This window comes from Botryllus schlosseri, chromosome 9, assembly GCF_051294905.1.
Source record: "Botryllus schlosseri isolate E-star chromosome 9, Bs_hap1, whole genome shotgun sequence".
Classification (NCBI taxonomy): domain Eukaryota; kingdom Metazoa; phylum Chordata; class Ascidiacea; order Stolidobranchia; family Styelidae; genus Botryllus; species Botryllus schlosseri.
Window position 1 is genome coordinate 1752090 of NC_137244.1, and position 52340 is coordinate 1804429.

Below are 52340 nucleotides of genomic sequence, written 5' to 3' on the forward strand. Positions count from 1 at the left end.
GTCGTATCGATCATTCCTATCTGATAACGAATACTGTGCATGCATATTTTCTGTACCACCATCATTGCCGTCTGTTTGTATTTTGGTTTGATGAAAATAAAGACTCTCTCTTTCTCTCTCCTGCCACTTGTAGCATTGGTTCACTAGACAGAGCTTACGCGGATCAGATGGTGAAGAGGAGTCTAGATAAACAGCAACCTGTGTTGCAGCTGTGGAGCAAATCACTGCACTATCTCGAAATGGATCCGATATTCAATTCATATATCCACGTCTGAGGGGTCTGACATGACTCGATACCGATCAAAGCAGCGGCGTAACCGTGGTTTGCATACTCGTCGCGTAGCAGTAGCCCGCCGTATGATTTTAGAAACAGAGACTAACATCAGTTCAATTAAAAGCGATAGGTTACGATTACAAGTCAAGATAACGCCATGACTGGCCTGTATTACAGCACTGGGTTACACTTGCTGATATCGGTCGCACTTCCTACCGTGTTACGCTTAACTTTAACGATTCAAGACGTATCCAATGATGCCCTTCGCAATGAAATGAATCTCTCATCCAGCATAATTCACGCACCCTGTTAAAATGCCGCGGACATGTTCCTCGTGTTGTCGCAAGTGATTTGTACAGGTACGATTTTAAACTGCAGCAATGCATCTTACTCTGGATATAAGCTGATATCGTGAACTCAATGGCTTTAAAGTAAATCCCCCTAAAAACAGATGGGAGTGCTGATATAGCCTTTTTCCCTGGCAACATTTGCCATGTAGACCAGTGGTTCCCAACGTGGGCGATATCGCCCCCCAGCAGGCGATTTTGAGAAACAAGCTGAGACTGGGGGCCAAAAATGTTAAACCGTCTAGTGATATATATTTAATTACCACGACCAAAAAGTGCATGTGAAAACGGATTGTTCTGCATATGACGTGAAAAAAGGTCAACTCAACGGAAACCGGTTTTCCCAGCACCGATCACCTCGGAAAACGGACTTTTTTAGTTAATTCTCCAGCGATCACAGTTAGGCGAATAAATGTCCGTAAACATGGGTGACGAACATTTTTGTTGGGATTGATAAGGAGACGATGAATCGAAAAAGGTTGGGAACCACTGATGTAGACCATAGTCATCGCCTTCTTGTTTGGTTATGCGCAACTGTATTCGGACTATCTTCTATGACCTTACAACACATAGTTGTCAGAGCTTTCAGTATCAAATTAACGCTATGCCCAATGATTTCACCGATATACTCGAGATTTGATTCGTGTTTCATTTTCAGCCTCGCAACGCAATCCTCATTTGTATTCCATTATACGGCCTTAAAATAGAATCCCCCATCACTTGTACATCTTCCGCCGGCTGACACCATTCAATCTCGAACTTGCGTAGGAAACTGGCCAAAACCACCTTCAATTCCATCATCGCAAAGCGTTGTCCGATGCAATTTCGGGGTCCGGCAGAGAATGGTAAATAGGAAAACGGGTGTCTTCCTTCAAACTCCTCCGTAGCAAAACGCTCGGGCTTGAACCTGTACGATTAAATATGGTTCAACGCTTACTAACATAAACCGACCACGGTGTGAGGGTGTGTTTCGGTGATAAGTTGATAACATACTCAAATGAGAGTGTTAGAAACACCATATACAACTGAAGGGGCTGCTTACCATAATAAAAAGGTAACAGACAAGTCTTAAGAAGCGCAAGTGTATTTTCTGGTTTGAACAAAATCGAACGCGAAATGTAGTCAATATCACAAATCCTGATGTCAGCATGACTAAATCGAAACATCTTGATTGCAGAGTTGCAATAAAAACATACCTTTTGTATACTTAATTTATCAAATGGCGCGAGATATATCCTTACGATTTGTAACCGACTATCGTTCATGAAGTCAGAACAAATGAGAAAATTAGTCGCTACTGCTCGTGAATTCTAATTTCGTAGCGAAATTGATTTTATGCCATCACAATTCAGAATACTTGATTGAAGCCAATGCTTATTAACCTTTCTGTTTCTTCAAGCCCCATTATCAATCAACAGTCGTTCTGGCAACCTTTGTAGAACAACTAATAATTATGTTAGCATGGGACCAAAGTATTACAACCATATCGTAAGATGATCGAACGATTGAGACGCAATCACGGCATATTACTATTACAGTTTTCATGTGTCAGTAACAAATCCATTGCTTTACTGGAATATATATGTTGGAATTATGAAATATCGCTGTAATTCAACCTCCGTTTCTCAACATTATAAAAACCAAGCAGGTCCACACTACATTATCACAACATAGCAGAGTAATGTAGTCGCTATTTATACTGCACCACTAAAGTGCTGCTTGAATGGGAAATTTTTTAAATGGTACTTCGTTTCTTGATATTTTGAAAAAAGGTTTTCTGTGAATTCCCGGCAACTTTATGGTGGACCGATACCACGGAAGAATGAAGTCTGACGAGTACCATTGCGGGGATTTTGTGGCGTGTTTTGAGATCACCAATACTTGAGTTTAAACGTCACAAAAAAGCAGCCTTCACATGGTAACATATTTACGTTTAATCATGAACAATTCAACATACTCGAGTGGATTTTCCCAATATTTCGGATCGTGATGGATCACTTGAGTGAAAAGAAATATTTCTGTTCCAGCGGGAAGATAGTGTCCGTCGATTCTGTAAACGGAAAATGTAAGAGCGTTTACAATGGAAAGTAATATGATTGAAATCCAAGATGTATCCTTATTAATAGTTTTAAGTCAAGCGGAAACATATCGACTTGAATGAGGCAGACAATAGCAAATTGGTGTAGTAGGGTGACTTCATGCTAATGTCAATAAATTACTGGACGTCTGAGCTGAAGCGGTCAAAGCAGTCATTGTGGATACTCGAGGAGACGTAGGCTAGAAGTGACGATTTCCAAGAAAATATAAACAAGTAATATATTCTGGGCGTGGCTTTGCAAAAAAAAAAACGAAAATGTTAAAGGGGAGCTGCACTCTAAATCTGACGTGTTCTCAAAATAAATATAAATTCGAAAAAAATGTTTTTGCCACAGCCATTTTCTTCAGAAAGGCATAATAACGGAGCAGCAGCTAAACAAATTCCAACTATCCCTATTCTTTGCCAGTTGAATTAACAGTGTTCAATGGTAGCGTCTCCGCGAGTCTCCACTGCTCCTTAACCCGTTGCGACATTGCTGGCATGGATATTTTTCGCTTGCACTTGCTCGGTGCGGTTTCTCGACGCGAACCACGGACCTTCATTGGAACTTGCAATATAGATGTATAATCAGTAATCACCATAGTGGTCGAGGTTCCGTTATACGCTACCGGTGCCCTGCTATGCGTTTTGATCAGATGGGCTAACTCACTCACTTACTTAGCTGGTGATGCAGCAGCACGGAGGACTCTCAGTCTAAGTGCAACCATTTCAAATATATACAATACATTATTATATTATACTTATGTATAATCAGTAGGCGATTTTTGACACGTCAAAATAAGTCACAATTGGTGACAAAGTCAAAACAATTTTACTAACTGTATTTCGTTTGTATCGTAAATGTTTGCGCTGCAACAAATCCTAATTATTTCTACCATAATGTGTGAGGTTCTGATTTCGTTAAAGTAAAGTTTTTCATCTAAAAATTTGTCAGTTTTCACGTCGAAAAAGTTTTTTCAGGCCAAACTACTTCGTAAGGACGGACAGTTCCAGCCAGACATGAAAAAGATAAGTAGTGCAGTTCTAACATTATGTGGTAATACACCTCATTTACAAACATGATGTCAATAATTGGTCAATTTAGGCTTTTTAAGGTAAAAATATGTCACAATTTTGATTTTTCAGGTCAAAATCTTCCGTTCTTCTGTTCCGTTAAAAATAAATCACCGGCATAATCAGTAATCACCGTATACTGGTCGAGTCGAGGTTTAGATGTACGCTGCCGGTGCTGTATGCTGTGCCTTCTGATCCGATAGGGAATTGATGTAGATACGTACACACCATATCTTTTCCACTTACTATCTAAAGAAATGTGACTATATTCACTGGAATATGGAGGTCGCGTCGAGCAAGTGCAAGTGAAGATATCGTGCCAGCAATCTCGCAGCGAGTTAGGCAGCGGAGACTCGCAGGGGCGTCACTATTGAACACTATTAATTATACTGGCGGAGAATGGAGATAGTTGGAATTTTCGTTTAGCTGCGGCTCCAGCTCCATTACGGCGGCTTTCTGAAGGAAATGACTGCGGCCAAAATTATTTTCCGATATTATCTTTATTTGAGACCACATCATGTTTAAAGTGCAGTGCCCTTTAAGTACAAGTGGAAGTAGTTTAAAATCACAGCCACTTGAGTAATTAGTGTAGGTAGGTGCTTCAAGTAGAAGTAGCGATTTTTAAGTAACTAAAAAAGCAGTGTTCTAGTAGTGAAAGTGGAAGTTTTCGAAACATCAACCATAGTTGAGTATCTGGTGCAGAGGTCTCGGAACGCATACGGTCCGCGAGAGGTATTTCTGTGGCCCGCGTCGGAACTTTGCATTTTCAAGTATTTGACAATATTTCAGTGTTACCTATCTTTTTCTTATTATTTCAAAACCAAAAAGACGCTTCACCAACCTGAAACTACTCATCAAACTTCCCAATCACGTCACTTTCAAACACTACAATTCGGTGAAAGATCTGCTATTATGTCACATTACCAATTCATGATGATAAAACAAGACCTGTAGATGATTGACTGACTGACTGAAAATTTTGACTTGGACATATGCGCGACCATTCGTAGAATGATTCGGACTAGGACTGAATCGGTGATAAAATGAACTTGTGACCCAGGACGCATTGACGTGGTTGCCACCAAGGACGCAACAAACTATTCGCGTTGCGAAGAGATCATAAGGTCGTAGCTTGCGTAGCGTATTTAAGCAAGTCGTTGTTGCACCATTGGCGTTCTATTGATGTCTAGTTAATCGTAACATCTTGGATCATCTTGGGCGCCCTTATCAGTGGCGGCTCGTCCTATAGGGCAACTGGGGCATTGCCCCACCTAAAATTCTGTTCAATAACAATTTAACCATTTATAGACGCACAGCAATCAATATATACCGAGATCACAGCGAAACCCGCGTTCTTCTTGTGCTTTCGCTTGCAAACGCCCATACATAGCGAAGTCTCTGCGAAAATCGAATTCTCTTCTGTGTTTTCGCTTTGTGAATGCCTAGCCGGGGCTTGCCCCGGTAGCGCTCATAATAAGCTTTTACTATCTATTCTCTCAAAGCCGCGCACAATAAAGAAACGGTGATTTACTCTCTCCTATTCGTAAAATGGCCGAGCAACCGGGGCAAATATGCCTACTCGCCCTTAAGGTGTGATGTAACAATCGTATCTATATCTGAACTCGGTTACCGTAATATGCGTTGAGTCGACCTTTGCTGGCATAGGTCGATTTTGACGGTGTTTCACACCATGATAATTCTTGAAACTTGGTACGATATGTCGGGAAGGTAGTATTTAACACTGCTCCAAGTTTCAGGCTTGCTACTTAAAGATAATGGTAGTAATTCCGTTTCCGAAGTTCAGTGTGTGCTGATCTATCATGTACATAGTACAGCAAACAGATTTTACTCAAAAGCCGGTATTGGTCTCCATTGATTTTGACGATGTTCTATACCGAGATCGGTCATGACTAGGGCGATTTTTTTTTGACCTAAAAAACGGAAGATTTTGACCTAAAAAATCTAAATTTTGACTTTTTTTGACCTAAAAAAACTGAAATTTGACCAAATTTTGACCTCACGTATGCAAATTAGGTGTTTTCGCACATATTGTTAAAATTGTACTACTTATCTTCATTTCTGGTTGTAGCTGTCTGTCCTTACAAAGTATATTGGCCTGAAAGAACGTTTTTGGCTCAAAAACTGACAAATTTTTACATGAAAAAACTAGTATTTTAACGAAATCTGGCCCTATGAAGAATAGCAGTAGTTACATTACGTATTATGGTGGAATAAGTAAAATTTGCTGTAGTACAACGAAAGATACTTTCCTACATTCTCGGGTAGAAAGTGTTTGTTTTGTGGTATTCATGGTGTTTGTCGACTACTGTGGTCATTTACACCAGGTCGATATTTTTCATTATTTTCCGTAACTGCCAAAATATAGCACGGCCCACCTCTAGGCTTTTTTTGTAAGACACCGCTTACGCGGATGAGGTGGCGAGGAGGAGCCTAGGTAAACCTCCAACACTTATCGAAATTATGAAGTCGACCTCGGTCGGAATCGAACCCACGCCCATTGGTGTTGCGTTGCAGCCACGGATTATACCACTGAGAAAGTAGAGAAAGTGTCTGTTCTTACTAAGTAGCTTGCCAAGAATGGAGAAAGAACGTTCAACAGCAGCAGTTGTTAGCTGACAACACTGAAGTTGTGTGCACACTGCTTGCTGGTGATGCACCGTGTTGCTTCATTCTGACAATGTTGTCTATATCACAATTTTTCAGCTTGCGCTTCTTGATGTAAGAACCATGCAATGCCCAAGAAGTCTTGCTTCAGTTAGGATATTGCGGTACGTTGACCATAAAACCATGTCACTGTTTGTTTCATTTGACCGTTTATGATTCACAATGAGCAGACGATGGGCCGTTTACAACGATAGGCCTATAAAGTAGGCTACAAGCTGTAAATTATCAAATGATAAGTTCACAGACAGCGCAAAATCTACGATACAAACGAAATGTAGAGGTCAAAAAATGTTTGATTTTGTAAACAATTTTGACAAATTTTGACCTAACGCTACAATTTTGACCTAATTTTGACTTTTTTTGACATGTCAAAAAAAAATCGCCCTAGTCATGACATTTGGCACGGTAAGTGTTAGTATCGACCGCTGTAACAAGTTTTAAGTTTGTCACTGAACTATGTGGGTGGTAATTTCGTTTCCAAAGTCGAGTAAGAGCTGACTCTTCATTTATCGCCAACAAATTTACGCAAAAGCCGTTATTGGTCTCTATTGATTTTAACGATGTTCCATACCTAGATCTGTCATGAGCTTTCACACGGTATGTCTTGATTTTATTATCGAACGCGGTGCCAAGTCTTAAAGTTGACACTCAATGATTGAGGCAGTTATTTCGTTTTCGAGGTCGAGTATGGTAGAGATGCGCGCTGATCTGATACTTACCCTACCTACGTCATTGCGGATCTCACGCAAAAGCCGGTGTCGGTCTGTGCTAATCTATAGTCTGCGTACCATAACGAGATCGGTGATGATATTTCCAATGGTATATCTCGATGATCGCATGAAACAGCTAACCAAGATTCTCGGTTTGCATTCAAATATTCACATAATTTTATGTTCGCCAATGTCCATTTCACTGTGAAATTGTGGCCTTCAAACCATTTGCTTACAATCCCCTGTCAATTGCGATAGCTATTTCATTTTCGATGTCGGCTAACAGCTGATCATTCGATCAGCCTATTCCTCGATCTATTTTACTCAAGTTCGGTGTTCGTCTGTTTGCATTGATTTTGACAGTATACCATACCGGAATGGGTTATGAGATTGCGTATGCTACTTCTCGATGATTTCTTGTAACAGTATACTAAGTTACGGCTTTTATTCATGTATTTATTGATTAATATATTTTCCAACGGCGATTTCGCAGCAGACTTATAGACAGTAAGCCGTATGTGTTGTGTCACAGTCTCCAGTTTCAAGGCCAAAATGTCCTACGTTGTTCCGAGACCGAAGTTCCGAGGCTGCTGTCCTTAGTTCTTCAAAGACCATTCAAATTGATGTTCTGGATTCAATATGACAGGCCCAATCTATGAGATAACAATTGCGTATGTGTCCGAACTCGTTGACCTTTCCAGTTAGGCTTACGCAATCTCTCGAGTTCTAGTCGTTGGAATTAGTCAGGTCAAGTCAAGTGCGAACATGAATCGTATTGAATCTTTATTCCGTACGTAGTTTACGCAGTTGCCTTTAGAGCGAAAATGAGGGGTCTAGAAGTTGTCCAGTCTATTGATCCAATCGTACGCCGGGTGCCTCCGCTTTGGTTGCCTATTATCACCTGGTCGTAACCAGAGATGGCCTGGCCACAGTCCGGTTCAGGAGCCGGAGCAGGATTTCAATGTTTTTTTACCTGGCCGGACTAGATCCGGATTTCGAATTTGGGGTGACGGTCGGATTTTAGGGTCTATCGATTTGCGTAATCTATAACTCTACCATGAAATCAAAACGCATGCTACTAAGGATGACCTGATACTTGATTCGTGGCATAGGGACGATTCTTAGTTCACGTACATTTTGTAAAATAATCCTTTGATTAAAAATAAATGAATAAAACATTTGTTACCACACTTCAAGTCACGGCTCACCGGCAAACCTCACGCGGCACCTACGTTAAAATCACTGTTGTCGGGAAATTCATGTGACCATCATAAAGTTACTTTTTTACGTTGGAAAACGCCATTGTGACGTAATGTTGATAAAAGTCGCTCGCAGCCCTTGCCCCACCACCCGATATTGTCACGAGCCGCCACTGGCCTTTATCCATTGCATTATCGTTGATTAAATGTAGAGAGTAACGTAGTAATATACCCTCCACCGCTGCAATAGCAAAGGATTGCTCGGTGACCGGAAATTCCTATAACTATGGCACATTAATTAATATATTTATGTTGGTATTTATCTGTTCCCATACCCAAATGTGAATCCAGCGCCATTTAGTTTGATTTGGACAATGACACAATTAATACCTTAATTATCAGGAGTATACCCGAAATGCTGATTAGGCTGCACTGCTCAAATGCTGTGATATCAGATCAATATTTGGTAAATAATAAAATATTCTACCTATAGTCGTGGCACGTCAAATGTCCGCTAGCTGCAAAATTATAACGCGACGCATTTGTCCTCTCGCGTGGAATCTATATCTCATAATTTTGAAAAATTATGCTTACTCTCTACCAAATACAGCAATTTTCTTCACATATGTAAAATGGTATTTTTCTTGTCATGCGTGATCTGCATTTTCACGATGCGTGTGAAATATCAATTTCAAGGGCCGTCGAATATGGTGTGGTGATCGCTGTCGTCTCATTTCGGTTTTGTTATTATTGCTTAATTGGTTGATTATCTACTGTAGTCCTAGGTATAAAACCATTGCGTTTCTATTCATTGTTTGTCTTAGTTAATAAAAGCCTTGGATGTAAAGAGGTGTATTCGATTCTCAACATTTTTATTAACTAAGACAAAGCAGCTTTAGTCATGTCGGTCGATGGAGGAGCAGAAAACCGTCGACGCCCTATTCTCATAAGGGTACCTACTCTTGAGGTATTACCAAATGCTCCGGCCGTTCAGAAGTCATTCTGTCATTGGGAACGACAACTGGAATCCTACATAGCTGCTGCATCCTTTGCCGATGCCACAGTAGATAAGCTTGCATTATTGTGTGGATTCATTTCGGCGGACGTCTACGCATTGATAGAAGAAAAGCAATCCTACGACGAAGCTCTGAAGTTACTACAGGATCTTTACAAACCGAAGAAAAATGTTATATTTTCAAGACATCTTCTCTCAAGTAGAGCGCAAGATACCAGCGAGACCGTTCAGGAATTTCACCAAAGCTTATCAGCGCTCGCAAAGGATTGTGATTTCAAGAGTGTCACCGCCGAGCAATATCGCCAAGAATCCATAAAAGATGCTTTCATCATAGGTTTGAAATCTTCCCATATACGTACGAGACTGCTTGAATGCGAGGAACTGCCACTGCAAAAAGCGATTATCACTGCTATTTCACTGGAGAAAGCTCAAGAATTTTCCACTTCCTATAAAGTTAATGACATCGATGCACGTTTCGTTGCACGCACCTCTAACGATCCCAGCCGGCCTGCGAGAGACTCACCGGATCCTCAGCTCAACACGGTTTCTGCAATTAGCAGAGTGTCCGAAGTTAAATCAATCAAAGAATGCACGTTCTGTGGAGGCACCCATGTCGCTAAGCGCGACCAATGCCCAGCATCGATGGTTGAATGTTATAAATGTGGCAGACTTGGACATTTCCGGAAGTTCTGTAAATCAAAAAGCAAATACCTGGCTGCTGCTCCGAAATGTTCGAAGGACTCGACCATACCCCTTACAACTGCACAGCAGATATTCGATGCCATGCTCGATTAAGGAGCTGCTGAATGTTTCATCAAACTGGATATTGCCATCAAACTAGGTTTGTTTCCACAGGGACCAACTTACAGTATCAAATTGGCTTCCAACAAATGCGCCACCGATGTGCTAGGACACGTTACCGTCGTATTCATAGTGGCGTCACGTGAGTACACTCATCAATTTGGCATAATCGATGATTTATGTGCAGACTTCGTCCTCGGACTAGATTTCATGAGATTGCACAAGAAGGTTATTTTCGAATTCAAAGATGGCAAGAACGAGCCATTTACAGTAGGCGTAAACTCTCACTTGGCACTTGTCACTTCCAAAGTCGATGAACCGCTTCGTATATTCCAATTCTTGACTCCAGATTACAAACCTATTGCCGCTCCTTCTCGAAGGTATAGCAAAGAAGATAACGAATTTATTAAAGGGGAAGTACAGAAGCTCCTCAGTGACGGTATCATAGAACCGAGTCATTCACCTTGGCGTGCTCAGCCACTAGTAACCAGGGACGCGCGGCATAAACGAAGACTTGTCATTGACTATTCAGTATCTATCAACAGGTACACCAATTTGGATGCTTATACACTGCCACGTATAGAAGATGTTATCAATGGAGTCTCTAAAGGCAAGTACTATTCAGCCGTTGATTTGAAATCGGCTTACCATCAAGTCCCGTTACACCCTGATGACAGACCTTTCACGGCGTTCGCCGCTTGCGGTTCACTTTACCAATTTTGCAGATTACCGTTCGGCGTCACGAATGGAGTAGCGGCTTATCAACGTTATATCGATTCGTTTATTTCAAAGCATCAATTACAGGGTGTAGTAGCGTATTTGGATGATATTACAATCTATGGCGCGACCAAGGAAGAGCATGATATCCGCTTGAAAGCATTTTTAGATTCCGCAACAGCTTGTCACCTCACCATCAATACAGAGAAATCAAGTTTTGGAATCGAAGAAATACAATTGCTTGGGCACAAAATATCTCACGGCAACATAAGTCCGGACCCTGACCACATGAAGCCGCTCCTGGAAATGGCCGCGCCAACGGACTCTATAAAGGTTTGAAACGTATATGCGGCATGTTTTCATATTATTCCAAATGGATTCACAATTTCTCGGCTAAGATTAGGCCTCTTATTCGTTCATCCAATTTTCCTTTAAGAGCTGATGCCATTGCTGCTTTTTGTCAATTAAAGAAAGAGATAATGGACTCTTGTCTAGGATGCATTTACGAAGACCAACCATTTACAGTTGAGTGTGACGCGTCAAACTGCGCCATTGCAGCAGTTTTGAATCAGTGCGATCGGCCTGTAGCGTTCTTCTCTCGCACACTTACAAAGACAGAATTGAACTACCCCGCTATTGAGAAAGAAGCTCTCGCAATCATTGAATCGGTTCGGAAGTGGAATTACTTGCTTGCCAATCAGAAATTCCTTCTTGTTACAGATCAAAGAGTTTTATCTTACATATTTCAGAAGAAGCATCACAGCAAAATCAAGAATACAAAACTTGCGCTATGGCGTCTTGAACTCAGCTCTTTCAACTATGACATCTCATATCGCGCGGGAATCGAAAACGTCGCTGCAGACACCTTGTCTCGTATTTGCTCCGTAACCGGTTCAGGGTAAAATTTAAATGAAATCCATGCACAACTTGGCCATCCCGGAGTTAGCCGATTGTCCCACTTTGTTAAATCCAAGAATTTACCGTATTCCACGGAAGACGTGAAACGTATCTGTTCCAGATGCCGTGTATGCGCAGAACTCAAACCTAGATTTTATAAAGGATATTCTCACCAACTGATCAATGCCATTTATCCCTGGCAAAGAATATCAATCGATTTCAAAGGTCCGGTCCCCGGTAAACGCAAATTCATTTTAATCATTGTCGACGAATATTCACGATTCCCTTTTGCATTTCCATGCTATAATATGACGTCGGAAACCGTCATCAAATGTCTAATGACGTTGTTCACTCTCGTTGGATTGCCTGAATATGTACATAGCGATAGATCGATGTCATTTATGTCGAAAAGAATGAACGATTTCCTAACGAAGAAAGGTGTTGCAACAAGCCAATCAACCCCTTATCACCCCACTGGCAATTCCCAATGTGAGAGAACCAACCAAACTGTCTGGAGAACAGATAAACTACTGCTTGCCCAATAACAAATGCCACTGTCCTCATGGGAGGAGGTAGGCCTACTCCCAGACGCATTGCATTGTATCAGGTCGCTTCTGTGCACGGCTACAAATTGTACACCTCACGATCGATTTTTCTCTTTTCAAAGGCGATCGATGAATGGCTCTTCATTACCCGATTGGCTTTTCAAGTCGGGCACAGTTCTACTGCGTAGGTTCGTCCGCGATAAGAGTGACCCTTTATGCGATAAAGTGTATTTGCTCCATGCTAATCCAAAATACGCTTTGATTCGCTATCCAGATGGAAGAGAGTCGACCGTCTTCACTACAGACCTTGCTCCTTATCCCCGTATGACAGAGGTCACCGAATCCTTGCCACACAGAAAGAAATCTCTTCCTTCTCAATCGGACTTGGATATGCCTTCCAGCGAAATCGAAGAAGAAAAGGTTACTCAGGCCGTAGAATACTGTAGTGAGGACGCTACCATCCATGCTGAAATCGCTGACAATGCTCAAAACAGTTCGACTCCGAGACGCTCTTCACGGACAAGAAGAGCTCCTGATAGATATGGGGATTTCGTTTCCCATTAGATAACTTTGTTTGAATTGGTTATTTTCAGCGCTAATGTTTGTTTTATTAGTCGGAGATTGTGGTGATCGCTATCGTCTCATTTCGGTTTTGTTATTATTGCTTAATTGGTTGATTATCTACTGTAGTCCTAGGTATAAAACCATTGCGTTTCTATTCATTGTTTGTCTTAGTTAATAAAAGCCTTGGATGTAAAGAGGTGTATTCGATTCACAACATAAGGCATATTCGGAAATACATTGAATACTCCTATTTGATGCTGCGGCCCGCGACGTAATCAAACACTAGGAAATTGGCCCGCGAGCACATTTGAGTTTGAGACCCCTAATCTAGTGCAAGTATGCAAAGGCTTCTTGAGTACTGTAAAAAGTGCTCATTAATCTAGATGCCGTATCTTCTAAATTTCAACGGAATATATCAGGATTTTGTGGGAACGTGCTAGTTATTCGGTTTATCAGTATCTGCTAAAATATCCGATGTCGACCGGGGCAAAAGTAGTGTCGTGCCAGTGCACACCAGTAGTATATAGTTTGGGCTCGACGTGCCAAAACACGATTTATAAAGAACAAACAAACATTATCAAGATAAAAGATAGTGTAAGAATTAGCACATTCTCAGTTTTGCAGCAATACTCGAGGGGATTTCCCTTCTGACTGTGCGGCAATTAAAAAAGGGGGAATAATTAGAGAGAAAACGAACAAAGAATCTGGATTGACCTTTGTACTCAGACTGGAGTCATTCTACTTGTACTTTTCCACTCCTGATTCTACCGCGCCTGACTTCTGGACACGAGACTTGTATATTTAGTGTTTTTTTTAATGGGGCTTGATAATAGCTACCTACCCTGACCTATCGGTCCATGGTCAATCCAAGGACGAGTCTTGGGAATAATTGCCCGTCAAATCCCATGGATGACTTGTCGTTCCGCGGTTGATTCAATTTCGTGTACGGGTGGGGTCATTGGAATAATTGCCGGTCGTGACGTCAGTATAGTTTCTTCTGATCCATGAGATCCTGGACGGGGCTTGATAATAGTTGCCTACCCTGACACGTCGTCTCACGGTCCAATTTCGTGGCTTGGGAGCCCGTCAAACTGGTTGACTCGTCGTTCCGCGGTTGATTCAATTTCGTGTACGGTGGGTCATAATTACCGGTCGTGACGTCAGTATAGTTTCTTCTGATCCATGAGATCCTGGTGCGTGTTTTAGGTGTCCATACGTTCGGCTATGTAAAGTGACGCTTGAGGTCTGTGTCTTGTGTACTGTTGTACTTGAACCCTTTTTTGCTTTGTTATCGACCCAGACAGTAACGAGAAACGATCTGTTACGATTATAAATAAGTATACCATTTCGAGTCATATCGAGAATGAGAATGAATGTCGTAGTAGAAATGTGTATTAGGCGACCCGACATAGATTAACTTAAATAAATTAACATTATAAATACAATAAGTAATTGAGCAAATAGCTGATTCTCAATTTTGCTCGCATCAACATGTTAACCTCCGGTATTACGTACCTAGTAATCGGTGCAAGCAACAAATGTGGCTGTTCCATACCTATACCTCGTTCTAGCGTATTCATAAGGACAGACAGTCCCGAGCAAAACAATGTATTTATGATGGGTTCTTTTTACTGCTTCACGGGTGGTCAAGCGTAATCATCCCGGTGTCTGCAAATGATATTCAATTTACCACGGGATATTAATTTTGTATGCTGTACATGATATACAACTTGAATCGATCTGTTGGCGAACGAATGCTTTGCCCGTCTGTAACATACACATATCGATCACGAGCTCACCACGCACTTTTCGTTCGAATTCGACTCATTTCGCTGCAGACAATCAGTTGTACTCGCGTATGCCGTTACATATCCTCAACACGTGTTATGCCAACACCTCCAAGTATATTTGTAGCATCATACTACGGATATATTGACTCGGCAGAGTGTTACCGTCAGAGAATTGCTGTGTCACGCCTTCGGGCCTTTGCATTTTCCGCTCGGTAACTGCGAGTACGATGTCAGATTCAATTGTACAGTGACGAATCGGGGTAGCTCGCTTCATCGGGGTGGGCTGACCTTATTTGTCTGAAACGCGCTCGGTGGTGCAATAATGGGGATGAATTGTGGTAGATCATATTAATTTTGTATGCTGTACAGTGTACATGATGCACATTGCACAACTTGAATCGATCTGTTGGTGAACGAATGCTTTGCCCGTCTGTAACATACACATATCGATCACGAGCTCACCACGCAGTTGTCGTTCGAGGGCGACTAATTTCGCTGCAGACAATCACTTGTGTCCGCGTGTCCCGTAAAACATCCTCAACACCTGTTATGTCAACACCTCCACACATATTTACAATATCATACTACGGCTATATTGCTTCGGCAGCCACGCACTGTCGCTCGAAGTCGACAAATTTCGCTGCAGACAATCAGTTGTGTTCGCGTATGTGTCGTAAATATATCCTCAACACATTTTATGCCAACACCTCCAAGCATATTTGCGGCATCATATATCCTCAACACATGTTATGCCAACACCTCCAAGCATATTTGCGGCATCATACTACCGATATATTGATTCGGGGGGAGTGTCTCCGTCAGAGAATTGCTGTGTCACCCCTTTGAGCCTCGCATTTCCCGTTCGAACTCGGTAACTGCGAGTACAATGTAAGATTCGATTGTACAGTGACGAATCTGGGATAGCTCGCTTTATCGGGGATCAGTGGACCGACCTTATTTTGTTGAAACACGCTCGGTTGCGGTGGTGCAATAATGGGGGATGAATTGTGTCAGATCATACGTGATGCGATCTAGCCTGCTTTCGGTGAGGTGTAAAGATGAGCGAGAGATTTCGAAATCTGACTCCACCCCGACTCGGGTTGCCAAATCAAAGTCCAAAAAATCCGGCTAGCACGTAAAGTCCTGTTATTTCCACATGTTGTACGGGCAAAATACAGCATAAATCCGACTCTCAAGGCCATTTGGCTGCATCCAGTCTGGCTTCGCTCAAAACTGATGAAATCTGCGCCGGGTCCGGAGATGTTTCGTCACCTCCTCCGTCCAGACAAGATTGTTCTGCTGTAATATGGGTGTCGTTGTATAATAATTTACGTACAAGGAGACTTGGTATCGCCCCTTTGGCGGAATTCTGTTTGATTCGTCTGTACAGGTGTTATTAGTGCGATCAGATTTGGCACCTCAAGGAGTATATTGGTAAAAATCACACAACGATGACAATAACTTTACCGGTCAGCAACCCCGACGGGATATAGCCATGTAGATTTCATTCATATTGTTATTAGGAGGTATTCCACCACGTTCACACGATTATCACGTACGATTCCTTTGGCATGGTTGTTTTTGTTAGTATTGTAGCATGGTGATCACTAACAGGGGATGATAATCCATGTCCAAAGAGTCTGGAAATACGTTAGCAATAGATCAGTCGGCGGCGGGGTATTAGAGAGAATTGCATATTTTTTTCGACGGGAACGGTGATCACACTGACTGGTTCTCATCACTCGTCGTTGGAATGCTTGTAATTTCGATGCGGTGTGGTGTACGTAAATCAGCTGTGATCAATCGACCGTGACACAATCGCTGTCAGTCATCAATCTACGACTTGACAAAACTCGCGTTTCGGGTTGACAGCAACACAGCGCGATATATTTGATGTCCCCATCGACCCTCCTACTTTAATAGGGTTACCATACGGCCTCATTTAGGGGAGCATATGTCCTCCATTTTCCAGATATGTTCTCCCCTTCGACCAAATGTACTCTCTTTCTGTCAATTTGTCCCCCTTGTTAGCTTAACATAGACAAAAAACACCACGAGTAACGCAAAATGTAGGCCTAGATTACGAAAGTCGGGTATTTAGGTAGTCAAATCGAAAAAAAATGACGCTATGATGGTATTGTGCAGGCTATTACGTGGATACGGGGCCGTAGCCGAGTGGTGGTACATCATTCTCACAAGATGTACTTTGGAATGCGTGTGAAATCGACATCGTCCGTTACTCGACTGAAGCAAGTCGCCACTGCAATCCCTCTCTGTGTATACACAACGTACTAGGTACTGCAGATCCAGACGAGACTACGCATTCTGGCGAGGTTATCGAGATAGCTGGAGCGCTTTACAACACATGCTACATTTGCTTCAAATGAAAGCACAAAATATAGCTTTGAAGTACTCAAGTAGAAGTAGTTTAAAAGAAATGTCGGTATCGTGAAATCGCTTTTTATCCTAATGATAAAGAGTAGGTCCCCATAAAACTGTCGAGCCAAAGGTAGTTTCGAAGCAATCCAGTAATTTGTAAATCTTATTTATGGGTTGAACGGTGTGTTCATTGACTAGAGAGAAGGAAACACGGCGGTGCCTGTATAACAAGGCTGTTCTCAAACCCACATTGTCCTCGTCATTATCGGGGAGATATGGCTTTGCAGTGACATTGCGGTCGTTAAAATATATTGGTTAAATACGATTTATTCCTCATATATGGGGATCAACGGGCGAATAATGTATCGATTCAACAATTCGGCCCGCCAAGTACTTCATATTCTTATACCCGGCCCGCCGACTGAAGGAGTTGCCCGCCCCCTTGTATGACACATATGTAAATGATACAATAGCGACAGCTAGCGGTTGTCAATCATCCATAAATTTACAGCTATCCGGTAATACAGCCCTCAAGGATAAACTAGGAATATCTGTGTGAGTCGCCTCGATTGACCCATGCGGCAAGTTTAGACACGAAAGTATTTTGATGTGTGATATAATCCTAGTAATTGTACTGTATTTTTCCACGCACACATACCACAATCGAAAACGGGGTTCGTGCATCTGATCCCCAGCGTTTACCTCGAAAAAAGTATCGGGTATAAGTGACCACGGATCTACGCCAAGTCTCCTCACCACTTTTGAGTAGATATTCGGAAAGACCGGCTCGTGATCACCCCCATACAAGGCACAATAGTTCTGCGTGCAGCGAAACTTTGTAGCGGGCTGTGCATGTGTTGTTAGTGCAATCGTGTTTAACACAGCATGAACGTAGTCATTGGAGGATGAATAAAATCTTACCCCACAACGATACCAACTCTACACCCCTCAACGACTCCAGCGGTATGTATTTATGTGGATTTCATATTTTCATGAAAAAAGCTAATCGACCACAAGATACTGTTACGGGGCCAGGGTGACATCCTTTTTTTTGGTAGAGTTGTTAGTATTGTAACATGAGCTATGGCCTTTTACACTATAGGTCTAAAAGGGTAGGGGAATTCGTTAGTGATACACCCGTCTGACAGTGGGGTATTCGACAAAATCACTCTCTTTTTACTACCTAAACGATGATCACGCCGACGGTCTCACTTGTCGTACGAGTACTAGTAATTTCGGTGTGACGTGCGTAAATCAGCTGTGATCATTCGAGTGTGACGAGATCGAGGTCAGTCCTATCAGCTGTTTGAGAAAACTCGTATATTCAGTAAGGTTGACGGGCAATGCGATATATTTGATGCCCCATTGATACTAATGGGGGTTGCCGTACGTCCTCCTTCTCCAGGAAGATGTCCTCGCCCAAATGTACTCCTTTTTGTGTATTTATCCTCCGTTTCAGCTTAAAATACCTAAACAGACCATGAATAACGCGAGGGCCTACGAGAGACAGGTTTCACCTGAAACGATTGCGGAGTAAGTTAAAAACGACTTGGGTATATAGCACAAGTACCGAGTACTCGAATCAGTAGCGTGACACCATTACTCACCCAAGTCCACAACACACAAACCGAAGAAATAATATACAGATATGGAAATAACCCCCAATATTTTCCGCCGATACGTGTCACTACAACTCGACAGTCGAGTCCATCTAGCCGCGGCTTGCAATTTGAAAGAGTTTGAAAAACCAGGGTGGCTCCAAAACGTGCATTGTTTTATGTGTTTCAGTGTGGGCAGGCGCCAACAAGCTATTTTGTTATTCTCTCTCCGTGGCACGAAAGCAGGCATTGGGGTGTCCTCACAAGGCCACTGCGAGCGTGAGTCAAGTCAATCTCACTGTTTGGACTGCTAATGCCGCATCGTCGCAATAATGATCACTCGCTTGTGTGTAGAAAGCGGAAATTGGCGCCTGGATTATTTGTATACGACCTCATGGCTTTTGATGAGCTTACTAAAGCGGGGAAGCCGCTGTCAAGTGGGGCAATAAATTGATTGGTGTTTGTCATCTTGTTGGCGTTTTGATATTCGCTGGGACGTGCTTTCATGCTTGTAAAATTTTCGTTATCAACTAGGGTGGTCGTAAATAGGCCGGGAACAGCTGATTTAGGCCTTGATGCGTTCAACACAATACGCGTGGAAAACATCCTATTCCGGGGCGTAACCGATCGTTTACCGCACCTTCTACATGATAAACGCAGCTTTTTTCTCATGCGTAACCCGATGACGTGCGAAAACACAGCGATAACGTACCTTTGTCGTTATTATCTCAACGCTACACGACAGCGCATGTAGCCATTGGGATGCGGTACCCGTCCACATAGTATTGAACGCGATCCACAAGGACCCCCGCTGCGTGCCATACGTTTAATTTAATATTTTTATTCGTTACCGACACCTAGTGCGGGTACTGAAGTGGCTACACAATTGGAGTAGCCAATATAAACCGGGAGGGCTTATTATTAGTAATGAATCGTGTTTAGCTGCTTATACAACGAACGTCTTTTCCACCATAAACTGGTGATCGATTGCGATTACATAGGAAAAAAAAAATTAATAAGTGTACACAAATAAGTGTATAGTTGAGCGGTGAACAGTAGTGAACACTTATATGTCTTTTTTGTCTACAAACAACTTGATACAGATATTGTGACTTACCAGACTTACACAAACCACACCACCCGTCGGAATAATGATCACTCGCTCATGCTTAGAAAGCAGAAATTGACGCCTCGATTATTTTTACGACCTCGTGGCTTTGGTAGGCTTACTAAAGCGGAGAAGCCACTGTCAAATTGTACATTAAATTGATTGGTGTTCGTTCTCTTGTTAGCGTTGATATTCGTTGGTGCGTGCGTTCACGCTTTTAAAATTTATGCTGGTTTTTGGGGTGCTCATCAATATAGTGTTGAACGTGATCTATAACGACCCCGCTGCGTGCTATACGCCTAAATAAATATGTTTACTCGAGTTTACACCTTGTGTGGAGCAGTGAAGCGGGTGCAAAATGTGAAATAGACAGCGCAAATCAGTTGATTGCACCCATTAATATACGCGGAGATGATCAATTTTGCCAAGCACCATAGCACATACTCATAACTAGTGACTTTTTTGAATGGATGTTATTTCCCCCAATTGACCCGCGCTCTGTATATAGTTTCAAATAGTGACGTGATTATCGGTATTTCGTTGGGTTAAACGCACTTTGAACGCTACTGCTTGGTCGGTGGTATGTACAGCGTACACTTTGTACAGCGTACATCTAGTTGAAATTTTACACTCGTCAGACAAAACACGACGACGGCAAAGCATTAAAACCGACCCGTGCTAAAATACGTCATCCGGTAAAATTACTAATAAGTTATGTCCCGAGTTCCCGGGTCCCCGCCATACCCCGTGGCTATGCGTTTGGAAAGTGTGTACGCGCATTATCGGATGTACCGAAAGACTGTGTGCACTGTGCACTACACTGCGGGCGAGCATATCACACACAACATTTCACAGCTTGTGGCCTAGTTTAACGGGCTGTCGCTGTGATCGGGGTATTTTGTCTGCTTATACGGGGTCATAAACGAGCGAGTGAAGACAAAGGATTTAGGATATATGTGGAAGCCCCTGACGAACAACACGTTTTATGACCTGGGAATCTCAACTTGATAAAGGATCGTATCGACCTACAAAAAATGTTCCAGGCATCCGGTATCCCGTTAATATAGACCTCGACAAAACATATTTTTTATCCCCGTAATCTGAAGAAAGCGTGATTTTTTCCTATGACCGTGATCTATATATAAAACATAGTGCCCCCTTCTCCGGGTATGGTGGATCACGAATCACCAAGTGTTTTATACATTGAGAAATGATCGAGCTATTTTTATATCTGAGGTAGTCATTCGGAGACATGCAGGCTTATTCGTATAGACTCTCTATAGTGCAGAGGTCTCAAATGTGCTCACGGGCCAATTTTCCAGTTTTGACGACGCTGCGGTCCGCAGCATTTATAGGGGTATTCTGTGTCTTTACAAGTGGGCCTATTTGACGGGGGTGAATTGCCCTATTGAAAGTGAGCAGACTGACAGTAAACACCCATTGTCAAAATGTGATTTACTCTTATATCACTTTAGGCCTGACACGAAAATAATCATCGCATTTATAACTATTTGAATAGAATTGTTGTTCTACGTGATATATATTAACTATAAGATATAGACACCATATGGGCGGACTATTGTATGATGCCATCATAAAAGCATTCGGGTTATAATTTTGCAGCTACTATGAATATTTTGAATTTAACAGATTGACTATAGAGACTGATCTGATATCAAAACATTTTTAGCTCGAGCATGAGCATTGTAATTCCAATCCTGGATTCGTGTATGCTTCTGATAAGTAAGCTATTATTCTCATGACCAAATATCCTGCGACCCGCGGGGCCGCGTGTTTGAGACCTCTGCTATAGTGTAACATCTATCTGATTCGAGAATAAGTAAATGCTTTGTCCACGCTCAAACTGAGGATGCTTTGAATTTGTATCTTACTCATGTTATTATTCACCCTCCAGGAAATATTTATAGTACGATGGAGTCTAATAAATGCCATATTTGTGCGCGGGAGTTCACAAGAAAATGCAACCTCAAAAGTCATTTACTATGGCACACTGGTGTTAAAGAACATGAATGTTTGATATGCGGACGATGTTTTCTTGCTAAGCAGAACCTAAATGCCCATTTGGGTGTACACTCGGGTGTGAAACCATACGATTGTGAAGTATGTGGTCGTTTTTTTGCCCGAAAATACACAATGGAAGTCCATTTGGCCACACACACTGGACTAGAAAGATTCGAGTGTGCGGTGTGTGGTAAGCTTCTGTCGAGTAAGAATGGAATGAAAAAACACCTAGAAACACACTTTGGACTGGGGAAATACTCGTGTCAGGTGTGTGGGAGACTGTTTCCTCATCAATGCGGGATAGAAACTCACCTCCAGGCTCACGTGGGACTGAGAATAAACTATCCATGCGGTGTTTGCGGTAAAGCTTTTGGCTCACAAGCAAATCTTCACAGACACGAGACTACTCACTTTGTGTGAGCCGATCGTATTGAGTGTACCAATAAATTTTTTTTTTCGCGTGTGTATAATTCTGTGTTGTTTGTCCGAGGCTTCTATGTTGGTATTATAATCATTTAGTGGGTATTACGGAGATAAAAGAGACGGTATTACAATAGACACGATTCGTCCTAGTCGAGTATTAGAAACGAGCATGAAAGTGGGTGAGCATATATCGCTAGCCCTCCCGGTTTATATTGGCTACTCCAATTGTGTAGCCACTTCAGTACCCGCACTAGGTGTCGGTAACGAATAAAAATATTAAATTAAACGTATGGCACGCAGCGGGGGTCCTTGTGGATCGCGTTCAATACTATGTGGACGGGTACCGCATCCCAATGGCTACATGCGCTGTCGTGTAGCGTTGAGATAATAACGACAAAGGTACGTTATCGCTGTGTTTTCGCACGTCATCGGGTTACGCATGAGAAAAAAGCTGCGTTTATCATGTAGAAGGTGCGGTAAACGATCGGTTACGCCCCGGAATAGGATGTTTTCCACGCGTATTGTGTTGAACGCATCAAGGCCTAAATCAGCTGTTCCCGGCCTATTTACGACCACCCTAGTTGATAACGAAAATTTTACAAGCATGAAAGCACGTCCCAGCGAATATCAAAACGCCAACAAGATGACAAACACCAATCAATTTATTGCCCCACTTGACAGCGGCTTCCCCGCTTTAGTAAGCTCATCAAAAGCCATGAGGTCGTATACAAATAATCCAGGCGCCAATTTCCGCTTTCTACACACAAGCGAGTGATCATTATTGCGACGATGCGGCATTAGCAGTCCAAACAGTGAGATTGACTTGACTCACGCTCGCAGTGGCCTTGTGAGGACACCCCAATGCCTGCTTTCGTGCCACGGGGAGAGAATAACAAAATAGCTTGTTGGCGCCTGCCCACACTGAAACACATAAAACAATACACGTTTTGGAGCCACCCTGGTTTTTCAAACTCTTTCAAATTGCAAGCCGCGGCTAGATGGACTCGACTGTCGAGTTGTAGTGACACGTATCGGCGGAAAATATTGGGGGTTATTTCCATATCTGTATATTATTTCTTCGGTTTGTGTGTTGTGGACTTGGGTGAGTAATGGTGTCACGCTACTGATTCGAGTACTCGGTACTTGTGCTATATACCCAAGTCGTTTTTAACTTACTCCGCAATCGTTTCAGGTGAAACCTGTCTCTCGTAGGCCCTCGCGTTATTCATGGTCTGTTTGGGTATTTTAAGCTGAAACGGAGGATAAATACACAAAAAGGAGTACATTTGGGCGAGGACATCTTCCTGGAGAAGGAGGACGTACGGCAACCCCCATTAGTATCAATGGGGCATCAAATATATCGCATTGCCCGTCAACCTTACTGAATATACGAGTTTTCTCAAACAGCTGATAGGACTGACCTCGATCTCGTCACACTCGAATGATCACAGCTGATTTACGCACGTCACACCGAAATTACTAGTACTCGTACGACAAGTGAGACCGTCGGCGTGATCATCGTTTAGGTAGTAAAAACAGAGTGATTTTGTCGAATACCCCACTGTCAGACGGGTGTATCACTAACGAATTCCCCTACCCTTTTAGACCTATAGTGTAAAAGGCCATAGCTCATGTTACAATACTAACAACTCTACCAAAAAAAAGGATGTCACCCTGGCCCCGTAACAGTATCTTGTGGTCGATTAGCTTTTTTCATGAAAATATGAAATCCACATAAATACATACCGCTGGAGTCGTTGAGGGGTGTAGAGTTGGTATCGTTGTGGGGTAAGATTTTATTCATCCTCCAATGACTACGTTCATGCTGTGTTAAACACGATTGCACTAACAACACATGCACAGCCCGCTACAAAGTTTCGCTGCACGCAGAACTATTGTGCCTTGTATGGGGGTGATCACGAGCCGGTCTTTCCGAATATCTACTCAAAAGTGGTGAGGAGACTTGGCGTAGATCCGTGGTCACTTATACCCGATACTTTTTTCGAGGTAAACGCTGGGGATCAGATGCACGAACCCCGTTTTCGATTGTGGTATGTGTGCGTGGAAAAATACAGTACAATTACTAGGATTATATCACACATCAAAATACTTTCGTGTCTAAACTTGCCGCATGGGTCAATCGAGGCGACTCACACAGATATTCCTAGTTTATCCTTGAGGGCTGTATTACCGGTTAGCTGTAAATTTATGGATGATTGACAACCGCTAGCTGTCGCTATTGTATCATTTACATATGTGTCATACAAGGGGGCGGGCAACTCCTTCAGTCGGCGGGCCGGGTATAAGAATATGAAGTACTTGGCGGGCCGAATTGTTGAATCGATACATTATTCGCCCGTTGATCCCCATATATGAGGAATAAATCGTATTTAACCAATATATTTTAACGACCGCAATGTCACTGCAAAGCCATATCTCCCCGATAATGACGAGGACAATGTGGGTTTGAGAACAGCCTTGTTATACAGGCACCGCCGTGTTTCCTTCTCTCTAGTCAATGAACACACCGTTCAACCCATAAATAAGATTTACAAATTACTGGATTGCTTCGAAACTACCTTTGGCTCGACAGTTTTATGGGGACCTACTCTTTATCATTAGGATAAAAAGCGATTTCACGATACCGACATTTCTTTTAAACTACTTCTACTTGAGTACTTCAAAGCTATATTTTGTGCTTTCATTTGAAGCAAATGTAGCATGTGTTGTAAAGCGCTCCAGCTATCTCGATAACCTCGCCAGAATGCGTAGTCTCGTCTGGATCTGCAGTACCTAGTACGTTGTGTATACACAGAGAGGGATTGCAGTGGCGACTTGCTTCAGTCGAGTAACGGACGATGTCGATTTCACACGCATTCCAAAGTACATCTTGTGAGAATGATGTACCACCACTCGGCTACGGCCCCGTATCCACGTAATAGCCTGCACAATACCATCATAGCGTCATTTTTTTTCGATTTGACTACCTAAATACCCGACTTTCGTAATCTAGGCCTACATTTTGCGTTACTCGTGGTGTTTTTTGTCTATGTTAAGCTAACAAGGGGGACAAATTAACAGAAAGAGAGTACATTTGGTCGAAGGGGAGAACATATCTGGAAAATGGAGGACATATGCTCCCCTAAATGAGGCCGTATGGTAACCCTATTAAAGTAGGAGGGTCGATGGGGACATCAAATATATCGCGCTGTGTTGCTGTCAACCCGAAACGCGAGTTTTGTCAAGTCGTAGATTGATGACTGACAGCGATTGTGTCACGGTCGATTGATCACAGCTGATTTACGTACACCACACCGCATCGAAATTACAAGCATTCCAACGACGAGTGATGAGAACCAGTCAGTGTGATCACCGTTCCCGTCGAAAAAAATATGCAATTCTCTCTAATACCCCGCCGCCGACGGATCTATTGCTAACGTATTTCCAGCAGTGTTGGGATCAAGTCACTACCTTCGAGTCACGAGTCAATTCGAGTCATTGCACATTTTGACTCGAGTCAAGTCAAGTCAATCGATTTTCGAAGGTGACTCGAGTCAAGTCAAGTCACTCGATTTTTGGAGGTGACTCGAGTCAAGTCAAGTCAAGTCAAGTCAAGTCACGAGTCAAGTCACAATTCAAGTCAAGTTGCCTTTTCGAAGTATGAGGCGTGATTACATCATTGAATTTTGCTGGATGTCTGAAATACATATTGAGTGGTCATTGATTCTGAACCGATGAACGGATATAGACTTGAATATACACGCAAAAAGGGGCTGTTAAACTACGTAAGTAATTGCATAGCCTCAGTTTATAGTTACCAGCCAAAATAGAGAATAGAGAAACGAATGGATAAGATGCAATACATACCCCTTTACAAATTGATATGATACAATTCGAGGCTACGCCAATGGTTGAGGACTATATAAACTATATTCGGATTCTATTTAAATAAAGCAAGAGGTTTCGTTAAGGTAAGAACAGAGAAAAGAAATAGACATTTTGCTATTAAATTTCTGTACTACTAGTTTACGACAACGTAAGCCATAAGCTTCGATCACTTCGTTTGCGGTCAATTTATTTGTGAGAGAACAATGGAGGCGTTTCGCGAACAATCCGAACATATGGAAGATACAGTGATATTTATCGACACCGATTACTTGATGACTTGAAATTGACTCGTGAATTTCGCTCCGAGTCACGAGTCAATCCACATTTCTGATACGTCGAGTCAAGTCAAGTCAAGTCATTTTAGCAAAGTGGCTCGAGTCAAGTCAAGTCATACGAAAAAGGTGACTCGAGTCTGACTCGAGTCAAGTCATGACTCGAGTCATCCCAACACTGATTTCCAGACTCTTTGGACATGGATTATCATCCCCTGTTAGTGATCACCATGCTACAATACTAACAAAAACAACCATGCCAAAGGAATCGTACGTGATAATCGTGTGAACGTGGTGGAATACCTCCTAATAACAATATGAATGAAATCTACATGGCTATATCCCGTCGGGGTTGCTGACCGGTAAAGTTATTGTCATCGTTGTGTGATTTTTACCAATATACTCCTTGAGGTGCCAAATCTGATCGCACTAATAACACCTGTACAGACGAATCAAACAGAATTCCGCCAAAGGGGCGATACCAAGTCTCCTTGTACGTAACTTATTATACAACGACACCCATATTACAGCAGAACAATCTTGTCTGGACGGAGGAGGTGACGAAACATCTCCGGACCCGGCGCAGATTTCATCAGTTTTGAGCGAAGCCAGACTGGATGCAGCCAAATGGCCTTGAGAGTCGGATTTATGCTGTATTTTGCCCGTACAACATGTGGAAATAACAGGACTTTACGTGCTAGCCGGATTTTTTGGACTTTGATTTGGCAACCCGAGTCGGGGTGGAGTCAGATTTCGAAATCTCTCGCTCATCTTTACACCTCACCGAAAGCAGGCTAGATCGCATCACGTATGATCTGACACAATTCATCCCCCATTATTGCACCACCGCAACCGAGCGTGTTTCAACAAAATAAGGTCGGTCCACTGATCCCCGATAAAGCGAGCTATCCCAGATTCGTCACTGTACAATCGAATCTTACATTGTACTCGCAGTTACCGAGTTCGAACGGGAAATGCGAGGCTCAAAGGGGTGACACAGCAATTCTCTGACGGGGACACTCCCCCCGAATCAATATATCGGTAGTATGATGCCGCAAATATGCTTGGAGGTGTTGGCATAACATGTGTTGAGGATATATGATGCCGCAAATATGCTTGGAGGTGTTGGCATAAAATGTGTTGAGGATATATTTACGACACATACGCGAACACAACTGATTGTCTGCAGCGAAATTTGTCGACTTCGAGCGACAGTGCGTGGCTGCCGAAGCAATATAGCCGTAGTATGATATTGTAAATATGTGTGGAGGTGTTGACATAACAGGTGTTGAGGATGTTTTACGGGACACGCGGACACAAGTGATTGTCTGCAGCGAAATTAGTCGCCCTCGAACGACAACTGCGTGGTGAGCTCGTGATCGATATGTGTATGTTACAGACGGGCAAAGCATTCGTTCACCAACAGATCGATTCAAGTTGTGCAATGTGCATCATGTACACTGTACAGCATACAAAATTAATATGATCTACCACAATTCATCCCCATTATTGCACCACCGAGCGCGTTTCAGACAAATAAGGTCAGCCCACCCCGATGAAGCGAGCTACCCCGATTCGTCACTGTACAATTGAATCTGACATCGTACTCGCAGTTACCGAGCGGAAAATGCAAAGGCCCGAAGGCGTGACACAGCAATTCTCTGACGGTAACACTCTGCCGAGTCAATATATCCGTAGTATGATGCTACAAATATACTTGGAGGTGTTGGCATAACACGTGTTGAGGATATGTAACGGCATACGCGAGTACAACTGATTGTCTGCAGCGAAATGAGTCGAATTCGAACGAAAAGTGCGTGGTGAGCTCGTGATCGATATGTGTATGTTACAGACGGGCAAAGCATTCGTTCGCCAACAGATCGATTCAAGTTGTATATCATGTACAGCATACAAAATTAATATCCCGTGGTAAATTGAATATCATTTGCAGACACCGGGATGATTACGCTTGACCACCCGTGAAGCAGTAAAAAGAACCCATCATAAATACATTGTTTTGCTCGGGACTGTCTGTCCTTATGAATACGCTAGAACGAGGTATAGGTATGGAACAGCCACATTTGTTGCTTGCACCGATTACTAGGTACGTAATACCGGAGGTTAACATGTTGATGCGAGCAAAATTGAGAATCAGCTATTTGCTCAATTACTTATTGTATTTATAATGTTAATTTATTTAAGTTAATCTATGTCGGGTCGCCTAATACACATTTCTACTACGACATTCATTCTCATTCTCGATATGACTCGAAATGGTATACTTATTTATAATCGTAACAGATCGTTTCTCGTTACTGTCTGGGTCGATAACAAAGCAAAAAAGGGTTCAAGTACAACAGTACACAAGACACAGACCTCAAGCGTCACTTTACATAGCCGAACGTATGGACACCTAAAACACGCACCAGGATCTCATGGATCAGAAGAAACTATACTGACGTCACGACCGGTAATTATGACCCACCGTACACGAAATTGAATCAACCGCGGAACGACGAGTCAACCAGTTTGACGGGCTCCCAAGCCACGAAATTGGACCGTGAGACGACGTGTCAGGGTAGGCAACTATTATCAAGCCCCGTCCAGGATCTCATGGATCAGAAGAAACTATACTGACGTCACGACCGGCAATTATTCCAATGACCCCACCCGTACACGAAATTGAATCAACCGCGGAACGACAAGTCATCCATGGGATTTGACGGGCAATTATTCCCAAGACTCGTCCTTGGATTGACCATGGACCGATAGGTCAGGGTAGGTAGCTATTATCAAGCCCCATTAAAAAAAACACTAAATATACAAGTCTCGTGTCCAGAAGTCAGGCGCGGTAGAATCAGGAGTGGAAAAGTACAAGTAGAATGACTCCAGTCTGAGTACAAAGGTCAATCCAGATTCTTTGTTCGTTTTCTCTCTAATTATTCCCCCTTTTTTAATTGCCGCACAGTCAGAAGGGAAATCCCCTCGAGTATTGCTGCAAAACTGAGAATGTGCTAATTCTTACACTATCTTTTATCTTGATAATGTTTGTTTGTTCTTTATAAATCGTGTTTTGGCACGTCGAGCCCAAACTATATACTACTCACGCCTATTGCGTCATGTTACCGAAGGGTGAAGATGTTGACATATAGCTTGCTGAATTGCCCACTGCCAAGCGTAACTTCTGTCGCATGCCGATGTATTTGCTATAGGTCTACTACATATGCTTAATGCTTACACGCAATTCTCACTCGTTTTCCTGCCAATAATAGGAACCGCCGGTAATATCCTCAGGGATTCCTTGATCACCAATTCAAGATAAGTCAGCTTTTTTAGGTCGTCCATTGTAAGTTGATATCTCTGGGCTTTATTCTCAAACAGGGCATCAATTTCGTCTTGAAGCTTCATCTCTACTTCTTTATGATTTCCAATCATAAGAAATGCCCAAGCTAAGGCCGCTGAGGTCGTGTCGTGTCCTGCAAAATATGTGAATCGCGATTATGAAAAAGTCTGAAGAAGTCTGAGATTCTCACTATTTGATTCAAAATTAGACAACTAGGAAACCGTCTCCTTTTTCAAATTAGATTAGAATTACGGGGTTCAAGAAAACTCAGCGTACATTCTCATAAGCATAAGAATAGCAGATGACTGTACAGCAAGCTTGGCTCGATTCTAGGGCACAATGATTCGAGTACTCGAATCTGAATCGAGTATTAATTTTAATGACTCGTTTCGAGTAGTAAAACACGATTTTTTCGAGTACTGAAAATTTACGCTATTCGCCACTAAAAGTTAATTTATCAACGAGAATTATGGCTTAGATACTAATTTTCACTGTTGAAGCCTTGAAACCATAATTGGCTGTATCGTAGCATACGAAACACAGTACAAAGCTACGATCGTTACTGGAAATAACACATTTACGAAGTCATGATCATCCCACAACATTGTCACCAAGTGCAATAAAATAGGTATGGTCGAAAAAATAAAGTATCTTTAATGTGATGGATAACAGGCATTACATTCTTTGTGGTCACATAAAAGGTACATATTTGAACTTTAGCCTATTGCATTATGTTATGACGTCATAATGAGTGATGCTCGATGACTCGACTCGACTCCAACCATATGTGATTCAGAATCGAATCACTCAAATTCTCGATTTTGCCCAGTACAAATAGGCATTTCGGCATCGACCATTACCACGCCGCGATGCACGAAAACATACTGAGTATATTTGCCAATATGGTACTCTGAAAAGTGTGCCAATATATCGCCTGCGAGAAAACCTTGGCCGAAAAGGATTGCCCTTATGTTGACCGTGAACTTCGAAATAAATATAAGCCTATCTAATCATCCATAGCTGCCTAAGTGGCTCGTGTCTAATTATTCTATCATGGCAATCTGAACCCCACAGGTCAAATACTATTTCTCAGAGAAAAATTATCCGCCAGCGAAGAAACACCAATTTTCGATAAAGCCACTACAAACGTTTCTTGGATCTCGCATGGTTTCTCAATAAATTACGGCATGATGTGAGGATATACGTAATATGCCCATTAATTTTTCTGAAAAGTTGCGATCAGCGTTTCACAATTCGGTTTCAAAGCATGACCAATTATAGTGTCCAAAGTAGGGTTGCATTTAGAAAAAACGGTGTTTTGAAACACAAAATTGTATTTTTTCAAGTTATAAAATTATGCCATATTTGTGTAAATAGCCTACTTTCCAAAAACATGTTGCATGAGCACGCGGACAATTACTACCAAATTTGGCCGACGTATATCGTTATGGGATTGTTGGAAGTGGAACCGTCAAAATAGTCGGTTCAAAAGTTGTAGTACAGATATTTTGTCATAGGGACTACATTTACCCTATATTTCCAATGGTCAATTTCAATTCAGTATGACGTCACAATTGAATATTCGTGATGTCATGGCTTAAAAACAAAAAACAATAAACAACATGTTTTAAATTAGGGCCTGGTTTTAAACAAGTTTGTTGATTTTTGTTTTAAATGCAACCCTAGTTTAAAGGGTGTGTGGTACTATCACTCATAAATAAGCTCTACTTGCGTCCTCCCCCCATCCCCCTGTCTTGCTCACTCTTACTCCCTGAAACAGATACATGATTCTATTTTTATTTTCATGTATTCCTTTTGCATCTATATCCTGTTTTTCTGTTGATAATTCATTAGTTTAATAGCCTTTTGTTCATATTTTTACGTTAATATTTTCCCTAATTTGAATTTTTACCCTTTGGCACGTTTTTGGTCGTAACTTTTTTCCCCAGGGTAAAAAAAGTGACAAAACCTATCACTGAAAAGCTGGTAAAATTATCTTTCCAACAGTATATAATACGTCTTTATAAGATTTTTTTCGAGGTTGACCCATTATTAGACCAATTTCTACAGGACTACAGCCCTACTCGATTCACATTACAAAAAGTAGAGCATAGACTCATTTCAGAAATTAGATCAGAACTACAAATAGAGCACACATATCAGAATCAGATTACCGGTAATTCCCTCTAACTAATCCAATTAGATAACTAGAATTAACTAGTTGTTCAAGTCTGATTTGAATATCGGTGTTAAGTTAGGTTAGGGTTGCCATACGTCCGGAATTTCCCGGACATGTCCGGAATTTCACTGAAAAAACTGCGTCCGTGAGGAAATTCTAAAATATGCCTAAATGTCCGGAATATCGAAGACATGAAGTAGGCTCAAAAGTTTTTCCGAAATTGACATTAACAATATTATGTTCAAACAGATTTATGCTATTTGAAATTTTTCTTCGCGGTGCGCGCGAGTTAATACAACGTATATTAATATTAGTATGGGCATCAAGCACCGTCCTCGCAAAAATACAATCAAAAATCAATATAAATAACCATCATTTACTGAAATAAGTCTAGTTATAATCGCAATTTTAAGGTAATGGTGTATTTCTAAAGTTGAGTAAGGCCGATTGGATGCTTTATTCACAGACAGTGGTTCCAAATCTTGGGGTCGTTACTCGTTAGCCTTTATCTGGGGATCGCGAAGATGATGGACGTAATCAGCTTCCAAAATAGGCTGTGAGTAAGTTATGCAAGCTGATTTTTTTGTAGTAATCAACTTATCAAGTTTTGAGCTGGGCCACGGAACATTTTCAATTGGGAAATGAGGTCGCGACCATAAAAGTTTGGAAATCACCAGATGTGCAGCCTTCTGGCGCATTTTATAGTAGCCTAATATATGGAACAATCAATATTATTGACAGAATTCATTCATAAAATTTAGCAACCAGATGCATATAGTGAGTGCCCAGTAAGTTACATCGATTACCCTATGGTGGGCCCAAGATCAGTGCTTTTTTGGGTGGAAGGGGGCTGAATAAATGTTGTTTCGGACCTGGTTTAAATATGCAGCCAGATAGCCGCACCGACCTAGCCGTATAGGAAGGCTATCAAACACAATCCCGACAGGCCAGACACGGCCCGCCAGACGATTTCATCAGCCCGTGACGAAATCTATTGCAGACTCTACCAATCAGCAATCACCAGAGCTCACATTACAGATGGCCCAATTCATGACTTATGTTCCACTCCATTCCTGTATACAGTTGATGGGCAATGCTTTGCTAGTCTGACGTCATATTGACAGACAATGTATCATACCTCATTTTAAAATCCGCTAGTGTGCGCTATAGGGTGTCCGGAATTTGCTTCACGCAAATATGGTAACCCTAAATTAGTGAGCTTATCAATTTCATCCGTTGTCAACGCAAATGGGGGTGAATGAAAGGCAGATGAAATAATAGTCAACACGCCACCATTCGAAAAATTGGTGAAATCAGCTGATCATTGATGAAATATTTACCAATTCATGCCATTGATGTCGAGACTTCGTTAAAACAGTAGAAATTCTTACGAGGGATGTAATGACTCGAGTCGCGATTTTTTTACTGGAGTCATTTTCTAAAATACCAAAATTAAGTCGACTCGACTTTATGCAATTTGTGTATTGACACGAATTGTACTCGAGTCATTGAGCATGAGTCGACCGAGTCATATGAGTCAAGACTCAGACTGTCAAGACAGGCATTCCCCTATAACTTCGAAGAATAGTACGATACCGTATTATTGCTTTTTCGTCTATCAATACTGGATTAGTAAAATAAATAATGAATTTATTATTAACTGCGTTAAGCAAGGAAATTTACTATAATATGCATAAGAGGTATTCAATATCACCCATACAGAGTTGTAAAAAGAGAGCTGAAGAGGATTGTACACGAAAATGAATAGTGAACATAATGACTTTGAGTCGGACTGGAGTTTTAACACTGTGGCTCGAACACTGACCTTTGAATCCTGACTTGGATTCGCTATTGAATCGGTGGTGAATTGAAAACAATTTGACTTGACTCGAGTCAAAACTAAAAAAGTAGAATTGACTTGCTACTCGGCACCTTTCGACTATTTTACAACTGTCATCGAGATTAAAAGCATTAATAATATTAAGGTCGAAGCAGCGCTCTCACCTTCAAACATAAACGTGTCTACCTCCTCCTGAATATCATCCAGGGACAGCTTTTCCTTTTCGTACATGCTCACAAGCATGTCGAGAAAAGCTTGGCGTTTCTTCTTCAAGAGACCTTCATGATGATGCATTTCAACCACGCGTTCGGTAATCACTTTTCGAGTGAACTGATGAAGCGTGTCTAAATGCTGCTGGGCTTCCTTGCCGTCGTTGATCAGGGAATATATTGTTTCCGACCATAACCACGGACTCCACATGCGTCGCTGCAATAATGTGGTGGTTCTAAAACATAAGTTTATTTCGTATAAAACATTCATTATAGGTAAGGTGAAATTTCGTCATGGCTTTCCACGCGTCAATATATTGGATTTCACTCAGTAACTGAGTAGTACTCAGTGAGTACCTTATTTTGTAACTATACACTGCAGATCGTTATCATTAACCTGCCAAGAGCGTGGACGTATCCGTCATCCTTTTCATCCAACGCGTGTACCGATACTCCCATGGCTGTGTGGCAAATGGTGTCCAGAGTACAAAGGGCGATTGGCCAGGCTATGTCGAAGGTGTCTTTATGTGCAGCGTGGGGCTCGATTTTACGCAGGAAAGCGTTCGATTGTTCATTCATCACCTCCAAAAAATCATGCAATATTCTGAAACATGAATCATAAAAGGTCATTCAATAACGAAAGCACACACATGATGAGGAAAGTATGGGAAAGCGGGTCTGTCAGTGTTTGCGTACGCGATAGCCAATGATGTTTATGCGTCAGGAATATTTTTTTCATTCGACGTACGTTCGAACATTTTAATTGTGGCAGATATAGCCATTAAGTAGATGGGTTGGAGATAGGAGTATCTTTAACCAATAGGCCCACATGAAATATTTCATACAAGCTGCCAACTTTATGTAAAATAACACAATCACTTTAGCTGTGTGAATTCCGACCTCAATTCTGTTTAATACCAATGTCAGGGCGTGGAATGTTTGCTGCTATACCCGAACGTTCAGATGTCAGTTCATACATTAATTCATTTATTAGTATTTTAATTAATTTTAAACACTACAGAATTATGATAAAATGAAACGTTGGGTATGACTGGTTGCTTTCGTTGTCACTGGTCCCTCTTTTTGCAATGGACCAGAAAGCAGTAATAGGTAATACTCTATCAATATATATCCGGTAAACGTCATTCTATAACAAAATAGGACAGCGGAAATCGAATGCGCGCGCGAACTCACAAAATATCGGGAATGAAATAATCCAAATTTACGAAAGTTTGAATAAATAAAAATTCCCCAATTCTGTATGTACTGCAAATAGTGTACATTGTGCGTGTTTAGACACATCATGTAGCAGAAATATAGGGAACCTGGTTTTTAATGAGCTGGATTCGATCCAGCGCTCTAAAACCGAATCTTCATCAACTCCGGATCCTGTTTCCGTCTCTGTTGTTAAAATCCGAGTCCAAAAAGGAATCCAAGCATTCATTGTTACAGTCACGAGCTGAAGCGGTCAGTAACGAATTAGCTTGAACGTTTTTAGAGTACTTGAGTATGTTTTCGGCCGTTTATTTTTCACTTTGAAAATTTACACTTTCGAATTAACGTTGGATGGGTTTCCTCTGTCTACTCTACATTCGTTATCCTTGCTCAGTGCTCAACTGCTCATTAGGGCTGTTCAAAAATAACTTATTTTCCGGATTCCAGCCATTAACTAATTGAATTGTCAGGTTACCCTAGAAAACGCTGCACACCAAATTTGATTTTTTTTAATTTTCCCCAGTAAATTAAAATTTGTAATTGGATCTGCGGAGTCCTATTCTTGTTAGAATTGAACCAGATTTGGTGTGCTGCGTTTTTTGGGATAACCTGACAATTTGATCAGTGAATGGCTGGAATCCGGGAAAAAAGTTATTTTTGAACAGCCCTAATGCTCATGCTTCTCTATAGTCTGTCTTGAAAAGGCCATTGTCGATATACATGTCTGTTGATTCATCCAATGTCTGGACTAGGTCGAAATGATCATTGGAACGAAAATAAGATAAGAAGTACAGAAACAATAACTTGTAAATTTTATATAGATATTTACTCGAAATGAAACGTAGGCGTTAGAAGGCGTCTCCTTGATTTCCATTTATCCCCGTGAGAAGTAAGAAGACCCCGTTTCAGCCACGGGTGGAATAAATCATAAAACGCGGACTTCTCATTATGACGTGAGCTGCGTAGAATGGTTTCAGCCGCCTCCGGACCAGTGATTACAATAATTGGCAAAGTGGAAAGCCATATTCTTCCAAGTTGGTGACCTCTATCGCGTATCCCTGACATGACTCGATGAAGTTCCTTGTACAGTTTTACTGGTCCGCCAAGGAATAACAAAGAATGGCCTAATACGGGGTAGGCTGGCTCTTCGGGACCGGGCATGTTACGAAATAGAATCCAACACTTGACTTGCTTAAGGATCATTTTCAGAATGGCGAGGCCGATGACAGTCAGACATATCCATGTCAATGTCGAAGCGTTCAGCATTGCTTCTTCTGGGTAAGTTAGCTAAAAATACCCCTAAAAATGAAAAAGCAATGGAGGTTAATCATAGTCGGATAACAATACGAAAACGTGCAGTGTGGTAATTAACTGCTAACCAGTAGGGTTGCATTCAAAGCAAACATATTTAAAACATGGCCCTCGTCTAAAACATGTAATTTTTTAAATCATGACCTCACCAATCTTCAATTGGATTGAGCCTAATTGATAAAAATATCTTTGACCAGGTAATGCAGCAGTTTTATGGTCGGCGGTTATCATCATCTAAACATCCGTTTCATTCCAGTTATATATAGAGGAGCTGTTGTAGCCTACCTATTGATCAAATTGCAACTGAAAAATGCTCTCTGGCCTCTCTTGAAATGATTCCGAGTACTTTCGGCTGAAGATTACCTCTAAAGGGTGTCAGCCAGAAATATTCGGATTCATTAGAATATGCATACACGCTTCAATGGTATATGTTTTTCGAAAGTATTTACACAATTTTTGAAGTGGCATTTGTTTTAAATACCCATTGTTTTGAATGCATACGTACCAACGAGAAACATTTCTATATATTTTTATCTGCTTATACGCATAGAAATCGCGAGTATCAAAGTTAAATATAAGTGTGTGTCTGTTTTCATGCGTGGCCCTGGAACCCCCAAATCAACCCCGAATGTTACAATGTAACGGATTTCTCTCGGAAGGGGGGGTTCCAGGGTCACGAGCAGAATAAAATTGATATTTTCGCAATCAGAACCGCGGTAGCTTTCGATTGATACGCGTTTCATGAAATTTAGCGCTCGGCAAGCCGATTAAAAATTACCGTCAAATTACCTTTAGCCAAATGGAAAGTGTGACGTTGACCAATTTTACTGAGCCATGAGAACTTGTTGGGTTCACACCATATAGGGCAATATGCTTCCACAGTTGGAAATACTACCTACACCTGTCATTCCCAACCGCGGCCTTCTTGCGGCTCTGATCGACCTCTGAATATGCCGCAGAAATATAATAGACAGTAGCCGTTAGTTTCTATGAGTATATGATAATTCTCGCGTTCTGCAGGCGATAGACCTTTCTAGATCGTCTTTGTGAAAAGAAAATTTCGACAAAATTTTACTGACCTCGAAATAACGGCTCATAGTCAAGTACAAATTACACTATTATCAATATTACTCGGCGTATAATTCCCCTAAAACTTGTGCTTTAAGTGCTGGAATGTAATGTAGTATGAAGAGCTATCACATAACACCATAATAGCATGCTGTACTAATGATATGCATTCTCAGTTTTATTTCAATGTATTACGGCGGATCAGTACATTAATTCATCGCCAATCGCCATTCCTAATGAACATCGGCGCTGATTGTGGGCAACCCTGTCGCCAAATGCTTAAGAAGATCACCGTTCGATGCGAGCCGCCTTTTAACCGCCTTTTAACCGACGATTAGTCCTGTAGAATTTCCGGTCAACCTAGAAAAAATTCTTATAAAGACGTATTATATACTGTTGGAAAGATAATTTTATCAGCTTTTCAATGATGGGTTTTGTCATTTTTTTTTACCTTGGGGAAAAAAAGTTATGGGGGTAAACGTGCTAGGGGGTAAAACACTATTTTGCCTAATATTTATATACAATTATAAGCTAAAATACGATACCTTCGTCAAGAGAATACAACACCATGAATTGAAATATGACTCTCAGCAAAGCATACTAACTATCGAACAGCAAAAAAAGAAACATAACTTTGATAGGGGGTATTTATCATACGTTAAGGGGGCGAAAGTTGACCGAGACGGAGATAACACTGGTTTACAAATTTCGAAAAAAAATTGCGTCAAAAATTTTCATGATTGATTTTAGGCTAATTTATGGTTGCTGAATTCGATTCTGTGCTATAATAATGTCTCCATCACGTCAGATTTTTTCCGTATTAAATTTTGTCATTTTCATAAATTAATCAAATTTCAGCTTTCGTTAGTGACATCAGGGTTAGCGTACAATAGCAACAGATCAAATATTGTTATTGAAATCATCTATCATGAAACCTGGGTTGTTGTAATACAGAATGAGTGAGTTTTCGGTGAACTTAAATACAGTGATTATCTATCATCGTTCAATCAGAAGTTCTTTTCGATCCATAAAATTACAATGGTCAACAAATTCAAAAAACCACACCAAATTCCATACTGGAACAGAGGCAGAGATGTTTTAAAAGGGTGTCGAGGCTTTTTGTTTGTGTTTTGCAATATTAAGCGCCAGTTCTATTTACAAAAATCTTAACATTTTTGGCGGTTTCTGATTTGCCGTAATATTTATTATGAACTTGAGCAGTGGTTCTCAACCTTTTTGTATTCGCAGACCCTTTTTGGACCATCACGGACCCCCAGCATTCTATTTATGTAGAAATTGGGTTGACTTTTATTATTTCAAAGCTGCCACTGCATTTTTTGAAATACGTGGTCGTGTCTTTTCTGCGCCTTCGATTTGATATCAACGAGTGCTGAAAATCCATTTAGACAAAGAAAGATGGTGGCGAATGTAATAATAAGGCACAACGCTACCGGTGACACATTTGGGTATGGTCGCAACAATGATGACGCCAAAATTGACAAACAATTTTTTTATTGAACATATAACTTCAAGCCTGTTAATTTATATCTAGCAGCTCATCTTGAAGTTATTAGGGAAAATGGTTATATATAGGCCTATATCACAGAAGAAAACGGATTTTTGCGAACATTTTGAAGTCTGCGTGATTGACTTTACTAATCCAACCATTTATTTTTAGGCAATGCACAACAATACATCTCTATACAGCCAAATATTTGTATCAGTGGGCTATTGGCAATTTAGCAACTAAAATGAGTCCACACAGCAGGATATTCCATCTCAGGCGGCCATCCTGTTGATGTGAGTTCAACTGTAATGAAGCAAAACTGCCACGTGATTTTCCTAATTTGAAAAATATAAATTAGTTAATCAACTATTTTGTAAGTTTAGAGGCTTCGCGGACCCCGACCCTCGGTTGAGAACCACCGAACTAGATTTTGTAGAAGTGATTGGCGTTGCTACTCAAGTAACTTCCTATATTTTCTACTCAATTAACAGTATAAGCAGTAATTTCTAAGACATGTGAAAACTACTTCATGTGGCAGTAATAACTAAGTATATTTGGTCGGGGGGAGGGTGGTCGCATACTTTCGAAATTTAGTCGGAGGTGGCTACATACGAAATCGCAACATTTATCTTGTCGGCTAACGCAAAATGTTTATAATGACACAATACCCATTGGTAGAATATTCGAAAATATATTCAGTTACCGTGCTTTAGGGGCTGTTAAGGCTACTACATTTATGAAATCATATACAGCCAACATCGTTGCGGAACGGACCTTTGTTTGGAATACACTCGTGTTAAAATTAATTACTGGGTGCAGTACCAAATCCAAGGTGGGCAGATATCTCCATGACATTCCCAGCTGATTTACTATAGTCACACAGAGCACTAAAACAAAACCCAGTACAAATAATTTCCCGTATTGCCAATCACAGATGGGAATTCGGATTGCGTACATCTGATTCGAAGCACATGGTGTGAACCCTTCTCCGATGGCTGATATAACAACCTTGATTTAACCCTAATATACCACATGCAATTAATGTATATATGGGATTGAGGCGCAAAATATTTCCAATAGTAAAATCACAACTAGAAAACAGCGACCGGACCGTAACTGCCACACCCCAAATCGTCCAATTGGGGGTCCCAAGCTCGAAAAGGGCCCGAAATTATGTCGGTGAATGAACATAAATTATTTATAGGCCTACATCACTTATTGACAATTTAGGCAACTCATTTCAATTTTTTTTGCGCTGGACGCGATTTCGTGTTGCCAAATTTTTGAATATTGAGTACCCTTCCCCCACGAAAAAAGCATGATTTATAGAAAATAAAAATAGGCATTTCGGCATCGACCATTACCACGCCGCGATGCACGAAAACATACGAAGTATTTGCCAATATGGTTCTCCGAAAAGTGTGCTAATAGGTCGCCTGCGAGAAAACCTTGACCGTGGCAATCTGAACCCCACAGGTCAAATAACATTTCTCAGAGAAAAATTATTTGCCAGTTAAGAAATACCAATTCTCGATAAAGCCACCACAAACGTTTCTTGGATCTCGCATGGTTTCTCAATAAATTACGGCATGTTGTGTGGATATGGCCATTTTCCTAATTTTCTGATATGTTGCGATCAGCGTTTCACAATCCAGTTTCAAAGCATGACCAATTATAGTGTGCAAAGTAGAGTTGCATTTAAAACAAACGGTGTTCTAAAATACTTTGTTAAAACATATTTTAAACCAAAGCCTTAAGAAAAAAAAACAAAATTGTATTTTTTCAAGTTGTAAAATTATACCATAATTGTGTAAATACGTACCAAAAACATCTTGTATGAACACACGGACAATTACCACCCAATTTAGCCGACGCATATCGTTATGGGGTGGTTGGAACCCTCAAAATAGTCGGTTCAACAGTAGGGCTGGGCACAATGATTCGAGTACTCGAATCTGAATCGAGTAATCATTTTAATGATTCGAGTCGATTAGCAAAAGACGTTTTTTTCGAGTAATGAGATTATACTCCCCTCGCAACTGAAAGTTATTTTATCAACAAGAGAGATTGTTTGTATGCTATTTTCCACTGTGGGAGCCTTGAAACCTTGATTGGGAGTATCGCAGCCTACGAAACATATAATACAAAGCTACGACCGTTACTGGAAAAACATTTCTGAAGTCATGACCCTCCTATAACTTTGTCACAAAGTGCAATGAAATCGTTAGGGTCGAAGAAATACCAAAAGTATCTTCAAACTGCTAGATAACAGGCATTGTATCCTTTGTGGTGGCAAGAAAGGCACATATTGGAAGTTTGACATATTACATTTTGCTGTGACGTCATAATGAGTGATACTCGATTACTCGACTCGACTCGAAGCATAGTACGTGATTCAGAATCGAATCACTCAGGTACTCGATTTTGCCCAGCCCTATTCAACAGTTGCAGTACATATATTTTGTCAAAGGGGCTATATTTAAACTGTATTTTCAATGGTCAATTTCAATCCATTATGACGTCACAATTGAATATTCGTGGCGTCGTGGCTTAAAAACAAAAACAAAAAACAATAAAAAACATGTTTTAAATTAGGGCCTTGTTTCAAACATGTTTGTTTTTAATTGATTTTTGTTTTAAATGCAACCCTAGTCTAAAGGATGTGTAGTACTATGACTCTCGCAGAAATAAGCTCCAACATGACACATTGAATCCCCGGTCCGATAGCCTTTTCTACACTTAACACAAATTGCTGTTTCTTTTTGACTAAGCACTATTTAAAAAAACAAGCAGGGTAAATGGAACAAACCATAGTAAGTAAACAAGAACATAATGAAGTTATTACGAACAACGACAGCTCAACTGGGCCCCCCTCCCCAACGCCCCCCCCTCCCCCGGCCTTGCTAACTCTTTCTCCCTGAAACAGATATATCATTCTACTGTCATTTTCATTGATAGCTTCTGCATCTATATCCTGCTCTTCTGTTGATAATTCATTACTTTCTAGCCTTTTGTTCATGTTTATGTCAATTTTTTCCCTAATTTCAATTTCTACCCCTTCGCACGTTTTTGGTCATAACTTTTTTCCCTCAACGTAAAAAAAATGACAAAACCTATCATTGAGAAGCTGATAAAATTACCTTTCCAACGATATATCATACGTCTTTATAAGAATTACCACAATGAAGTTATAACGAACAACGACAGCTCTACTGGTGCCCCCCTCCCCCAACGTCCCCCCACCCCATGTTGCTCACTCTTTCTCCCTGAAACAGATATGTCATTCTACTGTCATTTTCATTTATAGCTTCTGCATCTATATCCTGCTCTTCTGTTGATAAATCATTAGTTTCTAGCCTTCTGTTCATATGTTTATGTCAATTTTTCCCTAATTTCAATTTCTACCCCTTCGCACGTTTTTGGTCATAACTTTTTTTCCCCAAAGTGAAAAAAATGACAAAACCTATCATTGAAAAGCTGATAAAATTACCTTTCCAACGGTGTATCATACGTCTTTATAAGAATTTTTTCTAGGTTGACCCATTTTTAGACCAAATTCTACAGTACTAAATCCAGCGACGCTGTATGTGCAGAGGTGGTCGAAGTAGTCAAGGAAGCTACTCAAGTAGAAGTAGAAGTAGCGACGAAAAAATCTACTCAAGTACAAGTAGAAGTACTTCTTCCATAAGCAACCTGAAACTACTTGAAGTAGAAGTAGAATTGACCGAATTTAAATCCACTCAAGTAAGTAAGTAGTTTTGAAAACATTCTTAATTCGTTCGCATGGACTGTCAAAATCTGCAAATTGAGCTATGCGGAACGTGCAGAGAGCTTGATTCGAATTGATGCATCCCATGAGATATCAATTTTCGACAGAATAAGCATTCTTTCGCATCATGGGATGCAAATTATAGTATTGACATGAAAATGCGATACTAAGCTTTTGTTTAGTAGAATACTACGTTTTAGAGAACATCATGTCATGGTGCCCGACCCCATATGATAAGGCCCCAAGTTTAGGCGAAGAGCAATACGGAGAAGTTGTATCGGATACGGTTTCAACACTTTGCGCGATTAGTATACGTTAATAACAAATATTGTGGATCGTAAAATTTATAGGGGAGATGTGGTACCGATGGATCAAAAATTGGAAAATGGTCGCTGGCCCCGAAATGTTCAGCCGAAAACAGCAGATCTTTTGCTGGCTTAGCACTTTGATACAAGCTCTACCTATCGCGCACATATACATGAATACCCGTCTTTTCAAAAAATATTCATGGACGTTCAAAATTTGTTGCTCGAACGTGTCATCGGTCCCCACCCGGTGGGTCCAATGACACACGACCCGGGGACCTATGACACATATACCCTAAAAAACTCAAATGTGACTACTTTTCTTGCTCAGTATTATAATCTAAGCTGCTGCAAGCCAAAGAAGAATGTTTGGTCGCAACTGTCAAAAAATAGAATAAATATTAACTCAAATGTTGTCATAAAATCACGTTTCGATTTAGGCTCGAACTTATAAATTTCTGGGTACATACATATTGCCCGAAAATCGACAGTGTGACTTCCAAATACCTCGTTATAGCGATAAAACATCATATCCAATTATTAGATAAAGATTTTCTGTACGTAGGCATGTTTCATTTGTTTCATGATTAGTATGCTTGATTATTTTGCTTGATTTGGCTATTGTATCATCGGTCCTCACCCTACGAATTTTATACATGAATCGAAAAAAAGTCCACTCAAGGAAAGTACTGAAAAAATAATAGGTGCCATTATATAGCCTGATACAAGCCCTACACTTCACAATAAAAATTATTGCTGGTTTGTTCGTGTTGAAGGTTACAAAGAAAAATGTATATGTCGATCTAAATTTAGTGTAGACCCCCCAAAACAAAAATCATCTGTGAGAGACCCCATAGCTCGCCCACGTCGAATTTTTTTGTACGTGAGGAAAGATTTTGCCAGCATGCAATTGTAGACAAGTTCACGAAGTGTAATCATGAAATTATCATAGAGAATTTTCAAAGTATTTTCGGTCCCAGTGATCCATCGGTACCACATCTCCCCTACTTAGTGTAACTTTATTTTCGGAAAATAGAGGCATTGCTACAGTTGCGTTTATGCTTCAATATATGTTCTGCAGACAAAAGAACTGAACGTAATTAGAACTCAAAGTATGATACTCGGAATTGAATGTGAAATACAAATACCACTTCTAAAAAGCGGAAAATATATTTCATGTCTTTTGTCCATAAAGCTTCAAAGGTGATCTGCTAAATCAGGTGTAGCGTTCAAAAATTCCTGATTTTCCAGATTAGCTGGACACGTCATGGGCTGCTAGATTAAGATATGATACGTAATTTCTATATTGAAAAACGGTAGTTTCAAACGTTATGGTGGGCCTTATTTACTGTGATGAAATATTTGATATGGGCGACAATGCGGTGTGAACGGAACCAAGCAATCCGGTACCTAAATTATATTCACTGATACTTTCGTGACAACATATTTGTCACTCCATAACTACTGTGCGCGAAGCGCAACAAAATTTCTGGGCTTTACTTGACTTTTATGAATATTAATTGTTGGTACTTCGTGAAAACAGCCCCGAAATTCCTAAGGCTATCTTCCGTATTGGGGGATTAAACTAATTCTACTTGACAAACTGAAAATAGCGAAAAGAAAGTAAGTAGATCACAAAATATTACGAAGTAGAAGTAGAAGTAGAGAAAATCAGATCTACTTGAGTAAGTAGCAGAAGTAGAGGAAAACTACTTGAGTACTTCCAAAAAGTAGAAGTACTTCGTTACTGACCACCTCTGTGTATGTGCGCAATCTTTCACCGAAGAACGACTGATGCTACAACGCTATTCATGATTCGATTGGCTTACGTTAGGACTGTCGATGTGTTTTGTTGAGGAATGAAGTTCAGGCCGACTTATGGACGACTCTTTGTTGCGGACCATAGAGGGGTTGTGACGTCTGGCATTAGACATACGGTCCCGCGCGCTATAGTATAGCACTCACCGATCTGCGTCTATCAATGCTAAAATAACCGATATAGAATCTATAGAAGTCTATCTGCAATTGTGCGTGGTTTTGAATTAGCCTAGCTGGATGAGATCCAGAGGCAGGCTAGCTACCACTAAATTTACGTTATACGTACCCCACTCGAATGTTTTCATGCGGCTCCGACACCCAAAAAGGTTGGGTAGCACTGTTCTACATTATAATTTTCGTTGATAAATTACCTCCTATTGACAAGCAGCGTATCATTTCAGTTCTAGAAAACACTATATTTCACTCCGCAACTCGAATCATTAGAATTTCTGCTCGTCGAGTCGTCGGATCATTGCGCCAAGACCTATACATTACGTTTATCTTCCTTTCTAACTGGCGAATCGATACACTCTTGTCATCGTATTGCAGCGACTATGTGAACCGTTCTGGTTGGACTTCAAATATTTGCTAACACGCCACTTGCTTAGTGACTGGCAAATGTAAATAGAAAATTGATGTTCAACTGTATATCGTCTAGACCAGTGCTTTTCAATGCAACCTCAAACCTATATTCACGCTCGGTTCAATAGTTGGTCATTTCTGATGAAACCGCAAATAATGATCATTTCCGCAAGCAAAATTGTTCCTGATGTGCTCAGAAAATTATCAGAATCAGGAGACGAATAGTCAGATATGTTCGTATAAAGACTTTCTTGCAGCATCACGATTTATTGCCAAACCTGTTAGCGATGAGCAATTTGATGTTGCTTTCATTGGTAGCAGTCATAATGTTTTCTTTGGTGCTATACCAATATCGTGGAAATCAATACCGATAATGGACAAACCGAGAATGCCATTACTTAGAATTAAAATTACCGATAATGGCAAATGCCGAGAATCTAACCTACTGAGACGGACGTTGTCGAGAAATTTATACTTGAGCATTGACAGCTAGACAGAGAAAGTGTCGTAACGACCCAGATTTTATTTTGCTACATGTGACGAGAACACGATGAACATGTAGCAATTCAATGTGTGAACTGTGACCAAGAGAGCTTGCAAAGAGTGGGCTACTTTTGTACTTTGGCATGACGTTGGGCGATCAGGATAGCGGCTGGTCACCGCAAACGGTCTACCAGCATTAAATTGAAACTTCGCGGTTATGGACCGTAAAGCAGAGTCAATGTTGAGGAAGTGCTATGACTTCTTGAGGTGTTCCAACCTTACATCTCATTCATGTAAAAATATCAATTATCATGGTGGCTCTTTGGCTCGCTCAAAACTACGGGGATTACGAATTGCATCATTTATTCAGACTTTACCTTTAGCGCGAAGTTTCAGCCTAATGCTGGCGGACCATTTGCGGTGCCCGGCGTTTATCTTGATATCTCAACGTCATACCAAAATACTCTTTGTAAGTGCCCTTGGTGACATTTCAGATACTGAATGGGTTCATTACGACACTTTCTCTATCCAGCTATCACTCAATTTTTAACATACTTGGTAAACACCTATGAATTGAAATTACTGAAAATGATAGCAAGGGACACCATCTAATATTAAAAAGTGTAGGGAAGCGTGTTAAATTTGAGCAAACAAATCATCGGTGATGAGATGAGTGTCATTTGACTCTTTCTGTAACTTAAATGAGGGCGGGTGTTAATTGACGTATTCTGTCGGAAAAATAATATCGAAATTATACTTCTCGGGATAAAACTAACTATTGCTTTATCAGAGCACTACAACGCACATGTTAGTACTACATGGGAGATGATATAAACTGATCTAAGACCATATTCAACTCCTCAAGCGCGAGTTAACCTATATTACCCACAGACAAACTACTTTTCATTGCATATGTAGGAAGAGGCAATATCTCAAAAAATATAGTCAATTTGGCGAAAGTAATGCTATTTTCGGACACAGCGGGCATGATATTCTCCTACATCGATCTCACATATTATGATTTTGGAAAAGAAATTGTTGCTCTGTGTAATGCAACTACTTCGCTGGATTAAAAGTTTCATCGAACGACTCGAGATCGTCCTTACGCGAGATCCTATCCAGCGTTAGGCCTCGATATGGTAACGTCATGATCTCCACCCTTAGTCGCTTCTGCATGGATCCACTCTCTACAACTCCTGCAACGGCGTCCCGTTTTTGTGGTATTCATGGTGTCTGTCGACTACCGTGGCCATTAACACTGGTTCAATATTTCTTCACTTTTATTCCGTAGCTGTCAACTTGTAGCACGGCCTACTTCTAGGATTTTATAAGACACCGCTTACACGGATGAGATGCCGAGGAGGAGCCTAGAGAAACCTCTGGAGCAGGCCTCAGTCGGACTCGACCCCCCGCAACCCATTTATGTTGCAGCTGTGGATTATACCAGTGGTTGTCAATCGCCGGTCCGCGACGACTTTTCTGTCGGTCCGCCAGATATTTTAAAGTTTTATACCCTAATTTCAAGAGGTAAAATGTTGAAGGCTTCCTAATTTATGAAATGAATAAAACATCAAATTTTAAACATATATTCAGAACTTCATAAGCTGATATTAGGCCTTGAAACATGTTCGATTTAACTTATTGAAGTGAAAGCAATCTCCGGAGACGACATGCGAACGAGTACGAGATGACTCGATAAAGCGCGCAGTTTGCATGATCATTGGTTTGCGATTCATTCATGTTTTGGATGACCCCGTATCGCTGATGGCTGGTGTTTTCGTGCGGGGTATTGCATGTCTGGTGATAGTGGGAAATGGGAAAGGTGCTTTGTCCGACTGCGATACGCTTTTTCTCTGGATATTGTCGAAGAGAAAAATATCATTCGAGTTGACGTGGTCGATTAATCCACGGCCTTCGGCGCGAAACACTGTAGTCGACTATACATAACTAACCTACGGATAAATGTGCAACACGTGACAAACGGTGCAGATGCAGCTAACGATTGCTGGCCGCTTCGTAAACAGATATTGTTTGCCAGCGGCCGGGCACCATTATGCCTGGGGTAGATAAGGACTGTATTGCCACTAGGACACCACGTCTGGGGCACGATCGGGCTTTGTTGCCACTCAGGCATCATATCTGAGGTATGATCGCACTGTGTTCCGCCACTCAGACATCATATCTGGGGTAGATTCGGACTTATGTTTCCACCCGGATAACATGTCTTTGGTATGTTCGTAACGTGTTGCACAACTCGGACATTATGTCCGGGGTGTGTTCGGACTACGCCTCCACTAGGACAGTATATCCGGGTAGATTTAGACTGTGTGCCGCCACACGGACTGTGGCATGTTTGGACTTTGTTTCAACTCCGATATCATATATGGGATGTCTTCGCACTGTCTTCCGCCACTTGGACATCATGTCCGGGGTATATTCGGACTGTTTGGCCACTCGGGCATTTTATCTGGTGTAGATTCGGACTGCGATACGCCACTCGGACATCATATCTGGGGTATATTCTTCCTAAGTGGCAACCCCGACAGCATAACAGGTTATGTTTGGGTTATCTTGGCACTGGGAGATAATGTCCGGGGTATGTTCGCGCCGTCTTCCATCACTCCGCCATCATCTCTGGTGTCTGTATGGACTATGTTGCCCATCGGACATCATGCCATTAGTATGATCGCATTGTGCTCCGCCATTCGGATATCATTTTCTTGGGCAGATTCGGACTGGCATAGTGTCCGAATGGCAAGTAGCCTACACTCCAAATATATGTCAGACATGATGTATGGATGGCGCAGAACAGTCCGAACATGCCAAACATATGATGTTCTCGTGATGCAACATTGTGCAAATATACTAAAGATATGATTTCTTAGTAGCAACACAGTCCAAACATACCCCAGATATGATGTCCTAGTGGCGGAACACAGTGAGAAATACCCCAGACATGGTGTCTCAGTTCCAAGACAGTCCAAACATAACCTGTCATGATATCCGGGGTTCCATTACAGGCAGAATATACGTCGATCATGATCGAGTGGCAGATCACAGTACGAATCCACACCAGATATAATGCCCGAGTGGCGGAAGACGGAGTGTGAAGACAATCCAGATATGATATCAGAGTTGTAAAAACTCCAAACATCCCCCAGACGTGATGTCCGTGTGGCAGGGGAAGACAGAGTGCGAAGGCATTCCAGATATGATATCCGAGTTGTAACAAACTCCAAGCATCCCCCAGACGATGACGATACTGTTCAAATAAAGACGCAGTACGGACACACCCAAGACATCATGTCCGAGTGACACATTACAGGGGTTCTCAACCCGCGGCCCACGGGCCGCATGCGTCCCGCAGACGTTTATTTTGCGGCCCGCGACATCTTTCATTATATACGCAATTACGACTGACACGGTATTTTTACAAATTAATTTAAAAACTTGGCTCTTTTATCGCACCGTCTCTCTTTCGTTTGATTACTCATTCTTGAAAGCAGTGGTTCTCAAACTGGAGGACACGCCCCCTCGGGGGCCTGAAAGCATCTGAAGGGGGGACGCGAAGCTGCGGCCGACTGAAAAAAATTTGCGCCGCGCGCAATTTATCTCCGATTACTAGTTATTTCTCGGTGTATTGTCAGAATTTTATACTTAAGAATTCTCTCATCAACAGCCATAACCTTCCATGCCATCGAACTAGCCGTTTGTATTGCTAGTATTCTAGTTGCATTTTGTTATATGACGATAAGGGGGAACTAAATGTTCCCTATAAAAACGGGGGCGTGTCTAAAATAGTTTCAGAACCACTGTTTTAATGTGTTCTCGTTTCTTGATATATGCTCGACTTCAGATTGTTATTGTTTTGAATCGGCATTCGACTGGACTTCAGTTCAAGAGAATTCCGCTACGTAGTAGGCCTACACTTTTAAAAAGTGTTCGACTCACTGCGATCGGTTGTTGAGATTGCCGACGACGTTACAGACGCATCGTTCAAAATTGATCGGAATATCGCTAAACCCAAGAAATCTGCTATAGAAGGTGTTTTTTCAATAAAACCTCAACATTCTGTGCAAATATTTGCTGTTTCCGGAGCTTAATAGCAAGGACAACATCACCCGACAAATTGCGAAGATACAGTCGTCTGATTCAACAGTGACCAGACGAGAAACATCAATGTCAGTCGATCTTTATCGCATGTTCTGAAACACGTTGCCGCGTAGACTACTTTGACCCTAGCCTCGGACGAATCCACCGATATTGCATAACTAATTATCTGGTTGAATTTTATCAGAGTGGATATATAGGCAGATGAAATGCAGGCTGAGCAAACGTGGGGAGGGGACCAGCAAAAATATCAACTTGACAAAGCTGACTTCTGTAATTGTTGCTACAGGGCCCCAGGCTTGGAAGGAAAGAAAAAAGGTTGATTGGTTTGCTCAGAAATGGCCTCGCCGATCACCAGACTTCTTCTCATATCACTCAAAGCTCAATGTGAAAATGGCCTCCGTAACGCAAAAGTTACCTTAATTTTATACTTGCTCTCTCACGCATTGAAACAGAGAGTTCCGTTCTCTGGTGGAAGGGTTTGAAGTTGAAAATACCGACTTGGTATCGAATGCAATGCACGCTCCATGAAGGGATTTACTTGCGCCGCAAGCAGATACATAATAGTCTTACAACAAGCAGCAGCTGCAAACTTACAAACGCTGTCCATTAATGCTTTAGAATGCATAAAAACGTACTACATGCCCGTATACGTCTGGTAAATATGCTACATTATCCTAAATTTAAGAGTAGCCCACAAATACATGTAAATATTTTTCTGCGGCCCGCAGCGTCTTCGGCTGTTAAAATGCGGCCCGTTATACAAGGGAAGTTGAGAACCCCTGCATTATACGAACATACCAAAGACATGATATCCCGGTGGCAACATGGTCCGAATGTACCACAGATATAGGGTTAGGCTACCATACGTCCTCTTTTAAGAGGATTTGTCCTATTTTTAAAACTTTTTTGATAGTGTCCTCGGAGGACGCTCAAGTGTCCTCTTTTTTGAAATTGTGGTTATATATAGGGTATAATTCGATTGAGATACGGTAAATCAGCACTGAAATAACGCTCCGGCGGCTACTTTGGGAGCTGAGCCGGAAAGTTGACCTTTTCAATTCTATTTTCTTTTTTTAGTCAACCAATGAAGAATTCAACAAAGGTGTGAATATTTGGAGCCGAGTCGGAAAAAATGACCTTTCTTTAGCCAACCAACCATAAAGTCGAGAAAAATTACCATTTTTATCCGGGTTTCACTCCAGTACTGGTAACTGAAAATTTTGAAAAACTGTCCTCTTTTCAGATCTCCAAAATATGTTAACCCAGATATGATGTACGAATAGCGGAGCACACTGCGAACACACTCAGATATGATGTCCGAGTGGCAACAAAGCCCGAACATACCCACACATAATGCCGTGCGGCCTCTGGCATACAATATCTGATTACGAAGCGACCACCAATCGCTAGCAGCATCTGGGTACTCAACCGTTAATCACGTGTTGCGCAGGTTAGTTATCTGATCTGATCTACTCTCCGCGCTAGCACGTTATCTGGGCAAGAGGATTTACCTCGACTCGGAAGATCAACTACCGTAAAGTCATGTGAATCTCAATACCATCATGAACATATTTAATTACGAGTAAATCCCTCAAAATGTCACTCTGTAATACCATAGTTGCAATAAATTGTCGCATACTTTACATTCCGGGTTGATTTAAATTTTGAAGGTCCACTCGTCCGCCAATTATTTTTTGGAATTTTACCGGTCCGCGAGATGAAAAAGGTCGAAAACCACTGCATTATACCACTACGATATCTCGCCACAACGTCGTCCCGCAAAGGGTTGGTCATTAATCTGCCTTTGACTTGTACACTGTAGCCTACGTAGGTACAGCTTCCATGCCTTGTACGTGCAGCTTCCATGCAGATCAATTAATGATTCTGATTAGAGCCCGACCGATATAGGATTTTTGTGCCGATACCGATAAAACCGATATCCAGTACATTCACCGATAACCCCGATATATTCAGCCGATATTCAAAAGATGTGGAATCTATCTCAAGGCGCATATTTGACATCTCAAGAGTATTTAATTGAACATGTTTACAGCCATTGCTATACTTAACATGAAATGAATGATCTGGGGGGCAATAAAAATATATCAGTGGCACCAGTCTGGCAGTTGCGGATTACAGTTCACGAAGCATAACTTCTTGGCGTTTTCTCCAGGGAATGAACTTGTGTGGTATTCATGAATGATGTAGGCTAT

The 52340-nt window shown here is 41.3% G+C and overlaps 1 protein-coding gene across 2 annotated transcripts; it reads right to left on the reverse strand.

The window, feature by feature from the left end:
• Positions 1-1233: 1233 nt before the first annotated feature.
• LOC145446317 (cytochrome P450 4V2-like) lies at positions 1234-36495 on the reverse strand. 2 transcript variants are annotated; one of them, XM_080324575.1, is made up of 6 exons: positions 36001-36495; positions 34354-34560; positions 33912-34192; positions 29624-29861; positions 2579-2671; positions 1234-1528 (listed from the first exon to the last, which is right to left on the reverse strand). In XM_080324575.1, exons 1-6 carry the CDS (start codon positions 36435-36437, stop codon positions 1276-1278), a joined length of 1509 nt encoding a protein of 502 aa, XP_080180701.1. In that variant the 5' UTR covers positions 36438-36495; the 3' UTR covers positions 1234-1275. The 2 variants fall into 2 exon arrangements, with proteins under 2 accessions (XP_080180701.1, XP_080180702.1); XM_080324576.1 differs by having other exon boundaries at positions 1393-1528; positions 29637-29861.
• Between the last annotated feature and the right edge of the window lie 15845 nt (positions 36496-52340).

Coding starts and splice junctions, on each gene's coding strand:
- LOC145446317 (XM_080324575.1), bottom strand. CDS start 36,437: ATGCTGAACGCTTCGACATTGACATGGATATGTCTGACTGTCATCGGC. Junction 34,561..36,000: donor ACGCCTACGTTTCATTTCGA/GTAAATATCTAT, acceptor TTCATGTTTCAG/AATATTGCATGATTTTTTGG. Junction 2,672..29,623: donor AAAACGAGTGAGAATTGCGT/GTAAGCATTAAG, acceptor TTCCGTTTACAG/AATCGACGGACACTATCTTC.